Below are 70583 nucleotides of genomic sequence, written 5' to 3' on the forward strand. Positions count from 1 at the left end.
ACATGAAGGTCAGTCAATACGGAACATTTCAAGAACTTTGAAAGTTTCTTCAAGTGCAGTCGCTACAAACCATCAAGCGCTATGATGAAACTGGCTCTCATGAGGACCGCCACAGGAATGGAAGACCCAGAGTTACCTCTGCTGCAGAGGATAAGGTCATTATAGTTACCAGCCTTGGAAACTGCAGCCCAAATAAATGCTTCAAAGAGTTCAAGTAACAGACATGTTCAGAGTAGTAATCAACTGTTCAAAGGAGACTGTGAATCAGGCCCTCATGGTCAAATTGCTGTAAAGAAACCATTACTAAAGGACACCAATAAGAAGAAGAGACTTGCTTGGATCAAGAAACACGAGCAATGGACATTAGACCGGTGGACATTTGTCCTTTGGAGTCCAAATTAGAGATGTTTGGTTCCAACCACTGTGTCTTTGTGAGACACGGTGTGGGTGAACGGATGATCTCCGCCTGTGTATTTCCCACCGTAAAGCATTGAGGATGAGGTGTTATGGTGTGGCGGTGCTTTGCTGGTGACACTGTCGTGATTTATTTAGAATTCAAGGCACACTTAACGAGCATGGCTACCACAGCATTCTGCAGCAATACATCATCCCATCTGGTTTGCGCTTAGTGGGACTATCATTTGTTTTTCTAACAGGACAATGACCCAACACACCTCCAGGCTGTGTAAGGGCTATTTGACCAAGAAGGAGAGTGATGGAGTGCTGCATCAGATGACCTGGCCTCCACAATTCCCCAATCAAATTGCGATAGTTTAGGATGAGTTGGATCGCAGAGTGAAGGAAAAGCAGACAACAGGTGCTCAGCTTATGTGGGAACTCCTTCAAGACTGTTGGAAAAGCATTCCAAGAGCGTGCGGAGCTGTCAAAGGCAAAAGGTGACTATTTGAAGAATCTCAAATATATTTTGATTTGTTTAACACTTTTTTGGTTACTACATGATTCAATATCTGTTATTTCATAGTTTTGATGGCTTCACTACTTTCTACAATGTATAAAATAGTAAAAAAATAAAAACAGTTGAATGAGTGGGTGTTCTAAAACTTTGGACGGGCAGTGTATGCAGATTCTGCTCAAGGATGTTTGTTTGATAAACTCAACTCAATTCTGGAATCACATAGGATTAGTTACCCACAGAAAGGGTGTGTGGGTGTGGGATTGAATGGAATTGGTTTGAATGGGCACAGACTCACGTCATAAATAGAGCTTTAATTATCGATATGGGCATGAAATTGTGAAATACATCCGGGGTTTGATACCTTGTTCACATGAATAATACAACCTTGGTTGAGTAGCAGGATGACGATAGCAGACAGTGGTGTTCAGTTTCTCTGTTCCCTAGGTAAGTGGGGGGGTCAATGAAACTACTGTTTCCTGATTGACTGTCTGTGTGGTCTTTGGGGTTGTTGTTTTCCCTCAATCTACTTCCCTCCCATTGTCATGTTTTGTCATTGATTATCATGCCTTGTCCCTGTTCTTCTCCTTCTATTCGTTTCCCTCTGCTGGTCTTATTAGGTTCTTTCCCTCTTTCTATCCCTCTCTCTCCCCCTCCCTCTCTCACTCTCCCGCTCTCTCTTCTCTCTATCGTTCCGTTCCTGCTCCCAGCTGTTCCTATTCCCCTAATCAATCATTTAGTCTTCCCACACCTGTTCCCGATCCTTTTCCCTGATTAGAGTCCCTATTTCTCTCCTTGTTATTAGTTTCTGCCCTGTTGGTTCCTTGTCTAGAATTCACCGTGCTGTGTTTGTGTATCGCCCTGTCGTGTCGTGTTTTCCTCAGATGCTGCGTGGTGAGCAGGTGTCTGAGTCTGTTTGGTTCAAGTGCCTTCCCGAGGCAACCTGCTGTTCACCTGCTGTTCAAGATCGAGTCTCCAGTTTGTCCTCGTCATTTCGAGTGAAAGTTGTGTTTTTTGATTGTATTTACTTTACTGGATTAAAGACTCTGTTTTCGCCAAGTCGCTTTTGGGTCCTCTTTCACCTGCATGACAGAAGGAACCGACCAAGGAATGGACCCAGCGACTTCAGACGCTGTTACACTGCCGTCGAGATCACCATGCTCGGCAGACACGAGCAGGAATTGTCTGCTGCTCGCCATGCCGTGGAGAACCTGGCCGCTCAGGTTTCCGACCTCTCTGGACAGTTCCAGAGTCTTCGTCTCGTGCCACCTGTTACTTCCTGGCCTGCCGAGCCTCCAGAACCTAGGGTTAATAACCCACCTTGCTACTCCGGGCAGCCCACTGAGTGCCGCTCCTTTCTCACGCAGTGTGAGATTGTGTTCTCTCTCCAACCCAACACATACTCTAGAGAGAGAGCTCGGGTTGCTTACGTCATTTCACTCCTTACTGGCCGGGCTCGAGAATGGGGCACAGCTATCTGGGAGGCAAGGGCTGATTGCTCTAACAAGTACCAGAACTTTAAAGAGGAGATGATTCGGGTTTTTGACCGTTCAGTTTTTGGTAGGGAGGCTTCTAGGGCCCTGGCTTCCCTATGCCAAGGTGAACGGTCCATAACGGATTATTCTATTGAGTTTCGCACTCTTGCTGCCTCTAGTGAGTGGAACGAGCCTCCACGCAGTGGTTAAGGATGAGATTCTCTCCCGGGAGGTTCCTTCAGATGTGGACTCTTTGATTGCTCTCGCCATCCGCATAGAACGACGGGTAGATCTTCGTCACCGGGCTCGTGGAGGAGAGCTCGCATCAACGGTGTTTCCCTGCTCCGTGCAACCATCTCCCTCCTCTGGCTCAGAGACTGAGCCCATGCAGCTGGGAGGGATTCGCATCTCGACTAAGGAGAGGGAACGGAGGATCACCAACCGCCTGTGCCTCTATTGCGGAGTTGCTGGACATTTTGTTAATTCATGTCCAGTAAAAGCCAGAGCTCATCTGTAAGCGGAGGGCTACAGGTGGCGCAACTTCTCAAGTCTCTCCATCAAAATCCTGTACTACTTTGTCGGTCCATCTACGCTGGACCGGTTCGGGTGCTTGTAGTGCCTTGATAGACTCTGGGGCTGAGGGTTGTTTCATGGACGAAGAATGGGTTCGGAAACATGACATTCCTTTCAGAGAGTTAGAGAAGCCTTTGATGGTAGTCATCTTCCCAGTATCAGATTTGAGACACTACCTTTAACCCTCACAGTATCTGGTAACCACAGTGAGACTATTTCTTTTTTGATTTTCCGTTCACCGTTTACACCTGTTGTTTTGGGTCATCCCTGGCTAGTATGTCATAATCCTTCTATTAATTGGTCTAGTAATTCTATCCTATCCTGGAACGTTTCTTGTCATGTGAAGTGTTTAATGTCTGCCATCCCTCCCGTTTCTTCTGTCCCTACTTCTCCAGGAGGAACCTGGCGATTTGACAGGAGTGCCGGAGGAATATCATGATCTGCGCACGGTCTTCAGTCGGTCCCGAGCCAACTCCCTTCCTCCTCACCGGTCGTATGATTGTAGTATTGATCTCCTTCCGGGGACCACTCCTCCTCGGGGTAGACTATACTCTCTGTCGGCTCCCGAAAGGCTCTCGAGGATTATTTGTCTGTGTCTCTTGATAGTGCCTTCTTCCTCTCCGGCCGGGCGGGGTTCTTTTTTGTTAAGAAGAAGGACGGTACTCTGCGCCCCTGCGTGGATTCGAGGCTGAATGACATAACGGTTAAGAATCGTTATCCGCTTCCCCTTATGTCATCAGCCTTCGAGATTCTGCAGGGAGCCAGGTGCTTTACTAAGTTGGACAACGCTTACCATCTCGTGCGCATCAGAGAGGGGGACGAGTGGAAAACGGCGTTTAACACTCCGTTAGGGCATTTTGACCGGGTTCTGCCGTTTGGTCTCGCCAATGCGCCAGCTGTTTTTCAGGCATTAGTTAATGATGTTCTGAAGACATGCTGAACATCTTTGTTTTTGTCTATCTTGAGCATATCCTGATTTTTCTCCGTCACTCGAGATTCATGTTCAGCACGTTCGACGTGTTCTACAGCGCCTTTTAGAGAATTGTCTCTACGTAAAGGCTGAATGTCTCCTCCGTTAAATTTCCGCTGAAGGCATTCAGATGGATTCCGCTAAGGTCAAGCTGTCAGTGATTGGCCCGTTCCAAGGTCACGTGTCGAAGCGCTTTTAGGTTTCGCTAATTTCTATCGGCGTTTCATTCGTAATTTCGGTCAAGTTGCTGCCCCTCTCACAGCTCTTACGTCTGTTAAGACGTGTTTTAAGTGGTCCGGTTCCGCCCAGGGAGCTTTTGATCTTCTAAAAGAACGTTTTACGTCCGCTCCTATCCTCGTTACTCCTGACGTCACTAGACAATTCATTGTCGAGGTTGGCCTTCAGAGGTAGGCGTATTCTATCCCAGCGCTTCCAGTCTGACGATTAGGTTCATCCTTGCGCTTATTTTTCTCATCGCCTGTCGCCATCTGAGCGCAACTATGATGTGGGTAACCGTGAACTTCCGCTTAGCCCTAGGCGAATGGCGACAGTGGTTGGAGGGCGACCGTTCCTTTTGTCGTTTGGACAGACCATAAGAACCTTGAGTACATCCGTTCTGCCAAAACTTAATGCCCGTCAAGCTCGTTGGGCGTTGTTTTTCGCTCGTTTCGAGTTTGTGATTTCTACCGTCCGGGTAGCAAGAACACCAAGCCTGATGCCTTATCCCGTCTGTTTAGTTCTTCTGTGGCTTCTACTGATCCCGAATTCTTCCTTATGGGCGTGTTGTCGGGTTAACAGTCTGGGGAATTGAAAGACAGGTTAAGCAAGCACTCACGCACACTGCGTCGCCGCGCGCTTGTCCTAAACCTCCTTTTCGTTCCTGTTTCCACTCGTCTGGCTGTTCTTCAGTGGGCTCACTCTGCCAAGTTAGCTTCATCCCGGTGTTCGAGGCACTCTTGCGTCTATTCGCCAGCGCTTTTGGTGGCACTCAGGAGCGTGACACGCGCCGTTTCGTGGCTGCTTGTTCGGACTGCGCGCAGACTAAGTCGGGTAACTCTCCTCCTGCCCGGTCGTCTCAGACCGCTCCCCATTCCTTCTCGACCATGGTCTCACATCGCCCTAGACTTCATTAGGTCTGCCTTTGTCTGCGGGGAAGACTGTGATTCTTACGGTTGTCGATAGGTTCTCTAAGGCGGCACATTTCATTCCCCTCGCTAAACTTCCTTCCGCTAAGGAGACGGCACAAATCATTATCGAGAATGTATTCAGAATTCATGGCCTCCCGTTAGACGCCGTTTCAGACAGAGGCCCGCAATTCACGTCACAGTTTTGGAGGGAGTTCTGTCGTTTGATTGGTGCAGTCTCTCTTCCGGGTTTCATCCCCAGTCTAACGGTCAAGCAGAGAGGGCCAATCAGACGATTGGTCGCATACTACGCAGCCTTTTTTTCAGAAACCCTGTCTTGGGCAGAACAGCTCCCCTGGGCAGAATACGCTCACAATTCGCTGTCTGCTACCGGGTTATCTCCGTTTCAGAGTAGTCTGGGTTACCAGCCTCCTCTGTTCTCATCCCAGCTTGCCGAGTCCAGCGTTCCCTCCGCTCATTGTGAGCGCACCTGGAGGAGGGTGAGGTCTGCACTTTGCCGTTACAGGGCACAGACTGTGAGAGCCGCCAATAAACGCAGGATTAAGAGTCCAAGGTATTGTTGCGGCCAGAGAACTAACCTTCCTCTTACACAGCTTCTCGTAAGTTGACTCCGCGGTTCATAGGTCGTCAATCCTGTCGCTGTGCGACTGCTTCTTCCGCGACATCTTCGTCGCGTCCATCCTGTCTTCCATGTCTCCTGTGTCAAGCCCTTTCTTCGCACTCCCGTTCGTCTTCCCTCCCCCCTCCCGTCCTTGTCGAGAGCGCACCTATTTACAAGGTACATAAGATCATGGACATGCGTTCTCGGGACGGGGTCACCAATACTTAGTGGATTGGGAGGGTTACGGTCCTGAGGAAAGGAGTTGGGTTCCGTCTCGGGACGTGCTGGACCGTTCACTCATTGATGATTTCCTCCGTTGCCGCCAGGATTCCTCCTCGAGTGCGCCAGGAGGCGCTCGGTTGAGTGGGGGGTACTGTCATGTTTTGTCATTGATTATCATGCCTTGTCCCTGTTCTTCTCCTTCTATTCGTTTCCCTCTGCTGGTCTTATTAGGTTCTTTCCCTCTTTCTATCCCTCTCTCTCCCCCTCCCTCTCTCACTCTCCCGCTCTCTCTTCTCTCTATCGTTCCGTTCCTGCTCCCAGCTGTTCCTATTCCCCTAATCAATCATTTAGTCTTCCCACACCTGTTCCCGATCCTTTTCCCTGATTAGAGTCCCTATTTCTCTCCTTGTTATTCGTTTCTGCCCTGTCGGTTCCTTGTCTAGAATTCACCGTGCTGTGTTTGTGTATCGCCCTGTCGTGTCGTGTTTTCCTCAGATGCTGCGTGGTGAGCAGGTGTCTGAGTCTGTTTGGTTCAAGTGCCTTCCCGAGGCAACCTGCTGTTCACCTGCTGTTCAAGATCGAGTCTCCAGTTTGTCCTCGTCATTTCGAGTGAAAGTTGTGTTTTTTTGATTGTATTTACTTTACTGGATTAAAGACTCTGTTTTCGCCAAGTCGCTTTTGGGTCCTCTTTCACCTGCATGACACCCATGGGTGGGAGCGCTCCAGGAAGCAAAGTTATCAGTGTTACCGATGAGAAAACTACCTCCATGTAAACTAGGAGAGATGCTAATAAACAAACTGCTAAACACACACCTAGGGATTAGGGTTGGACAGTACTCAGGTGAAATTTTCACGTGATGCATTCACTATTTACCTATTTTCCAGTCACCTTCACCTGATACCACCTAAGCTTCTAGATGTACAAAACAAACCATGCTGCACTGCAAGCTGAAACCATTATAATCAATATTGAAAGCAGTTAAGATGTGAAGCTATGGTCACTTCTTAATCCATTTAATTTCTTAAATTGAAAACAATTTTTTTTTATGATGTCATAACATTCTATTTTATACAGTTGTTAATTTAGATTTATACCAACAGCTACACTATGTAGTAAAAAATAAAGGTTACCACTTTATTTGATGGTGTAACAATGGACAGTTTTTTATAAGAATTACATGGCAACATTGCAATTAAAACACAATAATAACCCATGAACCACCATTAAAATAAACACCATAGGCACCACTGGTACAAGTTAATAACCAATAGTTTAATCTTTTACAAAAAGTACCAGTTGATACAACACATTTCCTAGTAAATACCAGTGGAAACTACCATCAAATAAAGTGTTACCAACAATGTGCTGTTGAGGTTGACTACCTCCAACCATGTATTTATGATGTTTATAACATAGCTTATGATATAAAAAAAACTAGGAAACAACTAATTAAGCACGAGACAGGTACAGGCCTACTGCTCTCCATTGACCAAAACTACAAACACATGGTTAAGCACAAGCATTTCGTTTTAAGTTCCTCGGCATACACATCACAGACAAACTGAATTGGTCCACTCACACTGACAGCGTCGTGAAGAAGGCGCAGCAGCGCCTCTTCAACCTCAGGAGGCTGAAGAAATTTGGCTTGTCACCAAAAGCACTCACAAACTTCTACAGATGCACAATCGAGAGCATCCTGGCGGGCTGTATCACCGCCTGGTACGGCAACTGCTCCGCCCTCAACCGTAAGGCTCTCCAGAGGGTAGTGAGGACTGCACAACGCATCACCGGGGTCAAACTACCTGCCCTCCAGGACACCTACACCACCCGATGTTACAGGAAGGCCATAAAGACATCAAGGACATCAACCACCCGAACCACTGCCTGTTCACCCCGCTATCATCCAGAAGGCGAGGTCAGTACATTTACATTACATTTACATTTAAGTCATTTAGCAGACGCTCTTATCCAGAGCGACTTACAAATTGGTGCATTCACCTTATGACTTCCAGTGGAACAGCCACTTTACAATAGTGCATCTAAATATTTTAAGGGGGAAGGGGGGGTGAGAAGGATTACTTTATCCTATCCTAGGAGGTGGGGTTTCAGGTGTCTCCGGAGGGTGGTGATTGACTCCGCTGTCCTGGCGTCGTGAGGGAGTTTGTTCCACCATTGGGGAGCCAGAGCAGCGAACAGTTTTGACTGGGCTGAGCGGGAACTGTACTTCCTCAGTGGTAGGGAGGCGAGCAGGCCAGAGGTGGATGAACGCAGTGCCCTTATTTGGGTGTAGGGCCTGATCAGAGCCTGGAGGTACTGAGGTGCCGTTCCCCTCACAGCTCCGTAGGCAAGCACCATGGTCTTGTAGCGGATGCGAGCTTCAACTGGAAGCCAGTGGAGAGAGCGGAGGAGCGGGGTGACGTGAGAGAACTTGGGAAGGTTGAACACTAGACGGGCTGCAGCGTTCTGGATGAGTTGTAGGGGTTTAATGGCACAGGCAGGGAGCCCAGCCAACAACGAGTTGCAGTAATCCAGACGGGAGATGACAAGTGCCTGGATTAGGACCTGCGCCGCTTCCTGTGTGAGGCAGGGTCGTACTCTGCGGATGTTGTAGAGCATGAACCTACAGGAACGGGCCACCGCCTTGATGTTAGTTGAGAACGACAGGGTGTTGTCCAGGATCACGCCAAGGTTATTAGCGCTCTGGGAGGAGGACACAATGGAGTTGTCAACCGTGATGGCGAGATCATGGAACGGGCAGTCCTTCCCCGGGAGGAAGAGCAGCTCCGTCTTGCCGAAGTTCAGCTTGAGGTGGTGATCCGTCATCCACACTGATATGTCTGCCAGACATGCAGAGATGCGATTCGCCACCTGGTCATCAGAAGGGGGAAAGGAGAAGATTAATTGTGTGTCGTCTGCATAGCAATGATAGGAGAGACCATGTGAGGTTATGACAGAGCCAAGTGACTTGGTGTATAGCGAGAATAGGAGAGGGCCTAGAACAGAGCCCTGGGGGACACCAGTGGTGAGAGCGCGTGGTGAGGAGACAGATTCTCGCCACGCCACCTGGTAGGAGCGACCTGTCAGGTAGGACGCAATCCAAGCGTGGGCCGCGCCGGAGATGCCCAACTCGGAGAGGGTGGAGAGGAGGATCTGATGGTTCACAGTATCGAAGGCAGCCGATAGGTCTAGAAGGATGAGAGCAGAGGAGAGAGAGTTAGCTTTAGCGGTGCGGAGCGCCTCCGTGATACAGAGAAGAGCAGTCTCAGTTGAATGACTAGTCTTGAAACCTGACTGATTTGGATCAAGAAGGTCATTCTGAGAGAGATAGCGGGAGAGCTGACCAAGGACGGCACGTTCAAGAGTTTTGGAGAGAAAAGAAAGAAGGGATACTGGTCTGTAGTTGTTGACATCGGAGGGATCGAGTGTAGGTTTTTTCAGAAGGGGTGCAACTCTCGCTCTCTTGAAGACGGAAGGGACGTAGCCAGCGGTCAGGGATAAGTTGATGAGCGAGGTGAGGTAAGGGAGAAGGTCTCCGGAAATGGTCTGGAGAAGAGAGGAGGGGATAGGGTCGAGCGGGCAGGTTGTTGGGCGGCCGGCCGTCACAAGACGCGAGATTTCATCTGGAGAGAGAGGGAGAAAGAGCGAGTCAGAGCACAGGGTTGTGAGCAGAAGCGGTGTGTTTGACTTAGCAAACGAGGATCGGATGTCGCTTCTTTTCAAAATGGTTGACGAAGTCATCTGCAGAGAGGGAGGAGGGGGGAGGGGAGGAGGATTCAGGAAGGAGGAGAGGGTGGCAAAGAGCTTCCTAGGGTTAGAGGCAGATGCTTGGAATTTAGAGTGGTAGAAAGTGGCTTTAGCAGCAGAGACAGAGGAGGAAAATGTAGAGAGGAGGGAGTGAAAGGATGCCAGGTCCGCAGGGAGGCGAGTTTTCCTCCATTTCCGCTCGGCTGCCCGGAGCCCTGTTCTGTGAGCTCGCAATGAGTCGTCAAGCCACGGAGCGGGAGGGGAGGACCGAGCCGGCCTGGAAGATAGGGGACATAGAGAGTCAAAGGATGCAGAAAGGGAGGAGAGGAGGGTTGAGGAGGCAGAATCAGGAGATAGGTTGGAGAAGGTTTGAGCAGAGGGAAGAGATGATAGGATGGAAGAGGAGAGAGTAGCGGGGGAGAGAGAGCGAAGGTTGGGACGGCGCGATACCATCCGAGTAGGGGCAGTGTGGGAAGTGTTGGATGAGAGCGAGAGGGAAAAGGATACAAGGTAGTGGTCGGAGACTTGGAGGGAAGTTGCAATGAGGTTAGTGGAAAAACAGCATCTAGTAAAGATGAGGTCGAGCGTATTGCCTGCCTTGTGAGTAGGGGGGGAAGGTGAGAGGGTGAGGTCAAAAGAGGAGAGGAGTGGAAAGAAGGAGGCAGAGAGGAATGAGTCAAAGGTAGACGTGGGGAAGTTAAAGTCGCCCAGAACTGTGAGAGGTGAGCCGTCCTCAGGAAAGGAGCTTATCAAGGCATCAAGCTCATTGATGAACTCTCCGAGGGGACCTGGAGGGCGATAAATGATAAGGATGTTAAGCTTGAAAGGGCTGGTAACTGTGACAGCATGAAATTCAAAGGAGGCGATAGACAGATGGGTAAGGGGAGAAAGAGAGAATGACCACTTGGGAGAGATAAGGATCCCGATGCCACCACCCCGCTGACCAGAAGCTCTCGGGGTGTGCGAGAACACGTGGGCGGACGAAGAGAGAGCAGTAGGAGTAGCAGTGTTATCTGTGGTGATCCATGTTTCTGTCAGTGCCAAGAAGTCGAGGGACTGGACTGGACTGGACAGTACAGGTGCATCAAAGCTGGGAGCGAGAGACTGAAAAACAGCTTCTATCTCAAGGCCATCAGACTGTTAAACCGCCACCACTAACATTGAGTGGCTGCTGCCAACACACTGTCATTGACACTGACCCAACTCCAGCCACTTTAATAATGGGAATTGATGGGAAATTATGTAAATATATCACTAGCCACTTTAAACAATGCTACCTTATATAATGTTACTTACCCTACATTATTCATCTCATATGCATATGTATATACTGTACTCTACATCATCGACTGCATCCTTATGTAATACATGTATCACTAGCCACTTTAACTATGCCACTTTGTTTACTTTGTCTACACACTCATCTCATATGTATATACTGTACTCGATACCATCTACTGTATGCTGCTCTGTACCATCACTCATTCATATATCCTTATGTACATATTCCTTATCCCCTTACACTGTGTATAAGACAGTAGTTTTGGAATTGTTAGTTAGATTACTTGTTGGTTATCACTGCATTGTCGGAACTAGAAGCACAAGCATTTCGCTACACTCGCATTAACATCTGCTAACCATGTGTATGTGACAAATACAATTGGATTTGATTTGATTTGTAACAGGTGTGAAACGGCTAGCTAGTTAGCGGTGGTGCGCACTAAATGGCGTTTCAATCGGTGTCGTCACTTGCTCTGAGACCTTGAAGTAGTAGTTCCCCTTGCTCTGCAAGGGCCGTGGCTTTTGTGGAGCGATGGGTAACCATGCTTCTTGGGTGACTGTTGTTGATGTGTGCAGAGGGTCCCTGGTTCGCGCCCGGGTATGGGCGAGGGGACGGTTTAAAGTTATACTGTTACACTACATGTTAAAGAAATAACCTGTGGTGGTGAATCACCAGCATTCACCTCATCAAAATGTCCTCCGGTAACCTTGACTGTAGTTTATGATCGAGAATCAGCACTCATTGGCTGAAAAAAAAAACACAAGATCTGTCAAAGGTTAACATGGTCATAAAACATGTAGCCCTATGCGCCAAACTGAAACACCTTTTATCAGCATTCAAACCTCATTGTCACGATATGTAACCAACTAGTACTATGGCACACAAATACACGGTGGAGGTTTGGCTTTGAACAATAACCAATGCATTGGTGAATGTATGGTACCATCCTTATTATACGGTCATCTAAAACCATTAGCAAAACTACTTGTCAATAGTGACATGTGTATTCCAAAACATTGGGTGATGACTAGGGCTGTTACATTGACCCTATTACCTCCACACATACCAGTCATGACCAGTCAAATTCCACATGACTGTTTAGTCATGGTTACTAGGCTTCTCCAATCCCTGATGCTGCCGATGGTCATTAGTAGCCTACCAAACTTGCTAACTGTTTGGTATTCAGCTCTCCATTGTGCCTCCAATCACTCTGACATCAATGCAAATGTTTTTGAAAATCAAATAAAACACTTCAAGAGAACCCATGAGCTCATGTTGCACAACATTTCTATAGGCCTTGCAATTGCACGAGAAAAAGTGTTTTGAAGCCCTCTATTAAAAAGAGGATCCCATCAGTGCTCTATATACTATATTTATTTATCCATTTTCCTACTATTAAGCACATTGCTTCGCTGTACAACAGGAGTATAGCCTACCTGGCTGGCATGAAAATGAACAGGGAAAGCCATTCACTATTTAAGTATAGATGACATGTATTTTTTCCCCATGCCCTGTTCTGAGACAGGTGCATGATATTGGTCCATTCTAAATCAAAACTAATTTGACACATTTATTTAGTATATGTAAAGACAGCTTGTGAATGATGCCCAGCGTGTGCAGTAAGACAAGAAACAAGCCGTGCCTTTTTTAGTTGCGCATTTTTTCAAATCATAGTCGCACACCTCATGTAGTCTAGCCCGTAGGCCTGCAGTATGTTTATCACAAGCAAAGTGACCAAATAACTTCTTAAAATTAAGCACATTATCCATTTTGCAACCGGTGTAGAGCCTAACTGGAATAGTTAGGCGGCGCGTGAGTTTCAAGTTTGGGGAAGATAATTTTCGCCATAAAAATGCACCTTTATAATAATATAATAAAGGCATTTGCTGTCACTTTTGAGAACAGTGTTTTCTCACTAATTGATTGGATTTTGTAACATTCATGCTTATAGCGTACGGCTACGCTTATAATGTGAAGAAATAGCCTAATAGTTTTACATGTTAGCTAAACGTTCTGATCGGTTTCATCAACCTCGTAGCTTTTAGAAGCTTTTTTTGATGAGTGGTTGTATTAATTGGGGTCTATTGCATCCGACAACTGTCCCAGAGATTGTTTAAAATATTTATTTATTGCACAGAAGGACAAGTTGACCAATATAATAGGTAAACTTTTGTACTATGGGGATAGTAGATTAACAAACTATTGCTTGTAACGAGTGCGCTGAGTGTCGGGAAGCAAGTACATTTACATTACATTTAAGTCATTTAGCAGACGCTCTTATCCAGAGCGACTTACAAATTGGTGCATTCACCTTATGACATCCAGTGGGACAGTCACTTAACAATAGTGCAATAGTACAGGGAATGAGTGTTTTAATAAATAAACAAAACAACAAACAACTCACCGAAATGAAACATAGTCAATAACACCTGAGGAAAGAATGACAGATATAGGGGAGATAATCAAGGAGGTGAAGGAGTCCAGGTGAGTGTCATGAGGCGCTGGTGTGCTTGATGATGGTGACAGGTGTGCGGGATCATCAGCAGCCTGATGACCTCGAAGTCGTAGAGGGAGTATACGTGACACTACCCCCTCCCCTGACGCGCGGCTCCGGCCGCAGGACGCCGATAAGGGAGACAAACCCGGGGATCAGGAGCAGATTGGTCACCGCTGCTGAAACCTGTCACGCCGGCTGAGGCGCGGGAACCTGTCGAGCCGGCTGGGGCGCGGGAACCTGACAGACCAGCTGAGGCATGATATCCTGACAAGCCCGTGGAAGCAGGGGGTCTTGCGATCTGGCAGAGGCATGGAAGCCCGATGAGCTGGCTGAGGCAAGGGAGCCTGGCGATCCGGCTGAGGCATGAAAGCCCGATGAGCCGGCTGAGGCAGGGGAGCCTGTGGCGGCTCAAGGACCCAACGTAATTTACACTGACACCCCTTAGGTGAGGTGTTATTCTGTAATGAGTGTGCTGAGAGTCGGGAAGCAAGTACAGGGAGTGAGTGTTTCAATAAATAAACAAAACAATAAACACGAAACACAAACAATGTACAGATATGAAACCGAGTCAATAACACCTGAGGAAAGAAGCAAGGGGAGTGACAGATATAGGGGAGATAATCAAGGAGGTGAAGGAGTCCAGGTGAGTGTCATGAGGCGCTGGTGCACTTGATGATGGTGAAAGGTAGGTGTGCGGGATAACCAGCAGCCTGATGACCTAGAGGCCGGAGAGGGAGTATACGTGACAGTGCTTTTGCTGTCCGTTAGGGCATAATAATTTTGTTGGCTGACGTAAAATAGGCTAAATGTGGACAGTTCTTCCAGCATCGTCAATGTGCACCTCGAAATTCGATATTCGAGAAGCGCAGTTGCGTCCCCAATGTGTCAGTCTTCACTTGTAGCCTACTTCTTAGCTGAAAGGCCTGTGAAAAGGACCTGATCATGTGACAGGCATTGGCGAATAAGAATTGAGATATCTGAGAGAGCGATGTGAGTGAGAGGTGCTTCGGAGCATGGCAGGCAGGGGAAGGGAATTATTAATGATTATATTCAGCCCAAGAGCACCACGGCCACTTTGGCAGCAAAAGGCATGGATTTTTTAGGGGGCATTATGGCCACACAATTGGGATGCCGCCAGGAAATTCAAGACCTGGTGAGATTATTATCAAGTACTAAAATAAATCATGGACTTATTGTGACAGTGTGGAGGCTATATTAAATGGACTTAGACTTTTTAAATGCAGATGTTTCAAACGGTCTGCATCAGTGGCTTGTAGGCTGGGTGGAAGCCAAGAGATGCTAAACGTGTTTATGTTAATTAACGGTCAATTACCGTGAGCCCGTTAATTGCTTGGCAATCCCCAGCTGACAAAAATGTCATGATTGCCACAGCCCTAGTGGGAGTGTTTCATGGTTAAACTACTGTTCAGCCAACAAACATAAGTATTAGCCTTTTAGGAGATTAGGATTTTATGTTTTTCATCATGTGAAAAACCTGTAGCTGATGTCAGATGAACAACAACATAAAAAGCAGCAGGCCAAAGTATAGGGATCATTTGTTAAACGGCACTCTTGGAAATCGCTTTTGACAACATCACTGTCTCAGTCAAGGAAACAGGCTTGAGCTGGTCTGGCTTTTTCTGTCACTTAACAGCAAAGCACTTATTTTGACTGTGTTGTAATCCCCCAGTCATCTACAGGGGGAGGATAAAAGGCTTAAGTGCTGACCCAAATTCATATGTAGGCCTATAGAGACAAAACACACGCTAACAATAAGAAAGATACCCTCTAATTATTGTCTTTATAAGGGTAAGACACAGATAAACCACATAACAATTGAATACATGTTAAACTTGCTGAATATAGACTACAGCGTTGAAATAAATCACGAATAAGGCTGGCATTTAGATTCCCAACAGATCATAGATGATTTGAGATTAAACCAAGACCATTGATGTTTGATTTGTAGTCACAATTAGGCTATTGCCATTTCTGTCTTTACTTGTATAAATCCCTCACAATGTTACACATTGAAAACATTTACATTACATTTTTAAGTCATTTAGCAGACGCTCTTATCCAGAGCGACTTACATGCCATAATAGTGTATGCTCAGCAGCTCTAATGATTCCAAATAAAAAATAGTAATAATTATACTAGTTATTGTGAGGTCACTTCTATTTTTGGGGGACATTGCCATGGCTCATCATCAACCTTGATCCCTGTGCTAGATAATAGATGTCCCAACACTTAGTCATTCAGACTGAGTCACATCCTGTGACATCCTGCTGAATGGAACATGTGGTACATGATGTCCCATTAAAAATGGTGGGAAAAGTACAGATCATTTAGAGTAAAGATCATTAATATAAAATGCCTAAAGTAAAAGTCACCCAGTAAAATAACCCGTTGACCCCCACCCACTTAATGGACTCACCATATAAAACAACATCACACCTGAGAGCGTCAAGGGCAACCAAGTCTTGGCCTGTTGCAGCTTGACCTCAAGAGGCTAAAAGCCATGGAACAGGTCTACAGGTCGATTTAAATGTTTGCCACAGAATCTCTACGCAAACATGACACCAAGGCACCATTCCAAAGGCACAAATGGTTACAGTGCAATGGGTTCCTATGAGTTTCTGTAAAGTCAAACAGTGTCTAGTTTAAAAACTGCATTTTCACCTAGTTTCATGGTAATTAACAAGTACACATAGTGACTCTGTCTGTGTACAAACACACATTACACTGTGGCAATTGAAAGAATGCAATTGTGACTCTTAAAATAGTTACACAGTAAATGGAATGACCACATATGCATGAAATGTGAAACTAATTATTAAAAGGTCAAAGTAAACCATAGAGGAGCCTACAACCACTGCAGGGGGTGGAAATGTCCTCAAAGATGGGTGTTGCCTGGTCTCCAAGTTAGAATCCACAAGGAATGCAGTGTTCTGGCTGGATTGGTATTTTTAGTAACATAACATCACCCACTGCTTCCTTCCGGGCTGTTATGAGTTGGGATTCTTGGGAACATGTTACACCCCTACTGTAGGGAATATTTGTCTCTGGACTGCACTGTTGTCTTCTCACAGAGGGTGGGGAAACAGGCCCTATCTGGAATGGCCCAATGTGCCCTCACATCTGAGGTTACTGCCCTCCCTGAGACTACATGTACTGAGAAGGGACAGTTAAAATGTATCTCTTGCACCAATAAGTTTGACAAAGTAAACTTATACTGAACAAAATATAAATGCAACATGTAAAGTGTTGGTCCCATGAGCTGAAAGAAAAGATCCCAGAATTGTTCCATACACACACAAAGCTTATTTCTCTAAAATTATGTGCCCAAATTTGTTTACATCCCTGTTAGTGAGCATTTCTCATTTGCCAAGATAATGCATCCACCTGACAGGTGTGGCATATTAGATGATTAAACAGCATGACCCTTACACAAGTGCACCTTGCGTTGGGGATAATAAAAGGCCACTCTAACATGTGCAGTTTTGTCACATAACCCAATGCCACAAGTGTTTTGGGGGAGCGTACAATAGGCATGCGGACTGCAGGAATGTTCACCAGAGCCATTGCCAGATAATTGAGTGTTCATTTGACTACCATAACCCCCCCCCCCCATGTTGTTTTACAGAATTTGGCAGTACGTCCAACCGGCCTCACAAGCGCAGACCACGTGTAAACACGCCAGCCCAGGACCTCGACATCTCGGTTCTACACCTGCCGGATCATCTGAGAAGCCACCGGGACAGCTGATGAAACTGTGGGTTTGCACAACCAAAGAATTTCTGCACAAACTGTCAGAAACCGTCTCAGGGAAGCTAATATGAGTGCTTGTCGTCCTCACCAAGGTCTTGACCTGACTGCATAACCGACCGTCATGACCGTCATAACCGACTTCAGTGGACATGCTCTTCATGGATTAATCCCCATTTCAACTGTACAGGGCAGATTTTAGACAGCGTGTAAGTAAGTCATTGTGTGCGCGAGTGGTTTGATGATGTCAATGTTGTGAACAGAGGTCCCCATGGTTGTGGTGTTATGGTTTGGACAGGCAAATGCTACGTACAACAAACACAGTTGCATTTTATCAATGGCAACTTATGCACAGGCATACCGTAACAAGATCCTGAGGCTCATTGTCATGCCATTCGTCTGCCGCCATGACCTTATGTTTCAGCATTATAATGCACGGCCCCATGTCACAAGGATCTGTACACAATTCCTGGAAGCTGAAAATGTCCCAGTTCTTCATTGGCCTGCATACTCGCCAGACATGTCACCCATTGAGCATGTTCATGATGCTCTGGATAGACGTGTACAACAGCGTGTTCCAGTTCCCGCCAATATCCAGAAGTTTCACAGAGCCATTGAAGAGGAGTGGATCAACATTCCACTGGCCACAATCAACAGCCTGATCAACTCTATGCAAAGGAGATGTCAGGCTGCATGAAGCTAATGGTGGTCACACGAGATACTGACTGGTTTTCTGAGCCACACCGCTACCTTTTCTTTTAAAGGTATCTGTGACCAACAGATAGTCTGCATTCCCGGTCATGTGAAATCCATTAGTGCTTAATGCATTTATTTCAATTGGCTGATTTCCTTATATGAATAGTAAATCTTTGAAATTGTTGCATTTATATTTTTGTTCAGTGTAAAATTAACTTGGCCTTAATGTTGGTAAATGTGGAAGAACAAGTTATTCTGTTGAAGGCAAGGTAGTCCAAAAGTGGAACAAGTTATTCCTACAAAAGCAAGACAGTCCAATGCAAGATTAACAGCTCAACTGACAGACAATGAATGTGCTTTACATTTGATGACATGACATAGCGTACCATGTGGATGAGATGTGATCTCAGCCCAACGGCCATGCAACTCTGGGTGTGTGGGACTGGGTTCAGAGTTCACACTGAGGTGGCCTGTATTACAGCACTACTGGAACTGGGAAAACTCCCTCTAGAATTTCCTAAGGCTATGCTCTGGCCCTGCACGACATTTCAGGTCATATTAATCCAAAGTATGAGTGCACCATTTGATTCAGAAGTACATGGACTGCGTAGAAGAGTAGTCTCTCCATTCTCTCTGCTGTCACAGATAGACTTCTGTGTCAGCTGACTTCTGGGAAACTGTTGCTTTTTTAAGTATCAGGGGCGGGACTTAGTTGGCTGTTGCTAAGGGGAAGTGGAGAAACTTTCAGCTAATCTTCAACTTTGCTTTATTGAACACTGCAGTTAAAGCCAGCCCTCTTGTAGAAGTTACATAAACTTGCAAACAGCCTAAATCCCAATCTTGTTGAGAAAAAGCTTTTTTGTGTGAGAGAAACTTTAGTGAATTAAAGATAGTGAACTGATTTAAAACAAAACAAATGTAGCTTTTAGCCTGTTGTGGTTATAGTCAGACATTTTCTTTTCTCATAACATCAAAACTCCATGGTTTCATCATACTCAATGACCAAAACATTCCTTTATGTTAAAGGTAGGCCCGAATGGAGAGGGTAAATCTTCCACATTCCAGAAAGAGATAATGAAGGCTACAAACTAATTAAAAGCATGTAAACTACAAAGTCTTTGATGGCATAGAAACAAACCTGTTTACAACATGCTCTAAACCTGTATAACACTACAGGTGACAAACCTCTGCTGTGCAGTGTTGACTTTATGCACAGGCAGGAAATGGCAAGAGAGAATAAAGGTATAATCTGGGACACCTTATCTAGTGCACTACCTATTTTTCTTTCCTCCGGTAAAGTCTGCTTTAACATACTGTAGGTAAACATGCCTTCAAAAGTCACATTTCTAGAATGCTTACCTTGCAACCACTGGGTGAAGAGAACACCACCACAGGTATGCTAGTAATCCACTCCTGAGCTACAGGTATTTGATTCTGTGTTGGTGGTTGGCTAGTTTCACAGGAGTGACTAGGCAGAGATGAGGCATGATTAAGAACATTTATTATTACACAAAGATACCAAATGTACATGTATGTTAACAGGGTTTTCCAGTCTGGTCCTTGTGAGTGCATATGAATAGATGCAAATAAGGTTTTATTTTAAAAAAATGCAACAGTGTTTGGGGGATGGGGGTGGGGGGGGGGGTGGACTGTATTAGTCTGCGAAGTCCTCCTGACTTCAGAATCTGGAAAGTCTCTCACTCACACCCACATGGCAATCACCTAATGGCCCCCCTGAGCGCCACCCCCTTCCAATAGAACTGTTGGACTTTCTCATCCAAAACAACTTCAGGATTTTTGTCTCCCCTAGCTGTCTAACACTTGAGTCGCATCAGGAAGTCTAGGACTGCGTAGGGTGGATCGCCTGGACACTGAAGTATGTGTGACATGAAGCCAATCTGGTACAATTTACACTGAAACTTCCTTGCCCAACCTTAACAATGAGCCTGGTCACAATGAGTAGGACTTTCATGAGAACTCAGGCCTGGCTCCAGGAGCGGAGAAACTTGTACCCCCCTCAATTTTTGTTTTATGTTCCTATATAAAAATAGCTAAAAAGCCTCCCGGGTGGCACAGTGGTCTACGGCACTGCATCACTAGGGCACTGGTTTCCATAAAAAGCGGGAAAAACATCTCATCTTTTGTAGACATCACATTTCCGGTCACAACTTGGACTTGTTTACGTGCTGCTGTGCGTTTTGTTGCCAACCTTACTTTGCTACCTGACAACTTTACGGTTTTTACTTATTACCGTTAATATTTGTAGTTTTTCCCTCACTCAACTTATTTTTCATTCAACTTTCACTCTGGACGTTTTATCTGGACATGGTCCATCAGGACTTCCAACAGCCGAAGCTAAGTAGTAACATTAACATGATGCCTTCTAATTGCAGTCGCTACACTCATAATATACAGGAGAACGATCGACTTGCAGCGAGCATAGCTGTGCTGCAAGCCCAGCTTCAGACGCAATTGTTAGGCAAGGGTCATTTCAGTGTAGGAAAGGATGAAACGGCGTCTGTGCCACCAGTAAGTACAGATAGTAGTTTAAATCCCCTCGCACGGTCCCCGCAGACGGACAACTTTCTCATGGCTTCTGGAGGGAAATGCTGTAGGAATGCTCAACCAGTGTCACTCATTCAGCCGACAAACTTTCAACTGGTTCTCCCCATTAAGCAGCGAGTCGGAGTCAGAGGCCGAGACTTCACTGGTCTCTACTTCTCCCGTTATGGGGTCTGAGACGCCGAAGCTTCCCACCATTAGCTCTGACAAATTGAAAACCCTAGTCATTGGCGACTCCATTATCTGTAGTATTAGACTTCAAATGAATCATCCAGCGACCATACACTGTTTACCAGGGGGCAGGGCTACCGACGTTAAGGCCAATCTGAAGATGGTGCTGGCTAAAGCTAAAACTGGCGAGTATAGAGAGTATAGAAATAGTGTTATCCACGTCAGCACCAACGATGTTAGGATGAAACAGTCAGAGGTCACCAAGCGCAACATAGCTTCAGTGTGTAAATCAGCTAAAAAGATGTGTTGGCATCGAGTAATTGTCTCTGGCCCCCTCCCAGTTAGGGGGAGTGATGAGCTCTACAGCAGAGTCTCAACTCAATCGCTGGTTGAAAATGGTTTTCTGCCCCTCCCAAAAGATAGAATTTGTAGATAATTGGCCCTCTCTCTGGGACTCACTCACAAACAGGACCAAGCCTGGCCTGTTGAGGAGTGACTGACTCCATCCTAGCTGGAGGGGTGCTCTCATCTTATCTACGAACATAGACAGGGCTCTAACTCCCCTAGCTTCACAATAAAATAGGGTGCAGGCCAGGCAGCAGGCTGTTAGCCAGCCTGCCAGCTTAGTGGAGTCTGCCACTAGCACAGTCAGTGTAGTCAGCTCAGCTATCCCCATTGAGACCGTGTCTGTGCATCGACCTAGGTTGGTTAAAACTAAACATGGTGGTGTTCGCCTTAACAATCTCACTAGAATAAAGACCTCCCCCATTCCTGCTATTATTGAAAGATATTGTGATACATCTCAAAATAGGGCTACTTAATGTTAGATCCCTCACTTTAAAGGCAGTTATAGTCAATGAACTGATCATAATCTTGATGTGATTGGCCTGACTGAAACATGGCTTAAGCCTGATGAATTTACTGTGTTAAATGAGGCCTCACCTCCTGGTTACACTAGTGACCATATCCCGCAAAGGCGGAGGTGTTGCTAACATTTAGGATAGCAAATTTCAATTTACAAAAAAAAAAGACATTTTCATCTTTTGAGCTTCTAGTCATGAAATCTATGCAGCCAACTCAATCACTTTTCATAGCTACTGTTTACAGGCCTCCTGGGCCATATACAGCGTACCTCACTGAGTTCCTTGAATTCCTATCGGACCTCGTAGTCATAGCAGATAATATTCTAATTTTTGGTGACTTTAATATTCACATGGAAAAGTCCACAGAGCCACTCGGAGCCATCCTCGACTCAGTGGGTTTTGTCCAACATGTCTCTGGACATAATCACTGCCACAGTCATACTCTGGACCTAGTTTTGTTCCATGGAATAAATGTTGTGGATCTTAATGTTTTTCCTCATAATCCTAGACTATCGGACCACCATTTGATTACGTTTGCAATTGCAATAAATAATCTGCTCAGACCAACCAAGGAGCATCAAAAGTTGTGCTATAAATTCTCAGATAACCCAAAGATTCCTTGATGCCCTTCCAGACTCCCTCTGCCTACCCAAGGACGTCAGAGGACAAAAATCAGTTAACCACCTAACTGAGGAACTCAATTTAACCTTGCACAATAGCCTAGATGCAGTTACACCCCTAAAAACATTTGTCATAAGAAACTAGCTCCCTGGTATACAGAAAATACCAGAGCTCTGAAGCAAGCTTCCAGAAAATTGGAACGGAAATAGCGCCACACCAAACTGGAAGTCTTCTGACTAACTTGGAATGGCAGTACCATGCAGTATCGAAGAGCCCTCACTGCTGCTCGATCATCTTATTTTTCCAACTTAATTGAGGAAAATAAGAACAATCTGAAATTTATTTTTGATATTGTCGCAAAGCTAACTAAAAAGCAGCATTCCCCAAGAGAGGATGGCTTTCACTTCAGCAGTAATAAATTCATGAACTTCTTTGAGGAAAAGATTATGATTATTAGAAAGCAAATTACGGACTCCTCTTTAAATCTGCCTATTCCTCCAAAGCTCAGTTGTCCTGAATCTGCACAACTCTGCCAGGACCTAGGATCAAGAGAGACACTCAAGTGTTTTAGTACAATATCTCTTGACACAATGATGAAAATAATCATGGCCTCTAAAGCTTCAAGCTGCATACTGGACTCTATTCCAACTCAACTACTGAAAGAGCTGCTTCCTGTGCTTGGCCCTCCTATGTTGAACATAATAAACAGCTCTCTTGCAACCGGATGTGTATCAAACTCACTAAAAGTGGCAGTAATAAAGCCTCTCTTGAAAAAGCAAAAACTTGAACCAGAAATTATAAAAAACTATCTGCCTATATCGAATCTTCCATTCCTCAACTTTTTTTGAAAAAGCTGTTGCACAGCAACTCACTGCCTTCCTGAAGACAAACAATGTATACAAAATGCTTCAGTCTGGTTTTAGACCCCATCATAGCACTGAGACTGCACTTGCGAGGGGTGGTAAATGAACTTTTAATGGCGTCAGACCGAGGCTCTGCATCTGTACTCGTGCTCCTAGACCTTAGTGCTGCTTTTGATACCATCGATCACATTCTTTTGGAGAGATTGGAAACCCTATATGGTCTACACGGACAATTTCTGGCCTGGTTTAGATCTTATCTGTCGGAAAGATATCAGTTTGTCTCTGTGGATGGTTTGTCCTCTGACAAATCAACTGTAAATTTCAGTGTTCCTCAAGGTTCCATTTTAGGACCACTATATATTTTACCTCTTGGGGATGTCATTCGGAAACCATGTTAACATTCACTACTATGCTGAAGACACACAGCTGTACATTTCAATGAAACATGGCGAAGCCCCAAAATTGCCCTTGCTAGAAGCCTGTGTTTCAGAATTAAGTAAGTGGATGGCTGCAAACTTTCTACTTTTAAACTCAGACAGAGATGCTTGTTCTAGGTCCCAAGAAACAGAGATCTTCTGTTGAATCTGACAATTAATCTTGATGGTTGTACAGTCGTCTCAAATAAACTGAAGGACCTCGGTGTTACTCTGGACCCTGATGTCCCTTTTGACGAACATATAAAGACTGTTTCAAGGACAGTTTATTTCCATCTACGTAACATTGCAAAAATCAAACTTTCTGTCGAAAAATGATGCAGAAAAATGAATCCATGCTTTTGTTACTTCTAGGTTAGACTACAGCAATGCTCTACTTTCCGGCTACCCGGATAAAGTACTAAATAAACTTCAGTTAGTGCTAAATACAGCTGCTAGAATACTGACTAGAACCAACAAATGTGATCATTTTACTCCAGTGCTAGCCTCCCTACACTGGCTTTCTGTTAAAGCAAGGGCTGATTTATGCACCAATTTGTAAGTCGCTCTGGATAAGAGCGTCTGCTAAATGACTTAAATGAAATGATTTCAAGGTTTTACTGCTAACCTACAAAGCATTACATGGACTTGCTCCTAACGATCTTTCCGATTTGATCCTGCCTACATACCTACACTACGGTCACAAGACGCAGGCCTGCTAATTGTCCCTAGAATTTCTAAGCAAACAACAGGAGGCAGGGCCTTCTCCTATAGAGCTCCATTTTTATGGAATGGTCTGCCTTCACATGTGAGAGATGCAGACTCCGTCTCAACCTTTAAGTCTTTACTGAATACTCATCTCTTCAGCAGGTCCTATAGACTGTCTGGCCCAGGAGTGTGAAGTTGAACGGAAAGGCTCTGGAGCAACAAACCGCCCTTGCTGTCTCCACCTGGCTGGATCCCCTCTCTCCACTGGAATTCTCTGCCTCTAACCCTATTACAGGGGCTGAGTCACTGGCTTACTGGTGCTTTTCCATGCCGTCCCTAGGAGGGGTGCGTCACTTCACTCAATGTTGAGTCACTGACGTGGTCTTCCTGTCTGGGTTGGCACCCCCCTCGAGTTGTGCCGTGGCGGAAATCTTTGTGGGCTATACTCGGCCTCGTCTCAGGATGGTAAGTTGGTGGGTTGAAGATATCCCTCTAGTGGTGTAGACTATCTAGAACATCAAATGGTTCTTCTGCTTTCCCCATAGGAGAACTCTTTGAAAAACCCTTTTGGGTTCCATGTAAAACCCTTTCCACAGAGAGTTCTACATGAACACCAAAAGGGTTCGACCTTAAACCAAAACGGTTTCTCCTAAGGGGACAGCCAAAGAACCGTATTGGAATCATTTTTTCTAAGAGTGTAAAATCCTACCCAAGCCACAGGTATTCTGTCCGAAAACATTAATTGAATAGCAACTGGTTCATAGAAAGAGAGTGGTTGGAATACTTGGTTAATGCAGAATTTAATATAATTCCAATGTAAGAATCCAAATAACACCGCTGGGTATAGCTACATTTCAGGTTGTTGTACTGATGAGCGGCATGATTTTCAGTCCAATGCTTAACCACTAGGCTACCTGCCGTGCCATGCGATTATCGATCTGATTTGTTTACTAGGCCTACTTGGTACGGTTGTTTTGTTCTGATCGCATTCATTCGTTTGCATTCCCAGTTGTGTCGGTATTCTAAGCCAAACTGCTATTAGTATTTTTGTTTGCATGCATGAATAACTAGGCTACTACTTTCAGCATGTGTACTGCTGCATTCACATAGGCTGTTGCAATAGGTGAATTACCATATCAATCTTGTAGCCTATATTCATTACCAAAATGGCCTTGCTTTAGTCTATAGGACGCTGCTTTAGTCTATAGGACGAGGCGGAGATAGGTTGGCGGGAAAACTGTAGCCTGTCATTTCAAAAGCACTCAATGGTCTGAGTCTCGGCATTTGAACTTTATATTTGTGGCATAGTGTGATATAAGTAGAATATAATTCCAAATGCATGAAACCCCCACAATTATGCCCCTCAGCGATTCCAACTGCCCTAAGACTTCCACGCACGTCAGCAGAACTTGGCTAGTTGGACTGAACGAATGTGCTCGCATACACCCTTAAACCTTTGCTAGAAAAACGAGAAACATGGCAACACTGTTTGCCCATCTTGAGATGCCCATAGCATGCATGCATATATATATATCCCCAAAATATGGGGGATTGGAAATTATGCAGACAATTACATTGTTGCTTCCATCAATCTATCCGCAATATTAAAGCTGATCAAAGTCGTCTATAAGACTTTTAAATCTGATACACACACACACACTTTCTCAAAATAGTCAGAATTGATCTAAGATGACTCAATACATTTTATTAACTTAGGTGTTTCTGCAAAGTTAATCTTTTAGTCGTGTTGGTGCAGTATGTCTGAAGTCATTTTGGGGGGATGAAAACAAGTAGTTTATAGTTGAATGACAAACACGTAATTGAAGAATCCCTACTGTTGACCAATGACAAACAAAAAGGCATAGACAACTACTCTTTAACTTTAAAAAAAATCCACTCTGAAATAACAGTTTAGTTACGGTGTCATATGTGATTGGTGCTTACTATCAATCTATTTTTATGGTGTAATATGTGGCTGCCTCAGCAACTCCAGTCCTCGGGGACCTGATTGGTGTCACAATTTCCCCCCATCCCGAGCAAACACACCTGATTTAAACTAATTGCATTTAACTGAAGATCATGATTAGAGTCAGGTGTGTTAGCTGGGACTGGTTCAAAAGTGTGACACCAATAAGGCCCATGAGGACTGGAGTTGCCCAGGCCTGATGTAGCTAGTGCCTGGCAAGGCCCACTTGAACTAGCCCTTTGATGATGGTAACCACCACGGTGGTTGCCAACTTCATTAGCAGGAGGATTAGGGGAGGTCTGAAGTGAGCATTAGTCACCATGGAGAGGGCCTACCATGATTCCTCATAAGACCTCTATGGGTGTGTGTTTGTGCTGTAACCAGAGACGACAAAAGAGATCTGAACAAACAGAACTACCACACAGAGTGATCATTAATGACTAAGCGCAACATAACCCTTTGAAAGGGTTCCCTTAATTGAGGCTTGATATAGCTGCAGGCCTCCTGCACAACCTTGTTCACATGAAATTAAAGTACATTGTATGTTTACTCTAGCATATTGGTTGTTTCCATACCCCTTCTCATTACCAAAGAAAATCCTCTTTGTCTGAAGTACGACATGCTCTGACACAGGTAATGTGAATTTGTTGCAAGATTAGCCTAGGTGAGACTAGTGAGTCTTCTACAGATGTCATTTTCTCATTGACAACCTCATGAGTTACACTTACTACATTTGGAGAACGGTTCTTATGAGGCAGAGCGCAAACAAAAGTGAACTCAAATTTCCTCTCAACTTCCGCCACTACCCTGTGATATCTCCAACTTTGCTCGGCCCAGCAGAAGTCAAACAATACCTGCTCTGTGGCTGATTTCCATAGCCGTCTAAAAGTATGCCTGATTAGATTGTACATTGCTGACCTATGCTTCCTTCCGCCATTAGCCCCCGATCTGCTCCAGTTCTCCTTAAGCTTCAGGGGAAAGCGTTATCTACAATAACCAGTCTGGTTCTGACCTTTCTATACATCAGTGACGGACACATATGCAAAAGGAGAAGTGTGGTATTTCCGGGCTGTCGCTCAAATCAGCCATTTTATGGCCTATGCACAAGAGGGTTACAATGTCATGTCATTTTAAATTTGCACATCATTAAATAAATTGAGACTGGATGCATCTCACCTGTGGCACTCAGGGATAAAATACTGCTTTGGTATGCAGAAGCAATTCTCTAGCTGGTATATTAGTGTGAGCAACAAAAGACATGGTTAATATTTGCTTCAACTGTTGCAATGCTATGATTGTGGTGCAGAATGAACTGTCAGATGCAATTTGTGGAAACATCTCTAAAGTGTAAAAGATCTTTGGACTACTGTCAACTTATTTTATTGGCACCCAATGGGTTCTGGCAGTCTTAATTTAATTATGTTTCTGACAACTGAGGCTGCAGCAATACAGTGGTGGCCTGTCTATGACACACATATAGGCATGGTTATCACAGAAGCTTCATTTCTAGGAAATAACCTCAGTGTATGTCCAGGGGGTATGGTGCGAATAAACATGTTTGACTGCATGAGTGTAGATGACTATGTACAACACAGGAATTCATTTATGTATGTGGTTACTTTTCATCACCAGAAACTAGCACAGTGCAGATGTCACTGCTGTCTTTTCACAACCCCCCCTTCTGAGATGTAGTCTCAAAGTTGACAGCCAAACTTCTGCTTTCAGACAATTGCTGCCACAAAGTGAATAAAGTCACAGTATTTATTCATTGCAGTCGCAAAAGTTGCATGATTTTATCCTTTAATCATGTAACTTCAGGAGATTAAAGGAATTTGCCAGCAAGATGCATCAGGGTTAGTGCTAATTTGTTAGGTGGAACTGCTGTACACATTTACAGTCCAGACAATCTTGCCTCTATTGAACCAATGCCAGATACCATTTGCAATCTTTAAGCTCATATTCAAAACTTACACCTGTGAGCACATTGCATTTACATGGATATAACTTGGAAATGAAACGCTTCAAATACAAAATGAGCATAGTCGAGAGTGGAATTTTGAACTGACTTTAAAATAGGTTCCCCTTCCCCCTCCCAGTGCAACAGCCACAAGATTTCCTTAACCAGGAAGTCACATTACATCCATGCAAATGCAATGCCAGGCATCACTGGCAAATCTACCCCAAGGAACAGCAATATGATCTTACGAATTGGGCGTAGGCGAGATGACATGCATGTAAGGCAATTAATTGCATGTAGAATACAGTCTTCCATGCTGTAAGAACTTTACATTTTCAATGCCCATAAACTGGGTATACCTTAGTTGAATTCTAAGGCCCTTACTGGTCAGTTCAATGCAGATTCTGCCTTTCTTACACCAATCCCCATTTGTACATGTATGACTAATATCACAAGTCATTTTAGCCAACTTTATGGTCAGAGGTGGAACTTTGCCACTGTGAAGTATAGCTATTAGCTAAGGCTTTTCCATCTTGATTACTTAAAAAGAGTGAGTTGAAAATTTGCAGATTAATTAACTGTTTCTATACATTTATTACAAAAATAAAATGTCTGTACTTTTTACATTAAATAAAAGCTACATTTAACAAGTCCGTTAGATTTAAGTAGTCAGATGAATATATTTGGAGATTGTTCCAACAACTACCAAATATCCTCAAATAGCCACTCAAACAACAACAAAAAACAGCACCAAAACATGATGCTGAGAAAAACTAACTTGTGCTTGACACCAAAGCACTGTCCCAATTCAGTCCGCCACTATAATCCAACAGACTGACCCTCTTCTTTGACTAAACAGGACATCATTGGGTAGTCATTCCAATCATGGTGATATTAAGGATGTCAGAGAACTTGCGGGAATAGTCCATTTTCTTTGTTGAAAAAAGTAAGATGTCTTTTGTAGTTCAATTCACCTGATCAACATGGCGAGTGTTGCCCCAAGCCCAGCAAATCCAGCAAAGGCTATGAGGGTGTTCCTTACTGAGGACTCTGGATCTTGCACATGAAAGAACTCTACAAATCCATTCTGAGTAAAAGACAAAAATACAGAGTTAGGTTTATGATTAGCTACTGGACAAGTAGACAACGTCCTCATTTAGATTTGAAGATGTGAGCCAATGACGCATGGGCCACATAGAAGACTCACCCAAGCATTGTTTTTGACCAGCCAGTCCCTTTGGTCAGAGAGGAGGTATGTGGAGATCTTTTGGCCCACCGACTCAATGCAATGTCCCCTGCCCATCTCCTTCAAGTGCTGGCTCACTACTGCTCCAAATGCCACCAGGCTGGCGATGCGACCCCAGTTCGTGGTCCCATCACTGAACAGGGTCTTGGCCACAGAATTGATGAAACTCATGTCATCGCATCGGTCATCTAAGTCAAGTTTGGCGATCATACCTAAAAAATAAAAATAAGTCTTGAGTAAAAACGAACTAACCACATTCCTGATAATGCTCTGTTATTATTAACCAAGTTAACGCATTATGAGCTCAATACAATCTTTAAAACAGACTATACAGTTACTTAGCTAAGTAGTGCCAGTGATTTGGATCTATAGAGATGATTACTGTAAATCTACGTACCATTGTATGCGTATCGGTGCTTTGCTATTATATCCTTCACCACTTGCTTCATCGTCGTAAGAGCCTTGCTTTGCTTACAACGAGACGGAGACAGTCCTGTATAGTCCACCAATACGTTTTCAATTAGTTGTATTGTATCATGTTCCAATACTTCATCGCCCGATTGACAATTCGATAGTTCAGGCCCACATTCTGACGCCATCTGAGGAGTGCAGGGCAAAGAACCGTCAGAGTCGTCATTGTTGCTTCGGTCTGACAAATGATTACCTAGGACGTTGCTTTTCACGACATTCATTCCTAACTTCGTGGGTCGTGGTGGAGTGTCGCCAGTCCCATTACCCAAGTCAGTATCCACTTTTGACTTCGGTGACGCCCCAGCACGTACAGCCCCAGTCTCGCCGAAATAGCACAAAGAGGTACCAGCAGGGTACGAAGAGCCTCCAACGACTCCATTTTGAAAATTCAACATCGTAGTTGTGGCTCGTGTAATCGACTTCGACAGACTCATCTTGACTTTATCTAAAGGTTAAGAAAGAGTTTGAAAAATAAAAGTACGATTCTAGCAGTTATTTTACGAAAAGCTAGCGCTTAGCTACTTTGTTGCTCAAATATGCCACATCATTGACTGCTAAGTACAACAGTGAGCCCGAAGAGGAAATGACCAACCTTTTGTCGTGTAGTTAAGAGGGAGGGGAAGTGGGAGGGACTTCGATGACTTTCGACTGCCTCCTCCATTGGGTCTCCCCTCTTCCTTGAAGTAGTTTCAGAATTCTAACTGGGATGGTTTCCATTAACATTCAGATAAATACCTCCACGAAGAGAGGATATAAAAATGTATTTCTCTGCATTGAGCGGTACAGATAACACATATTTATGTACACTTTGCTGTAGCCCTTCAGAGACCATTGATAGTGAATGCGGAGTTCTGCTGTCCCCTAGTGGCCAATGACGGGTTGTAATATAGACTCATTTATCAACATATAAAAACGGTGATCCTAGACTTTGTCATTTATCAACATAAAGTGGCGGTATCGTCCTCCTGTGTGATTGTAAAGATTACTGTAGCTAGAAACAGTTGGTTATTGGTTTCTAATGTAAACTTCACCAGCACTGGTGATCAAATCAATAATGCTGGGACCGAGAGACTGAAAAACAGCTTCTATCTCAAGGCCATCAGACTGTTAAACAGCCACCACTAACATTGAGTGGCTGCTGCCAACACACTGACTCAACTCCAGCCACTTTAATAATGGGAATTGATGTAAAATATACAGTGCCTTGCGAAAGTATTCGGCCCCCTTGAACTTTGCGACCTTTTGCCACATTTCAGGCTTCAAACATAAAGATATAAAACTGTATTTTTTTGTGAAGAATCAACAACAAGTGGGACACAATCATGAAGTGGAACGACATTTATTGGATATTTCAAACTTTTTTAACAAATCAAAAACTGAAAAATTGGGCGTGCAAAATTATTCAGCCCCTTTACTTTCAGTGCAGCAAACTCTCTCCAGAAGTTCAGTGAGGGTCTCTGAATGATCCAATGTTAACCTAAATGACTAATGATGATAAATACAATCCACCTGTGTGTAATCAACTCTCTGTATAAATGCACCTGCACTGTGATAGTCTCAGAGGTCCGTTAAAAGCGCAGAGAGCATCATGAAGAACAAGGAACACACCAGGCAGGTCCGAGATACTGTTGTGAAGAAGTTTAAAGACGGATTTGGATACAAAAAGATTTCCCAAGCTTTAAACATCCCAAGGAGCACTGTGCAAGCGATAATATTGAAATGGAAGGAGTATCAGACCACTGCAAATCTACCAAGACCTGGCCGTCCCTCTAAACTTTCAGCTCATACAAGGAGAAGACTGATCAGAGATGCAGCGAAGAGGCCCATGATCACTCTGGATGAACTGCAGAGATCTACAGCTGAGGTGGAAGACTCTGTCCATAGGACAACAATCAGTCGTATATTGCACAAATCTGGCCTTTATGGAAGAGTGGCAAGCACAAAGCCATTTCTTAAAGATATCCATAAAAAGTGTTGTTTAAAGTTTGCCACAAGCCACCTGGGAGACACACCAAACATGTGGAAGAAGGTGCTCTGGTCAGATGAAACCAAAATTGAACTTTTTGGCAACAATGCAAAACTTTGTTTGGTGTAAAAGCAACACAAGCTCATCACCCTGAAGACACCATCCCCACTGTCATGTCAAACATGGTGGCAGCATCATGGTTTGGGCCTACTTTTCTTCAGCAGGGACAGGGAAGATGGTTAAAAATTGATGGGAAGATGGATGGAGCCAAATACAGGACAATTCTGGAAGAAAACCTGATGGAGTCTGCAAAAGACCTGAGACTGGGACGGAGATTTAGCTTCCAACAAGACAATGATCCAAAACATAAAGCAATACCTACAATGGAATGGTTCAAAAATAAACATATCCAGGTGTTAGAATGGCCAAGTCAAAGTCCAGACCTGAATCCAATCGAGAATCTGTGGAAAGAACTGAAAACTGCTGTTCACAAATGCTCTCCATCCAACCTCACTGAGTTCGAGCTGTTTTGCAAGGAGGAATGGGAAAAAAAATTCAGTCTCTCGATGTGCAAAACTGATAGACATACCCCAAGCGACTTACAGCTGTAATCACAGCAAAAGGTGGCGCTACAAAGTATTAACTTAAGGGGGCTGAATAATTTTGCACGCCCAATTTCAGTTTTTGATTTGTTAAAAAAGTTTGAAATATCCAATAAATGTCATTCCACTTCATGATTGTGTCCCACTTGTTGATTCTTCACAAAAAAATAGTTTTATATCTTAGTTTGAAGCCTGAAATGTGGCAAAAGGTCGCAAAGTTCAAGGGGGCCAAATACTTTCGCAAGGCACTATATCACTAGCCACTTTAAACAATGCTACTTAATATAATATTTACATACCCTACATTATTTATCATATGTATACATATATGCTGTACTCTATATCATCTACTGCATCTTTATGTAATACATGTATCACTAGCCACTTTAAACTATGCCACTTTGTTTACATACTCATCTCATATGTATATACTGTACTCGATACCATCTACTGCATCTTGCCTATGCCGCTCTGTACCATCACTCATTCATATCTTTATGTACATATTCTTTATCCCTTTACACTTGTGTATAAGATAGTAGTTTTGGAATTGTTAGCTAGATTACTCGTTGGTTATTACTGCATTGGTTATTACTGCATTGTCGGAACTAGAAGCACAAGCATTTCGCTACACTCGCATTAACATCTGCTAACCATGTGTATGTGACAAATACAATTTGATTTGATTTAATGTGAGAAGATAATTGAAAATAGCCAAAAGTAATTCATATTCATGTAAAAGTTTATTTCAAATACTGACAAATTTGCTCCACTACTTCCACACAACAAACATTATTAGTACTCATGTACTTTCTAATTTCTTAAAATCAATCTTTTTTTTTTTGTCTCCAGCGCCACAATACACACATCCTAAGTAAACCCCCAGTTATTGGGAGCAAGGGTGCTCCAGATATCCCTGCAGTTATCTTGGGCCAGGATAAACATTTATTGTAGTTATGTAGTGATGTAAGAGAACACTAAAACATATTCACTGTATGCCAAAAACCAAAAACAGTTTCAGTAAGCAGCACAGTCATTTTCATTTGTTTACATTCTGGCACATACTTATGGTTGAACAGGAGACATGGTATTTTAACATACCCTGCTATATATCCCTCATGGCATTGCTCCATACAAAGCCAGACAGTGCACAAAAACATAGCAATCAAGAATTCCTCTGTTGTTTCAACAACCTTAATTTCAGCAGCATATCCAATTATATTAGGACACTTTTTAAGCCTGCAATGGCAAGCTACAATTATTTAGGACTCTGAACGGTCTTTCTGTTCAAATTCAAGTAACAAGTCAGGGTCAATTAAATTTCAACTCCTGCTGGCCAGTTCCCAAAATGGATTGCATTGGGCATGGGTAGAATTTCAATTCATATCCTAATTGAAATGGAATTATACCCCCAACCCTGGAGGGGTTAGTCAGTCTCCAATTGGCAGACATTATTCATGGTAGGAGTGGGTCCAATTGTTTGAATCCTGGGACAGGCTTTCTTTATAGGGTAATATCTCAGTTTAAGATTTGTCATCGACTGAATCAGCAGCATTTACACATTCATATTATACAGATGAAGGTCTCTGTCGTAAAAAGAAAAAGCAGAAGTAGTGTTTTCACCGACAGGAGAAAGGAAACATTGAATCAGAGAACTACAATTAGTGAAATCAACAGAAATAAAAAATATCCTCAACCCCCAAGTCTATTTACACCTGCTGGGACAGAGAACAGCAGCACATTCATACTAACCCAGACAAACACACCATCTTCTTCCCTGCAATAGGACACAGGTCCGTGTCTAATATTCAAAAGCTGCCAAGATGGGAGTGATCAAGTGTGTATTTTATCATTTGTGTGGAGTGTGTGATACATTGAGATAGATAAATCATACAAAAGTAAAGGCTAGTCGTCCTAACACACCCCTGACCATAATTATTTTGCAAGTTGAGCCATCCCAACAGGTGTGAGCAGGGTCAACTAAATACACACACAATTTTCCCCCTCTCCTCATGTCATAAAATCCCTTCCCTTTGCCATGTGTCAAGTGAGCATATCTCTAAAGCGCGCTGTGTGTTCCAGTTAGATGTGTGTGAGCCAGGGGCCAGTCAGGCTGCCTGTTTATCAGGTGGCCGACTGTTTACCCCATTACTGACATCGCAGATTTTTTTATTTAGAATGTATATACGTGAGGCTATATGCTTTAGCAGTACGCTGTGAGGCTCCTGCTACGTTGAATTTGAAAGAGAGACCGAGGAGAGGTTTAGCAACTAATGTAATTGGGAACTAGGCAGTAATCTTCTGTTACTGGAAGAGTTTCTCAACAGGAACTGCCATTAACAGTGAAGAGCCAGATTGTAGTAAATGGCTAATGCGTGACAATGAACAAACAACCCATTATAAAGACACAAATCATACCAAATGTCAAATTTCTCAACACAATACAGAAATATACACTGAATTGATCCCCTACAAATCATTTAGGCTTTGTGATGTAATTGCCACAGAACTTAGATTTAACTTGAGTATTATACAGTTGCTTATTTTCCCAGACTTAAAATTATAAATGGGTATTTAGTTTGCTTTGCCATTGCTTTAGCCATGGGCAAGCCTACAGACAGTGTGTGGATTGTCAGGACATTGAGTGGGAAGGAAGGAAGGTGTGGAGAGTGACCATGGACATTCCAGGGCTCCATTTGGTTGCTTGCTACTTCCTATGAGTCGTCTAACCGCTCCAGAGTTGCACATTTTTTTACATGTTACAATCATGCAGCATATTTAGAAAAAGAAGAGCAACAGGGAGTCAAGAATTAAAGCAACACGAACAGAAAATGTGCAGTTTCATATCCGTTCGTTCAGGTCAGCGTGGATGACCTTGGATTTTTGTTTGACAAAACATGAGATAAAGGAAACCTCAAATCAGTTTCCACATTTCCCTCTGATTACCACTCCATTCCTTTGGATACTTCACCATGGTTCCCTTCCCTCCCAGATTTGGTGTGCAAGCAAAATATGCAAACATCTACCCCCAGCTTTGACGAGAACACAACATCGAAAAATGTGGAGCGATCATGGTTCCTAACTCCCTCGTCAACAATATATTTTGGTGTCGTTCGGGATGCAAAAACGAACTGTACATAATACAAAGTGCATTAAACTCAGCCTCCCCGATGGCACATCTACTTTATGTACCTCTGAACACCAAACCAAGACATAAGGGAGGCGGTAGAGCAGAGTGCGCAGAGGGCAGAGCTGTGTGGAGAGATGGTAGAAAAGGTCCCAGCTCACCTCCCCACCCTACCCACATACAAGCAATATGTACTGACTTTCACAGCTCTCCCCGAAATGTTAAAGCCAAGTGGAGCCTGGAGATGACTAGGGGTGGGCATTGTTGGGGGACAGGTGAGGAATGTTAGCTGGGGGCCTGGTGGATGGGTGGAGGCTAGGCTAGCCTGCTAGTTTGCTGGTCACCAAGGAGGACCTCCTCTGGGGCAGGTCCTGTGGCGTGGGAATGTGGTCCCCTGTGACGAGGTTCTTGTCAGGGCCCGCCACGGGCAGCTGTTTGTTCTTCATCTTGGCCTTGGCCATGTTGTAGTCACCTGAGTCAAAGTATTTTTGCTAGGTGGGGGCAAGAAAGAAGGAATTCAATTCTGGTTGTCTGGAGTTGATCTGCTAGTTAAAGTTAATTGGCAGGTTTCCATTGACACCGGTTTATTCACCAAAAGCAATCTCGCCCCCAAAAAATCTTTGCGACGTGTCATATACGAGAAACGTTCTAAAGATCAACAACATTTTTATCCATTCAACAGGGGTGGATTTTCTTTTGTCTAACTTTATTGCGACAAATGATAAATGGAAACAATGTTTTTGGAATAAATTGTGATTGTCGAATCACTTTGAAGTGAACCTATGATGAAAATTACAGGCCTCATCTTTTTAAGTGGGAGAACTTGCACAATTGGTGGCTGACTAAATACTTTTTTGCCCCACTGTATGTAGGAGGACATAGAGAATGCTCTTTAATAGATTGACGACAATTTGTCTAAATGGGTAATGGAAACACATCAACCACTATATTGTTAGTTGACACTAGGTTTTCGCAGAAACGTATATTTTTTATAGGTGCGAGATCATTAAGTACAGCTGTTTTTAATGACATAAGATAGTTATATGGAAATGCATTGTAGAAGGTAATTGTCACATCTATTTTCTGTGAACTTTCTAAAATGTGGACAAAAAAATTATAATAGTATCACTCGACAAGTTAATTGGAACATAGCTACTGCCACAGGCACAACAAGGCAATCTGAGATCCTCATGAATGCAGAACGTATCGATAGGTCTTAAAGAAGAATATTCTAAGCCTATGCGATTTCCTAGTCAAGTGGTCAACAAGGGTCTGTCGGCATTTGTTCCAGCCTAACACGTCACTAACATGTTGAATCAAAAGCATGCATTATCTGTGGCTCGCCGGGAGAAGCGTTCCACCTACCCCTTTCTGTAGCCTCTTCATGAGGAAGTCGGAGCCTCCAGGCTTCTGGCCCAGGCCGGGATACTTGGCCTTCAGCTTGACCTCTTCGCCCTTCACAAGGTTGGCATTCTTTTCCTGAGAGTCCTGTCCAGACAAAGAAAACATTTCGATGTGCCGTCATTTGGGTACTACTTGCTACGTGCAAGGAATTTAGCTAAAGAGGAGAAACATCTAAACAATAGGTCTAAGTAGCCTACACCTATATATGAGTCATCATAATGTCAGCCATGATGCGCAGAGAAGAACAAGCATAGGCTTTTAAAATAGACATTCTCCATTTAACTGTCCAAAGCCTTGTGATATGCAGGAACATGTCCTGATGCCTTGTCACCTTACCTCTACAATTATCTACCTCTATCACTCCAGTATCCCTGCACAATGTAAATATGGTACTGGAACTGACTGATCCTGTATATAAAACTGCTTACTTACTTCCTTGTGTTCTTATTTCCATTTCTTGTGTGTTTATGTTCTACCCTATATTATTTTTCGTATTATATTGTTATTGATTACAGCATTGTTGGGGTTTGAGGTTACAAGGACATTTCACTGAACTTGTGAAATTAAAACGAATAAGAAGGTTATACGATGGACTGATGATGACAAAACAACTAGGTTACTGGGCTGGCACTGTGCTCTTCAGAAAGGATTGCATCTGAATCATATAGCCTAACCCTACTCATATTCAGCTGTGAAGTGGGTTCACGCCATGAAAATGAGTTGAGGGAGTTGAAGCGTCTTCATAGTTTGAGTCACTCTCTGCATGCTCTCCTGCAACACTATCTCTCACGCCCTCATGGTTGCCTGCGATGAACAACTCACACAGAAGAGTGTTATGATTGAGTAAGAATTGTGACTAGAAAGCAGTTCAAATCCATTATTTCACCCTCTCGCACACTTTTCTTCAGCTAATGTGGACAAAACAGCCTTGTTACCAGTTTCCCCATCACTGACATGTTATTGGTGCCATAAAAACAAATTGTTTTCCCCTCATAAAGCCATTTGTCTGCAAATATGTACAAGCCCAGTACTTTATGGTTATTGAAAAAAATATTATACAGAAACAGGCCTTGAGTAATTGCTGACCAAAGTCTAGGTACACAGAGCTTGCAGAGTGGTTCTAGTTTTCACATGACACCTTCATGCTAAAGCTTTTTGTAAGGTGTAAGCCTATGATTTACTGGAGGCAACTCCTGCACTAGACAAACTGGTTTACCCTTTACTGCCAGTGTCCATGGACAGATGCCAGTGAAAAGTGGGTTAACAAGACACACCTTGTTATTGCCCACAGTCCAGATAGACTCTGAGCAGAAGTAAGCAAGACTCTGAGCAGAAGTAAGCAAAACATTCTCTATTGGAGCAATTCCACAGTAACGGAATGAATGCTGAGACTGATTTTTCACTTTGCAATCATTGGTTTTTGTTTGACATTTTAAAGTTAAATAAACCATACAACTCTATGCAGAAGGACTACTTTCAACAATTTCCACATTTCTTTTACAAAAAAAAAACATGTACTTACAGAACAGTGCAGATGCAAAGTTTGGTAACAGAATTACAGCACAAACACAACCCGTCATACTGTTTGTATCTGCATTGTTCTTCAAGTAAATGTGTTTTTATCTATTTTTTTGTGGAAACATTAAAAGTAGTCCTTGTGGATGCATGCTTTTTTAACTGTGCAATCATTGCTTTTTTGTTTGGCATACATTTTAATTGGAAACATGAGTCTCAGCATCACTGTTAACATGGAATTGCCCATTGTTAACTTACAACACATTGTGACTTATCTGGCTAAATAAAGCTAAAAAAAACATTGAGAAACCCACAAAACACTGCAATTTAACCAATCTGTAAGTCGCTCTGGATAAGAGCGTCTGCTAAATGACTTAAATGTAAAATGTAAATTTAAGTACATGAGAATATCTGCCATTCAATGTAGAGGACAGTGAACGCAAAGCTAGCAGGGGCAGGGACAATAAGTGGCTCAGGGTAGAGAATCCAATTAACAGATTCTGTTACTGATTCAATTGGATCCTTAACAAAAATGTAAAGGTTACTATATTCAGGCCCAATGAGGGAATATGCAGTGGACCGGATACTTTCCACTCCCTCAAACAGTTCCAAACTGCTAGACTAGACACATAGTAGCTAGCTACCATGAAATGATTTTTTTCTCATATGACCGGTTTCTCTTCTTGTCATTGTATCAAAATACCATTGTATTATTAGCACCCATTATCATTGATAAGACAAAGTATAGCATCAGTAACTTCCCTATGTTGACATGCTAGTCAATGCATATTGATATGACCAGTGGGTTTGTCAATAGACCTCTGACCTTCACCAGCATCCACTCAGGATGCTGCCTGTACAAGTGCCTTTTCAAATGTACTCCATTTGATAGATGTCACAATTGATATAGATAGGCCTATATTATATACAGCTACGCCTCATATCAGTGCCACACTTTAAATAACATTCACAAAGTATATGGGACTGAAAACGAGTATGAATCAATAGATCTAGCTTATACATCCTTATAAGCTAGCACATACGTGACTGTGATGATTAAACCTGGTTTCCATTAAAACACAGATTTCAAATGATAGGCTACAATATTATTGTTTGCATGACAGTATCGAACGCCGGTAGAATCAACCTCAACTACTGCTGTGTCAGGATAGACCAATGAGGCCCAGGCATATCTCATAACCTATGGACCAGCGAGCCAATGGCACAAGGGAAAACTCAATAAATAACTCAATAATACAGTACCTATGTTATTATTGATTATTGGGAGCCACGTACATCTTACTCAAAACCTATCCAAAACATTTATACACACTGTCATTGTTGGTAAAAGAGACGTTTACAGGTTTGATGCCATAACGAAAGCTAACTAGCTAGCAATCAATTCAAACACGTTACTTGTAACGCGTTACAACAAACAGAGCTAGCGTTATAGCTAACTGACAAACTCAAGATATAGTCATGATATTAAACCCACCTGTTTTTCATCCTCATATTCCATTTGAGTATCTGACAGATTTTCGGACGACATTACGCAGCTATAATGGACTGGAAGTCCGATTTGCTTGAAAACGCAGGTTAGAATGTATGCAGGGGTGCTCCTCTAGCTTCCACAAATCTAACCTGCCTCTTGTGAACAAGACTCGTCGACAAAAAAAAGGCTAAATAATTTCTGACGTCGTCGTGTGGGTTTGCCATTTGTGACAGATATATACAGTAACCAATTGTATAAGGAAACACGCTGTATTAGATACCAAGAGAGCCAATTAAATGCTACTACTCGTAGAGAAATGCTGATTGACAGGGCTGTGTCCAATAGAGTGCGGATATTCAATTTGTGCGCAGCGTTGCATCAAACTACACCAACAACAGAGCAAATTCCATACAGTGCCGCAACATAAATTTAAAACTGATGTTTACCTCGGCCAGGACATATCACTACCTTTGATGTCTCTATTCACGCAATGTATGTTGTGGTGGCAAGAAAATGTACGTTATCTAAGGCTGCCCTCTGATTGGCTACTTTTAGCTGTCCTTTTTGGCGGGTAACTGTGCGTCTGGCGCGAGTTTGACCCAACATCCAACAGTTTCTTAGTAAATTCGGTCTGGCTAGCTAGCTAACTTGTTTTTGGTAGTTTTTTTTTAAACCAAAAAAACAGGTTGTGTGACTGCGCTCTATCTAGGTAGTAATAGCTATGTGAGCTATGCAATTTCATACTCATCACAAATAGGTTGTAGAGTAAAGTCAGTGACATCAGTGGCTGTGTGTATTGCTGCAAGCTACGTTAGCTAGCACATTTAATGTAGATAGCTAGTTAGCTAAATTAGCTAGCCAGAATAGTATAAAATATTTCTGTATCTATCTGTGTAAACTAGTACTTAGCTAACGAGCTACATATTTCAACATAGCTTTACCTTGATAGCTAGCTATCTGGCTTATAATTTATCTTTATTTTGTAGATTTGTCAACTTGTTATCAACAAGTTTTACTACCATGGCATGTGAACAACGTTTGCGGGCTGCTCAGGTAAAACATCTGGCTATCCATAGCCAGACCGTGGTCCTATTGAATTGCTGTTTTATAGCTAGCAAATGGCATGTTCTAATAACGTTAGCATGGATATCTACATGCCTCTATTTTTTCAGACATCTTCAAATTGCCTTGGTGTAAGCGCCTGCCTTTGTTATATTTTATAGGGCACCCAGTTGCTACCAAATGTAGTTTCAACAGAGCAGCAGTCCTTGATTGTTGTGAAGAAACTGCTGGCAATTGCAGTCTCCAGCATCACTTATCTCAGGGGTCTTTTCCCAGAAAAAGCTTATGGGAGAAAATTTGTTGAAGGTCAAACACATTTTATGTTCTTTTTAAATGTACACAATTGTTATTGAAATGATTATACTGTAGCTAGCCAACATCTTCAAGAAGTAGACTTACACTTTCTTGTCTCTATGCCACAGAGCAGAAAGTTATGATCCTCAGGGAGGAACGCACCTGCCCTGGTGCCAGTCAGATTGTACAGTGGTTAGTATACACCACCAAGCCTCAGTGGGGAAATTCCAGTACAGTGTTTTCTCTGTGGCCAAATCCTTTCCCTTTATCCTAGTTAGATTATTTATTCAGGGTTGATTAATTAAGACTATTTTATACACCTCCCAGGATGCAGGGATGCTTTGATGCCCTTCAGAGAAAATATGTAAGTGAGATACTAGCATTTAGTTGTTTATTTATTATCTACATGTTATTAATGTTAATTAATTACATATAATGAATGTCTTATATTCCAACAGTTGCGGACGGTCGTTATGTCTGTGAGTATATCTCATCAAATATTTTCTTCAGCATATAAAGCATTTTAAGTTGCTAAAGTTTGTATCCTTCCACTTTCTATAGATATACACAGACCCAGATAATCCTAAGGTAATAGACAATTTTTTAACCCCATAGGTATCGATCATAGTAATGCTTTGATTCTCTGCACTAGAATAAACTACAGTATATTTATTTTCTCATTGTGACACTGGTCTTTCTTTGCGATTTGCAGAAGGTTACTGAATGCTACCAGTTCAAAGTCCAATACACTGAAAAGGGACCCAAAATTGACTTTGAAAGGTATAGCTTTGTGAATGTGTATTAGGGTTGAATGGCAGGAACCCGGTAACTGAGATTTACTGCCCAAAACCACTCCCTTTTCCCGGGATAAATAACTGAGAAACCGGTAAATTATAATAAATTATTTATATGAACAGCATGACGTGAAATGGAACTGTTAAATTATATACAATGTCTAAATCTGGATTCTGTAAGGCCTTCCCTCTGGTCACTGCATAATGAATCATCAACTCTCAGGGTGGGAACCGACAGCCCATCTCAGTATGTAGACCTTCCCTTGGTAACTTCTTTAAAATTGTGATCGGTAGACCTGCATTTGCTGCAGCATAGCCTACACTACAGTAATATAAAGACCGAATGTGCATCTAATTTGCACATCACCATCTGGCGTTCGGGGATCACCTTATTTTTTTTTATTGTAAAGGTTATATATTTTTTTGATTGCAGAGTTTAAAACACTCCTGTATCGTTTCTTTAAATCAGTGCATGAGTGAACACTTTCTCACTGTCTTTCTCTCTCTCCATCAATTCCATTCAAATTGCATCCAAAATAGATAATCGTGTTCAAGATAAGATAAATATAGGCCTATATATACAGTGAATTTGGAAAGTATTTAGAACTGTAATGAACACGACGGGAGACAGCTGGTTTCAAGCGCAGGGCGCAGCAGGTGTTTATTAGTAAAGGACCACAGGAGGAGGCAGGTAGCTGGGTCAAGGGGCAGGCAGAAGGTCATACACAGGGGGTCCAAAAAAGGCAACAGTACAGGCAGTGAAAAGGCTAGTAACGTCGTCCGGGGGATCAGGCAATAGGTTAATAACAGGAAATCCGATAGGCTAAAGTACAGGCAGGAAATATCACATTTACATACAGTTGAAGTCGGACGTTAACATACACCTTTGCCAAATACATTTAAACTCAAGTTTTTCACAATTCCTGACATGTAATCCCAGTAAAGTTTTAGGTCAGTTAGGATCACCACTTTATATTAAGAATGTGAAAGCTTTTATTTCCTTCGTCACATTCCCAGTGGGGCAGAAGTTTACATACGCTCAATTATTATTTGGTAGCATTGCCTTTAAATTGTTTAATTTGGCCCATTCTTCCTGAGAGAGCTGGTGTAACTGAGTCAGGTTTGTAGGCCTCCTTGCTCCCACACGCTTTTTCAGTTATGCCCACAAACGTTCTCTAGGATTGAGGTCAGGGCTTTGTGATGGCCATTCCAATACCTTGACTTTGTTGACCTTAAGCCATTTTGACACAACTTTGGAAGTATGCTTGGGGTCATTGTCCATTTGTAAGACACATTTGTGACCAAGCTTTAACTTGAGATGTTGCTTCAATAAATACCCATAATTTTCCATCCTCGTGATGCCTTCTATTTTGTGAAGTGCACCTGTCACTCCTGCAGCAAAGCACCCCCACAACATGATGCTGCCACCCCCGTGCTTCACGGTTGTGACGGTGCTCTTCGGCTTGCAAGCCTTCCCCTTTTTCCTCCAAACATTACGATGGTCATTATGGCCAAACAGTTCTATTTTTATTTAATCAGACCAGAGGACATTTCTCCAAAAAGTACGATCTTTGTCCCCATGTACAGTTGCATACCGTAGTCTGGCTTTTTTATGGTGGTTTTGGAGCAGTGGCTTCTTCCTTGCTGAGCGCCCTTTCAGGTTATGTCGACATAGGACTCATTTTACTGTGGATATCGGTACTTTTGTACCTGTTTCCTCCAGCATCTTCACAAGGTCCTTTGCTGTTCTTCTGGGATTGATTTGCACTTTTCACACCAAAGTACGTTAATTTGTAGGAGATTGAACGCGTCTCCTTCCTGAGCGGTATGACGGCTGCGTGGTCCCATGGTGTTTATGCTTGCGTACTATTGTTTGTACAGATGAACATGGTACCTGCAGGCGTTTGGAAATTGCTCCCAAGGATGAACCAGACTTGTGGAGGTCAACTATTCTTTTTCTGAGGTCTTGGCTGATTTCTTTTGATTTTCCCATGATGTCAAGCAAAGAGGCACTGAGTTTGAAGGTAGGCCTTGAAATACATTCACAGGTACACCTCCAATTGACTCAATTGATGTCAATTAGCCTATCAGAAGCTTCTAAAGCCATGACATAATTTTGTGGAATTTTCCAAGCTGTTTAAAGGCACAGTCAACTTAGTGTATTTAAATTTCTGACCCACTGAAATTGTGATACAGTGAATTCTAAGTGAAATAATCTGTCTGTAAACAATAGTTGGAAAAATGATTTGTGTCATGCACAAAGTAGGATTCCTATCCGACTTGACAAAACTATAGTTTGTGAACAAGAAATTTGTGGAGTGGTTGCAAAACAAGTTTTTTAATGATTCCAACCTAACTGTATGTCAACCTACGACATCAACTGTAAGTATTCAGACCCTTTGCTCAATACTTTGTTGAAGCACCTTTGACAGCGATTACAGTCTCGAGTCTTCTTGGGTATGACACTACAAGCTTGGCACACCTGTATTTGGAGAGTTTCTCCCATTCTTCTCTGCAGATCTTGTCAAGTTCTGTTAAGTTGGACGGAGAGCGTCGCTGCACAGCCATTTTGAGGTCTCTCCAGAGTTGTTCGATCTGGCTCAAGTCCAGGCTTTGGCTGGGCCACTCAAGGACATTCAGAGACTTGTCCTGAAGCCAATCCTGCGTTGTCTTAGCTGTGTGCTTAGGGACGACAGGGCTGCAGCGGAGCAGGTTGAGAGCTTCACCAACAAACTAACATTCCAAGCACACCAAGATAGTCATGAAGAGGGCACGACAAAACCTACTCCCCCTCAGGAGACTGAAGGGATTTGGCATGGGTCCTCAGATCCTCAAAAGGTTCTACAGCCCCACCATCGAGAGCATCCTGACTGGTTGCATCACTGCCTAGTATGGCAACTGCCCGGCCTCCAACCGCAAGGCACTACAGAGGGTTGTGCGAACGGCCCAGTACATCACTGGGGCCAAGCTCCCTGCCATCCAGGACCCCTATACCAGGCAGTGTCAGAGGAAGACCCTAAAAATTGTCAAAGACTCCAGTCACCCTAGTTATAGACTGTTCTCTCTGCTACTGCACAGCAAGTGGTACCGGAGCGCCATGTCTAGACAGCTTCTAAACAGCTTCTACCCCCAAGCCATAAAACTCCTGAACATCTAATCAAATGGCTAATCAAATGGTGATTTTCTCCAAAGGGATACAACTATTAACTTCCGAAAGCCACATTGCAACTGGCAGGGAGGAATCCAATTTCCATTTCAAGGCAATACATTTCTTGGCAATCGCTAGCAATATTTCTGTTAGCATTATAGTATGGCTTTGCCTAAGATTGGTGTTAGTAAAGTTACCCAGTAGACAGACCTCCGGGTCTAAAGGGAATGCAACCCCGTGAATTGAGGATATGGTATCGCATACCCCCTGCCAGAAACCGTGTAGTTTTGAACACTGCCAAGTGGAATGGAGGAATGTTCCTTCATCTGAGCCACATCTAAAACATAGGGAGGAGATATCTGGGTTGAACCTGTGCAGTCTAGATGGGGTGATATAGAGCTGATGGAGGAAATTAAACTGGATCAGTCTGTATCTGGAGTTCAATGTGGATGTAACCCCATCCCTGCATAGGTCACTCCATAGATCCTCATCAAGATCAATACCCAGATCTCTCTCCCATCTAAGTCGGGGTTTATCTAGCCCAGGCAGTGTTAGTCCTGACATAAGAGCATTGTAAACACGGGAAATGGTCTTGAACAGTGGTTGGTCTGCGTGGCAGAGTTGTTCAATAGGTGACATCTTAGGTAGGTTCCATTGTCTATCCATAGTCACTTTAATAACTCCACCTGCATGTACATATTACCTCAACTAACCGGTGCCCATGCCTCCCGAGTGGCGTAATGGTCTAAGGCGCTGTAGTAGTGGTCTAGTTGTTCCACTAGAGATTCTGGGTTCGAGTCCAGGCTCTGTCGTAGCCGGCCACGACCGGGAGACCCATGGGGCGGCACACAATTGGCCCATCGTCGTCCGGGTTAGGGGAGGGTTTGGCCGGAAGGGATATCCTTGTCTCATCACGCACTAGTGACTCCTGTGGCGGGCCAGGTGCAGTGCACGCTGACATGGTCGCCAGGTGTACGGTGTTTCCTCCGACACATTGGTGCAGCTGGCTTCCGGGGCATTGTGTCAAGAAGCAGTGCGGCTTGGTTGGGTTGTGTTTCGGAGGACGCATGGCTCTCGATCTTCGCCTCTCCCGAGTCCGTACAGGAGTTGCAGCGATGAGACAAGACTGTAACTACCTCCAATTGGGGTGGGGGGGGGGAAACTAACCGGTGCCCTCGCACATTGACTCTGTACCGGTACCCCCCCTGTATATTGTCTCGCTATTGTTATTTTACTGCTGCTCTTTAATTACTTGTTACTTTTATTATTCTTATCCACATTTTTTAAAACTGCATTGTTGGTTAGGGGCTCGTAAGTAAGCATTTCACTGTAATGTCTACACCTGTTTTATTAGGCACATGTTACTAATAGGATTTGATTCGATTTGAACTTTCGCCCCCAGTCTGAGGTCCTGAGCATTCTGGAGCAGGATTTCTTCAAGGATCTCTCCGTACTTTGTTCCGTTCATCTTTCCCTCGATCCTGACTAGTCTCCCAGTCCCTGCCGCAGAAAAACATCCCCACAGCATGATGCTGCCACCACCATGCTTCACCGTAGGGATGGTGCCATGTTTCCTGCAGACGTTACGGTTGGCATTCAGGCCAAAGAGTTCAATCTTGGTTTCATCAGACCAGAGAATCTTTGTCATGGTTTGAGAGACTTTAGGGGCCTTTTGGCAAACTTCAAGCGGGCCGTCATGTGACTTTTACAGAGGAATGGCTTCCATCTGGCCACTCTACCACAAAGGCCTGATAGGTGGAGTGCTGCAGAGATGGTTGTCCTTCTAGAAGGCTCTCCCATCTCCAAAGAGTAACTCTGGAGCTCTGTCAGAGTGACTATCGGGTTCTTGGTCACCTCGCTGACCAAGGCCCTTCTCCCTCGATTGCTTAGTTTGGCCGCGTGGCCAGCTCTAGGAAGAGTCTTGGTGGTTCCAAACTTCTTCCATTTAAGAATGATATTGTCTTCTTGGGGACCTTTAATGCTGTTGAAATTTTTTGGTACCCTTCCCCAGATCTGTGCCACAATCCTGTCTCGGAACAGACACAATCCTGTCTCGGAACTCTACGGACAATTCCTTCGACCTCATGGCTTGGTTTTTGCTCTGACATGCACTGTCAACTGTGGGACCTTATATTGGCAGGTGTTTTCATTTCCAAATCATGTCCAATCACTTGAATTTACCACAGGTGGACTCCAATCAAGTTGTAGAAACATCTCAAGGATGATCAATGGAAACAGGATGCACCTGAGCTCAATTTCAAGTTTCATGGCAAAGGGTCTGAATACTTATGTAAATAAGGTATTTCTGGGGTTTTTTCTAATAAGTTTTCCAAAATTTAAATAAAACTGTTTTCGCTTTGTCATTATGGGGTATTGTGCGTAGATTGATGAGGAAAAAAACAAGTGAACTCAAGGGGTCCGAAAGGTTCTCGAATGCACTCTAGATGTGCTAACCTACCTCTTTCAGGAAATAAATCCAAATGCAGTATTATTCTTATATTTATGTAATGAATGACGGTTAATGCATAATAAGTTTCTAACTTATATCCTCAGTCTCTTGCGCAATACACAAGCACCTGTGCTCTGTTGGACTCTGTAAAAAATGTTCCTTAGCTCTTGGAGTCCCATGCAGTAAAAGCTAAACTAGAATAGCTTGCTGGAAATGTTGTTTTTTGTATTTCTAACACCAATAGACTATTCGAAGAGGGACACAAGCTCTTGTTTGCCGAATGTTAAATACAGCAGCTAATAAAACTCTTGGTTAGTTTGAAAGAAGAGCGAATGCGGGATGGGGGTAGGCTATATAGCAGTTAATTATGCAGACCCATAACCATCCAATCCTCATGAAGAGAAGTGAAAGGCTTTTGCATCTCATTCTAGTCCTATATTATTCAAGCATGTCATTAGAATGATGAAGATAAGGACAACAACACTTATTTCATTTAACTGTTGAAAGCAAGGAAGGACTGAAGCAACACTAGAGAGAGAAAGAGGAGGTAGGCTAATAACATTCGGGGAAATATTATGAAAAATGTCAATCAAATTCACTAGCCTATACTTGTAACTTTGTAGGCTGCATGTGCTGCACCAGAATCACATGTTCTCTCCCTGCTTTATCATGGTTTGACCAAGGTGCATAATTCCAGCCCATATAATACAGTGTAAACAATGCAGTAGAGTAATACAGTTCACACTCAAAAAGATTACTGGAGCTTGTTTAATTTATTTACCAAAGAGAGCATATAGCTAGCTACATCTATGTGCTTTTATGTTTTTCTGTCTTATGTCATGTTCAGTAGCTGTAATGGATAACGGTCCAATCATTTGGCCGTTTTTGGGCTTGGGCTTGGGCTCATTAAATGTCTTTAATGTAGGGCTCATAAAATGTATTTAATCAGGTTTAGGTTGCATCAGGCATGAATATTCGATCAAAGCTATAATAAAATCCAAACATAGGTCTATTTATATGCTTTGTAATGCTTTTGAATGACACATCCGGTTTTGGCAGGAATTACCGGCTTCACAAAAGTGATTTATTCTCGGGATGGAACATTTGTAAAATACCGGGAAAATATTCAACCCTAATGTGTATAACATAATGATAACATGGCAGAATTTCATTGAGAAACATTGAAGAAAGAAACTTTTAATTGTCTAAAAATGTTTACATTTATTCTTGTTTTAGCAAAAACAGCAAGAATCTGGGAAAGATGGCTTTCAGCAACACAAAAAAGTCCAGCATCCTCCTGGTGCGTAAACTCTACACACTGATGCAGAACCTGGGTCCTCTGCCAGACAATGTCTGTCTCAACATGAAACTATCTTACTACGACGACGGTAAAGACCACACAATGATGGGGATGATGTGACGCAGTACGCTGCGCAAGTGACATCATACTTCCGGGGTAATGTCCTGGGTCTTTTAAATGGGCTCCAAGATTATATGATCAAATTCATTTAATTACACTGAGTATACCAAACATTAGGAACACCCCATTGACCTCAGAACAGCCTCAAATCATTGGGGCATGGACTCTACAAGGTGTCAAAAGCATTCCACGGGGATGCTGGCCCATGTTGACTCCAATGCTTCCCACAATTGTGTCAAGTTGGCTGGATGTTCTTTGGGTGGTGGACCATTTTTAAATTATAATTTGAATCATTTTTACCCCTTTTTCTCCCCAATTCCATGGTATCCAATTGTTTTTTTTTAGAGCTACACTCTTGTCTCATCGCTACAACTCCCGTACGGTCTCGGGAGAGACGAAGGTTGGAAGTCATGCGTCCTCCGATACCCAACCAAGCCGCACTGCTTCTTAACACAGCGTCATCCAACCCGGAAGCCAGCCACACCAATGTGTCGGAGGAAACACCGTGCACCTGGCAACCTTGGTTAGCGCGCACTGCGCCCGGCCCGCCACAGGGATCGCTGGTGCGCAATGAGACAAGGATTTCCCTACCGGCCAAACCCTCCCTAACCCGGACGATGCTAGGCCAATTGTGCGTCGCCCCACGGACCTCCGGTTACGACAGAGCCTGGGTAGTACAGGCTCTGTCGTAACAGTACAGCGCCCTTAACCACTGCGTCACCCGGGAGGCCCTAGTGGACCATGCTTAATACACACGGAAACCGCATTACAGTTCTTGACACAAACCGGTGTGCCTGGCACCTACTACCATACTCCATTCAAAGGCACTTCAATCTTTTGTATTTTCTATTCACCCTCTGAATGGCACACATACACAATCCGTGTCTCAATCGTCTCAAGGCTTCAAAATCCTTCGTTTTACCTGTCACCCTCCCTTCATCTACATTGATTGAAGGGAATTTAACAAGTGACAGTAAGGCATCATAGCTTTCACCTGGTCAGTATATGTCATGGAAAGAGCAGGTGTTTTGTATACTGAGTGTATATTTAAGCAATAAGGCCCGAGGGGGTGTGGTATATGGCCAATATACCACAGCTAAGGGCTGTGTCCTAGCACAACCCCCGTTGTACCTTAATGCTATTATAAACTGGTTACCAACCTAATTAGAGCAGTAAATATAAATGTTTTGTCATACCCATGGTATACCATGGCTTTCAGCCAATCAACATTCAGGGCTCGAACCACCCAGTTTTTAATTGTGTATTGATTTGCTCATACCCGATGCCTTTTATCAAAATATTTGAAGCTGAATAAGTAAGACACATCACGAGAGTTAGAAAAGTCTCATTTTAACTACATCTCCTGCAGCGTTGTTAGCATGCTGGAGCATGACTGTTTTAGCTGAAGACCTACAGGAAGGTAACAACCTGTTAATTACAGGCTTTTTGATGTGTTTTATATTAGATTAGCTGGGAGTGTTTTTCACTGAAAGTTGCCAACTACTGCCTTTTGATTTGTAGTTTGTGTGTGTAGTTCAAATTAAACGGTTGTAACTTTTCCGCTTCGTGCTTATTCAGTCTCAAATACGTTGAAAACCGGCATATGGTATACAAATATATACAAAACACTTTAATATATATCTTAAATGACTGCGTTTTTATGAATTTGACAATAAACATTTTAAGCCCATTCTTAGCCTACAAAACCCGGATGGAGTACAGAAGTAAAATTGAAGCGCAACTTTCATAGGGTATAACAAGTATATGTTTTTTTTTTTTACACATAAAGAGTTTGTGTGTGTGTGTTTGCATGTGTGTATATATCTCAGTCACTCCCCAGGACTACCAACCCCCAGGCTTCATGGAGGGGGACAGCGATAGCATGCAGTTTGAGAAGGAGCCTGTCAACCTGACCATGGGTGAGGTGGTCACTCCCTTCCACACCCTGAAGGTGGACGTGACCACAGAGAGAGAAAGGCTGGAGCAGGTATGAAGGAAAGGGGGGAAATAACTAGTCGGAGTAATGTCAACCAGACTGGCAGGTGACACGTTGATTAACAGCTGTCCCCTTTTCTCTGTAGGTCGATGACGAGCAGCCGATCTGCATGAGGGACAAGTGGGAGCTGAAGATGGAGGAAGGGACAGTGACCAAGATCAGCAGTCAGCAGGTGAGACTTGAGGCCTCTAGGCTAATTGACTGGGTGCCGATGGCATGGCGCTATTGTTTTAACCCAGTAGGGGGTGTTGCTGTCTATCCCATAGGATGTACCTATAGTCTATAACATTTTTAATGGGGTTTCTACTTTTAGACTCGCATGATAAATGTAATGGAAAATCCGGACAACAACCTTTACTTGGACAATTCCGGTAGGACCTCCTCTCTCAAATCTTAGTATAAAGCAGTTTCGCTGAACATGATAACAGTAGTGCTATTTTCTCTTTTAATAAGTCAAATGCAGTCAGAAATCCATGTTTGGTTTTATTGTGTTTTCATCATGTTTGATGCTCAAAGAGGTCCAGGTGAACTGCCAGGAGAAGATGGAGGTGTGTGAGGAGAGCACAGAGAACTCTCAGGTAAAATAACAGCAAAATGTACATTCTGCATAGTCACAACTAAGATAGGCCTTTGTATCAAGCAAATGCAAATACAGAACAATATAAATATATAGGTGGGATAGTACTGTAAGTAATATAGGTGCTGCTCCAGTTGTGAAGGTAACGGTCTGTCGTTTGATTGACCTGTCTGTCTCAGATGGACACTTTGGGAAAGAGGACATCTGACCTGGAAGTGGCCATTAAGAGGACCAGGAGCGGACGCGTCACCAGGTCCACCCTGGTCAGTGCCCCCCAAAACATACAACCCTATCTAACTCCTACTGGCCCTGTTCAAATGGAAGACATTTTTGTATAGCGTAATGTACAAATGACCACGAAGGATGTACAGTTGAAGTCGGAAGTTTAAATACACTTAGGTTGGAGTCATTAATACTCGTTTTTCAACCACTCCACAAATTTCTTGTTAACAAACTATAGTTTTGGCAAGGCGGTTAAGACATCTAGTTTGTGCATGACACAAGTAATTTTTCCAACAATTGTTTACAGACAGATTATTTCACTTATAATTCACTGTATCACAATTCCAGTGGGTCAGAAGTTTACATACACTAAGTTGACTGCCTTTAAACAGCTTGTAAAGTTCCAGAAAATTATGTCACGTCTTTAAAAGGTTCTGATAGTCTAATTGACATCATTTGATTCAATTGGAGGTGTACCTGTGGATGTATTTCAAGGCCTACCTTCCAACTCAGTGCCTCTTTGCTTGACATCATGGGAAAATCAAAATAAATCAGCAAAGACCTCAGAAAAAGAATTGCTGACCTCCACAAGTCTGGTTCATCCTTGGGAGCAATTTCCAAACGCCTGAAGGTACCATGTTCATCTGTACAAACAATAGTACACAAGTATAAACACCATGGGACCATTCAGCCGTCATACCGCTCAGGAAGGAGATGCGTTCTGTCTCCTAGAGATGAATGTACTTTGGTGCGAAAAGTGCAAATCAATCCCAGAACAACAGCAAAGGACCTTGTGAAGATGCTGAAGGAAACAGGTATAAAACTATTGATATCCACAGTAAAACGAGTCCTATATCGACATAACCTGAAAGGCCGCTCAACAAGGAAGAAGCCACTGCTCCAAAACCGCCATAAAACAGCCAGACTACGGTTTCCCCATGGGGACAAAGATCGTACATTTTGGAGAAATGTCCTCTGGTCTGATGATACAAAAATAGAACTTCCAATGTTGTGGCAAAATGGCTTAAGGACAACAAAGTCAAGGTATTGGAGTGGCCATCACAAAGCCCTGACCTCAATTCTATAGAACATTTGAGGGCAGAAATGAAAAAGTGTGTGAGAGCAAGGAGGCCTACAAACCTGACTCAGTTACACCAGGTCTGTCAGGAGGAATGGGCCAAAATTCACCCAACTTATTGTGGGGAAGCTGGTGGAAGCCTACCTGAAACATTTGACCCAAGTTTAACAATTTAAAGGCAATGCTACCAAATACTAATTGAGTGTGTGTAAACTTCTGACCTACTGGGTATGTGATGAAATAAATTATTTCTCTACTATTATTCTGACATTTCACATTCTTAAAATAAAGAAAAACTGAGTTTAAATATATTTGGCTACGGTGTACGTAAACTTCCGACTTCAACTGTATATCTATGGGACTAGTTTCACAAGCACTTCCCTGCATTCTGTGATTTACTGTCTTTGGTCTGTGTGTGTGCAGGAGAGAAAGGCTGAGACTGAGGTGCACAGCGTCAGCAAGATGAAGCCCTCTCCCATCGAAGACAAAATGGTGGGAGACACCCCCCCTCGAGCATCATAGATTTCATCACCCAGTCTTACTCACAGGAGTGATAATAATGTGCAAATTTTCTTTTAAAGATAAAAGTTCCCTGACCTACATGTTTTTTAACAAGTCAATATGACTCATTCAACCCATCCCATTTAGATGTTTACAGAATATTGTTTGGCAATCATAATTCTTTTTAGAGTCTTGCATTAGTTAGTAAACTGTCTGACACTCTCTGATTAGCAGATATCGCAGTTCGAGTTCCCCTGCAGTCAGGATGTCCAGGCCTCTGTGTCGAAGAAACGCAAGTTCAGCGAACCCAAGGAACGCTACTGACCTCTGACCTTTCCACTTTACCTATAAGATACCTTTCAAGACAAGAACCGATTTTCTAATTTGCATGGGCAAAAGCTCTCGTCTTTTTTAGTTGTTTTAAAGGAAAGGTGTAGTGCCCACCGCCAACACCACCATAGTACTGCTGCATTCTGTTGTTACAATGGAAAGGATAAAGGAAATGGTTCTTTCTAGTCCACCTTGTTTATGTTTCTACTTTTTTTTTTCATTGTTGAGTTTCATGCTAGTGTGTGGTATGGAGACTGGGGAAAATGTATTTTCTACAATTGTATATTGGGGTCTGTGAAGTGCGAAACTCACAATTTTATTTATTTCAAAGGATGGCATTTTTATTGTGACAATACTGTTTAGTGTGTTTTATGATTACCATGAACTTTACACTGTGCAAAATTGTGTTTATATTTTGTATTGTTATATAATGTATCAATATACAGTACCCTCCAGTTGTAAGTTATTTGATTAAATGTATGTTTCTAATAAATTAAAGTGCCTTTTCTCAGTTTTGAAAAAGGTTTGTAATTTTGGTCTGTATCGTTAAGAGCAGATAGTTCTACACACTAGTGCTGAACCTCAGATATAACTGCTTCCATCAGCAGCAAACCTGGGTGCACCTGTTTTAGTGTCGTGGTTGGAAAAAGGAAACAAGTTCTTGCTACAATTCAAGATCAAAGAGCTTCAGCTTCCTGTCTGCAAGACCTGATGCTGTTAGCATGAGTGCAAAAAAATCTATACAATACCGTATAACCTTATTAAATAATAGCCAACCTTAAATAAAGGGACTGCCAAATGGCAGCATTTGCATGAGGTGTGACTTAAATTAAGCTGTTAAGTGAAAGTGGATTATATCTGTACACACTGACCTTTGGGCTGAGATAACCAGCCATCAGCAGCCTTCTGCCAGGCTGCTGTGTGTTTTTAATCAGCTGTTATTTTTCCCAGAGAGGGACATTTGCTGATAGACTGCCTTAACCCACTGCAGATCAATACTGCAGGAAGCCTTTGTGATGCATATCCAAACAGGCCCTCTCTTCTCTCCACCACGTCGGCTGGTGGGAGAGGGAGAGTCCATCAAATCAGCTCCTACATCCAAACAGGGCTTGTCTTCGACACTGGAGAATAACCTCATTTCATTGTCTCTTGTTTTTTATGGGCACTGGAGATAACATTCAAGTGGAAAGTGGAATGGACTGCAAAATCTAGTGCAATGCCCTCTGCGCCTTTGACAATACACACATAGCAGCAAATTGACAATCTCAATGAGCTGTGAAAAGCATTTTTCAACTGTTTTTATTATATCGACAGCCCACTGACAGTAAGAAAGTCTCTCTCTAGTCATCTTATACTATATTGTAGTTACAGTACCTGTGTATCCAGGTTGATTATTCTAACCAATACGTAATCTAATAGTGCACATTGAACAGGTGGCTTTTATAATTTAAGGTTAACTCCAATCGCTTGGTAACAGTGGAGGCTGGTGAAGGGAGGACGGCTCATAGTAATGGCTGGAATGGAGTGAACACATGGAAACGTGTTTCATTCCAGCCACTCCATTCCAGACATTACAATGAGCCGTCCTCCCTTCACCAGCCTCCACTGCTTAGTAATGATTGGCAACTGGCTACTTGACGGCATTGATGGGACTTAAAATGTAGCTACAGTTTTAACGTGTAGTTTATAGTAAGGTTTATTTGCTGTTGTACACATTAGTGTCTAAAAGCTGAATTGCATTGTATATCAGGTGTGTGATACATCAGAGAAAATACAGTATGACTGAAGCTCTTCAGCCTACTCCAAAGGTAAAGTGCACAAATTAATCAAAAACGACATGCCAACATCAGCAGACAACATCTGAATTACGATGCTACTTACCTCCACTCCCTCAAACAAGAAATGAATTCTGAAATTAAATTCAGGGACACACATCGAATGGCAAGTGTTAACAGATCAATCAGCTGGTCAAACATGAGGCTGGTTTCAGAGGCTGTCTCTCCCCCTATGTGGAGCCAAGTCCCGGGTCTCTGAGTCAATATGAACCGGACGATGCGGTTCGTGTGATGAGGAGGAAAGCCCTGTCAGACAAACAGACAGAGGGACTGATAGACGGATGGACTGGCCCATCCCTGGGCCTTAGATTAGAAAGACACTCAGGCTGCATGTAGGGGGTGCTGGGATTATGCCTGCAGGGTCTGTGGGCCCCAGAGGCGGTTGGGGTTTAGAGGCGAGCGGGGGAGAGGACTGGACATTCAGCCAGGGACCGTGACCCCTTCGACCTTGCCAGAAGGGCAGCAAATGTTTCCTAGCTGATTAGCAGTTCTTCAACAGAGCATCGTGGCTGATGTGATCTCTTTGCTATAAGGTAAAAGGAAACTGGGGGAGTCTCCTCTGAATATAGATGACATTGTATCTGAGCATGACTATGAACAATAACAACAATTTGAGGGTAAGCCTGATATATATTGATTAAAGTATACAAAAATAAACCATAGGGGAGCCTTGAACTAAATTAGAGAAAAACACACTGAATAGCTCTAAACTAGTATAAATATTATGTATTACAAAAGTATTTAAAAAACATACTATACTGTAATTTGCAGTTTGGTAGTTTTGGAAATGACCACAAGGGGGTGATAGGCTGCTACAGAATATTATGAGACTCAGGCCAAAATGATAAAGGATGCAGTATCTGTAGGCCTATGTAGCTATTAAAAAATACTTCCATGTACTTGCACCAATGAACAGATTTATTTATTTCTCCACTGTATTCACTTCCAACTGCATTACATTTGAATCACAAATTAAACTCTATAAAATGATTTGTTTTGTGATGCCATAGAAAGCACTGTCTGCAGAGTGATAGCCTATTCCTATTTGATTTGCATAAAATAAGTTAAATAAGATTCCATGTGAGCAGGTGTTTCCAAGGAGAACAGATTATGAGATTGAATCTGTGTACATGGTTAGTGTTGAGCAGTAGTGTTACCTACTTGAAACAGATGCTCAAAGCAATGGGATGTGCTTCCATTGTGATCCAAGTAGACAGCTGAATTGTTTACCAAAGGCCCTTTCTTCAGTTCAGGACACTTACAATGGCTGAGTTCTGACACTGAGGATTTCTGCGAGAGTGGGAGGGAGGAGAAGGGCAGATTGAAGGGAGAGCTTCTGCCTTGTACCCCTTTTCTCTGTGCTCAGATGGACCTCACCCTCCCCCAAAGCCACCGGAGGGCAGGGGTTTAAATGTCACGCTTGGTCATCAGAGCGCCTGGCCAGGCTCGTGTCTCTGGGGGGAACACGCCAGGAGAGAAAGGGGAGGGAGGGAGAGACACTTGCCCTCACCATTGTCCATTACGATAGGCATGAGCTGCTAACTGACTCCAAATCAAGTGTATCCTCTCGCCACGTGAACTGCCTGTCCAACTTGGTTAAACACAATGCTTTTATCCTTATGAAAAAGCAGTCCTGGTCATGGTACGTTTTGTTGAAAAGCTTTAAGGAATTCGGATATACATTTGGTCAGCAGGTGCATGAAAAATGCTCTATATGTCACCTGGAGCCTTTGAGATCATTCTGCACATTGCACTCTAGCATGTCCTTAAACGTGACAAAAATCTATGCTAACTTTTCCATTGAATTACATTCAACCCAACTTGGAAACGTAAAAGGCCAACTGATGAGACCAACTTCAACTTGAAATACAAAGCAACGAACAAAATCTATGAGTGGCTGGTGACTTCACCCTGGCCAAGGTCTGAGGCCACTCTTTACCCACTCACAAGATTGAGTGTTTCATGTATCTATTTGTTCTAAATAGTGACACACTTGACCTTGGGCGAGATGTGTGTGCTTCTAACATAGCCGAGAATCATCCCTCTGTCAGGATCAAGGGAATGACCTTGAACTGCAAGCACAGGCGTAGCTGAATGCACAAACTCATTTAACTCCTGGGTTTGCTATCGACATGCTGTAATCGTTAACATTACGGATGATGAATAACTACTGACTGCTGTACCTACAGTACCCAAGGCTAGGCAGGAGAACGCATGCTGATGGTCAGATGACTTGGGTGACATCCCTTATACCAGTTTTATAGAGGCATGACAACAGGGCCAGCACAGATCTAACACGCAGTAAAGCCCTTGAAGGTGTAGGCTACGTCTTCTTTAATGCATTACTGTAGAAAACTGAACCTACAGTACATCCCACATGAAAAAAGACAATCGTGTATACTATGGTAGGAATGTTTTTGCAGACTTCTTTTGTATTTATTGTATTATACTATAGTATTTAAGTTTACTATAGTATAAATACTCTAGTGAAAAGAATGGTAGTATATACTATGTTATAAACTGGGTGGTTCGAGCCCTGAATGCTGATTGGCTGACAGCAGTGGTATATCAGACCTTATACCACAGGTATGACAAAACTGCCTTAATTATATTGGTAAACAGTTTATAATAGCAATAAGGCACCTCGGGGGTTTGTGATATATGTCCAATATACTACAGCTAAGGGCTGTGTCCAGGCACTCCGTGTTGCGTCATGCTTAGGAACTGCCCTTAGCCATGGTATATTGACCACATACCACACGCCCCTAGGTCTTATTGCTTAAATAATGACTGTAGTGCTTTTGCGGACTGTAGCATACAGTAGTATTTTCTATAGTGTTTTGGCGGGATGTCGTACAGTATACTGTAGTATTTCCTGTAGTGTTTTGGGGGTCATTACAGTAAAAAAACATATGTTGTTATTATCTGTGATATAGAAGTGGAGGCTATCTCCTTGAGGAAACCTACTGGAGAAATTGTCCATAATCTGTAAGTAGGTAGGACTGGCTTCTGAAAGGATAGTTCAGAGATTCTGCTCTCGGGAACACAATATATGGGTGGCGCAAATTGTCTTATGAGCGAGGGGAATGGGCAGGGTGTACGCAATGAATGAATGAAATACTGTAGTATTTACTATATATATTTTTTTTTTTGCGGACTGTAGTGTTTTTGCAGACATTTCTGTGGTATTTATACAGTGTTTATTTGTGGATAATACTGTAGTATTTACTATAGTATTCTACAGTATACTACAAATTCTATACTAAGTACTATACATGATCGAGGGATACTAGTATGCAGTATAGTATTGTACAGTATACTACAGTTTAATACAGAATTCTCTAGTAAGTACTGTAGTATTCTATAGTATACTGTAGTATGTTCAAGAAGTTCCGTTTGCATGTACAAATGAAGCTGAGCAGCTGAAGTTTAGCACCAGGTTCTCACTTTGACAGCTATCACACACAATCTGCTGCAGGGAGAGAAAAGTTTGACTCCTTGATTCTCCTTCTCTCCCACATGCCGAGGTCCGGGGAGGCTGACTTCTGCCCTGGTAGCGTTTCCTCCTCTCCAGGCTGAAGGGTTTTCATCTCAGCGGGATGCGAGGGCAGACACTTTCCTCCTCTTTCTCCCTCCTCCCATCCAGCATGCACAAACACTACAGTGATTTCCATTTCTGTTGTAGTGTGTGGAGCTAACAGTAACCACCCGGGGCTGAGGTAGCCGCCCAGATAACGGCAAGTCTCCAACACAGGAATGGAGATGGCATAGGAAGAACCCCTGAGACCTGTCTGGACCCACAAGTCCTGTGGATAGTGGATACATCCCAAGTTAAGTATGTTCATATGACACACTCTCAGCCTTTTGCTCCTTTATGGAGCATGGACCTCAGGTTCAGCTACTTGGTGTCAGAACCGTGCCACAAAGCACAGTATGGCCTACAATGAATTTGACAAGCCACTTTAGCGTGAAGCTCATACACTCTTAGAAAAAGGTGTTGAAAAGGGTTATTTGCAGAGGGATAGGGTTCAACCAAGAACCATCTTCATCTGTAGAACCCTTTTTGGAAGATGAGGATTCTTTGTAAGGAAAAGAGTTCAACCTAGAACCTTTCTCATCCTAAAAATCGTTTTTGGAAAAAGGATTCTTTGGAAGGCAAGAACACTTCTGAATCTGAATATGTTTTCATTGTATTTAAAAATATATATATTTTAAATAGTGCCTAAGCATTAGTGTTTATCTCAATGTTTAAACTTTAACGCTTTAGAGTTTATTAAAAGGATAGGTATGATAATGTTTTAAACTGTAGCTACACTGCCTTCGGAAAGTATTCAGACCCCTTGACTTTTTCCACATTTTGTTACGTTACAGCCTTATTCTAAAATGTATTAAATTGTTTTTTCCTCTCATCAATCTACACACAAAACCCCATAATGACAAAGAAAAAACAAGTTTTTAGAAATGTTTGCTAAGTCAAATTTTTAATAAAAAATGAAATATCACATTTATATACGTTTTCAGACCCTTTACTCAGTACTTTGTTGAAGCACCTTTGGCAGCGATTACAGCCTCGAGTCTTCTTGTGTATGACGCACACCTGCATTTGGGGACTTTCTCCCATTCGTCTATGCAGATTCTTGTTACGGAGTCTAGTTGATAGGTAATCGACTAGCTGGACTGTTCCCCGGACTCCAGTTGTAGGGATTTGTACAATGCACAAACAAGGCTATTGAACCTGACAGACTAGCCGGACTGTTCCCAAGACTCCAGTTGGAGGGATTTGTACAATGCACAAACAAGGCTATTGAACCTGACATTGGTGTCTGTCTTTATTCCTTTATCTAACATATCATACTGAAACAATTCTCTCAAGCTCTGTCAGGTTAGATGGGGAGTCTGGCTGGGCACTCAAGAACATTCAGAGACTTGTCCCGAAGCCCTTCCTGCATTGTCTTGGCTGTGTGCTTAAGGTTGTACTACTGATGGAGAACCTTTGTCCCAGTTTGAGGTCCTGAGCACTCCGGAGCAAGTTTTCATCAAAGATCTCTCTGTACTTTGCTCCATTCATCTTTGCCTCAATCCCGACTAGTCTCCCAATCCCTGCCGCTGAAAAACATCCCCACAGCTTCCACCACCATGCAGGGATGGTGTCAGGTTTCCTCCAGACATGACAGTTGGTATTCAGGCCAAAGTGTTCCATCTTGGTTTCATCAGACCAGAGAATCTTATTTCTCATGGTCTGAGAGTCTTTAGGGGACTTTTGGCAAACTCCAAGTGGCCGTCATGTGCCTTTTACTGAGTGGCTTCCGTCTGGCCACTCTACCATAAAGGCCTGATAGGTGGAGTGCTGCAGAGATGGTTGTCCTTCTGGAAGGTTCTCCCATCTCCACAGAGGAACTCTAGATCTCTGTCAGAGTGATGATCGTCTTCTCGGTCAACTCCCTGACCAAGGCCCTTCTCCCCCGATTGCTCAGTTTGGCCGGGCGGCCACCTCTAGGAAGAGTCTTAGTGGTTCCAAACTTCTTTCATTTAAGAATGATAGAGGCCACTGTGTTCTTTGGTACCCCTGCCCAGATCTGTGCCTCGACACAGTCCTGTTTCAGAGCTCTACGGACAATTTATTCGGCCTCATGGCTTGGTTTTTGCTCTGGCATGCACTGTTAACTGTGAACCGTATATAGACAGTTGTGTGCCTTTCCAAATCCAAATCATGTCCAATCAATTGAATTTACCACAGGTGGAATCCAATCAAGTTGTAGAAACATCTCAAGGATGATCAATGGAAACAGGATGCACTTGAGCTCAATTTCGAGTCTCATGGCAAAGGGTCTGAATACTTATGCGAATAAGATATTTCAGTTTTAAATATCCTGAGTGTTGGTGTTAATAAGTGTGTAAGTGTGTGATTGTGTCATTTTTACTCTGTGTAGAGTAAAATACTCAAAACCATTGTCACGCCCTGACCTTAGAGATCCTTCTTATTCTCTATGTTTGGTTAGGTCAGGGTGTGACTCGGGTGGGAAAGTCTATGTTTTCTATTTCTTTGTGTTTGGACTTGTGTGGTTCCCAATCAGAGGCAGCTGTCTATCGTTGTCTCTGATTGTTGACCACATAAAAGTTGTCATTTTGCTTTTGGGTTTTGTGGGATCTTGTTTTCTGTTTAGTGTCTGTACCTGACAGAACTGTGCGCTTTCTTTTTCACGTTTGTTATTTTGTTTGAGTGTTTTTTGAAAATAAAAATCATGAACACTTTCCACGCTGCGCTTTGGTCCACACTTGGTCCGTTACAACCATTCCCATCATTATCATATTTTCTAGCATGCGCTATTGCAGGTTGATTTTTAGAATTGTTTGTTTCAGTATCTGTGTTTTTGCATGTACATTGATTGATTGATTGATTGATTGATTGATTGATTGATTGATTGATTGATCTTATGCTACACAAAGATAAATAAGATACATTTTTCTAAACTAATCAAATCCGATTAGGATTTAATGCACCCATTACTGAGATGGCTGTTCCAGTTGAGATGATTTCATTAGTCTCTTTTATCAATCTCCCCTACCTTGACAGTCATTCTGAATGCAGTTTGCCGGTGATTAAAAGTTCAAATTGTTGGATATTCTCACTCTGGCTGGATTCTAATAGGAATTAGAGATCACTTTGCAAGCCAGCACACTGGTCCTGTGTGGCTCAGTTGGTAGAGCATGGTACTTGTAAAACAGACTTGTGGGTTCAATACCTATGGGGGACCAGCGTGAAATGTTTTTTTTAAAGTATGAAAATCTATGCACTCGCTACTGTGAGTCTCTCTGGATAATAGCGTCTGCAAAATTACTAAAATGTAAAAAATCTAGTGATGTGGCATGAAAACCATTAGTTTCATAATACTACCGTGTTAGGGTATAATGAGTCCCTCAATGAAAAGCCTTGATATATGATATATGTAAGGTATTGTCATAAAAAGTTACATTTGAAAGGCTAATAAGAAAGGTGGAACCGTTCATAGAGGGTTCTACCTAGAACTAACCAAGATGGCGTAGCAGTAAGACGTGTTTGTTTTAGTCCCGTGTAAATATTCATTTAAAAAAAGTATTACATTTCAATATATTTCAATCTATTTTTTCAATTTTCGGGTTAAATATACCTTCCTGCAACCCGCCTCACCCAATGTGGTACAGAACTGCTATTTTTTAGACCTTATAACTCGAACCTCCATCAGAAGCTAGCCATCAGAAGCTAGCCAGCTCTGGACCATTACACCGGATCATCACAGCTAGCTTGCTGCTACCGAGTGGCTATTGTGGCTATTGCCCTTGTCCAGAAGCAAGCACCAGTTAGCCTCGAGCTAGGTCCATCTCCCGGCTAGCAAACGAAGTACACCAACTACAATATCTCCCTTGGCAATTGACCTGGACATTTGTTGACACGTAGCCCTGCCGATCCATCACGACTGGTCTGGGTGGTCTGGGTGGTCTCTCTAATGTCAATATGCCTTGTATGCTGTTGTTTAGGGTAGCTCTCATTGTTTTATTTTACTGCGGAGCCCCTAGTCCCGCTCAACATGCCTCAGATAGCTCCTTTGTCCCACCACCCACACATGCAGAGACCGCACCTAGCTTAACTGGCGCCTCCAGAGATGCAATCTCTCTCATCGTCACTCAATGCCTAGGTTTACCTCCACTGTACTCGCACCCTACCATACTCTTGTCTGTACATTATGCCCTGAATCTATCCTACCACTCCCAGAAATCTGCTCCCTTTATTCTTGCACTAGAGGACCAGTTCTTATAGCCTTTAGCCGTACCCTCATCCTACTCCTCCTCTGTTCCTCTGGTGATGTAGAGGTTAACCCAGGCCCTGTGTGTCCCCAGACGCTCTCATTTGTTGACTTCTGTACCCGTAAAAGCCTTGGGTTCATGCATGTTAACATCAGAAGCCTCCTTCCTAAGTCTGCTTTATTCACTGCTTTAACACTCCGCAAACCCTGATGTCCTAGCCGTGTTTGAATCCTGGCTTGGGAAGGCCACCAAATATTCTGCCATTTCCATCCCCAATTACAACATTTTCCGTCAAGATAGAACTGCTAAAGGGGGCGCAGTTGCAATCTACTGTAGAGGTAGCCTGCAAAGTTCTGTCATACTATCCAGGTCTATGCCCAAACAGTTTGAGCTTCTAATTTTAAAAATCCATCTCTCCAGAAATAAGTCCATCACTGTTGCCGCTTGTTATAGACCCCCCTCAGCTCCCAGCTGTGCGCTAGACACCATATGTGAATTGATTGCCCCCATCTATTGTCAGAGTTTGTACTGTTAGGTGACCTAAACTGGGATATGTTTACCACCCCGTCCGTCCTGCAATCTAAACTAGATTCCCTAAATCTCACACAAATTATCAAGGAACCTACCAGGTACAACCCTAAATCCGTAACCATGGGCACCCTCATAGATATCATCCTGACCAACTTGCCCTCTAAATACACCTCTGCTGTTATCAATGATGTCGCACTTGTTACGGGCAATTCTTTGATCCACCTCTACGCAGACGACACCATTCTGTATACATCTGGCCCTTCTTTGGAGACTGTGTTAACAAACCTCCAAACAAGCTTCAATGCCATACAACACTCCTTCTGTGGCCTCCAACTGCTCTTAAACCCTAGTAAAATGAAATGCACGCTCTTCAACCGATCACTGCACGCACCCGTCCGCCCGACTAGCATCACTACTCTGGAGGGTTCTGGACAACTATAAATACCTAGGCGTCTGGGTAGACTGTAAACTCTCCTTCCAGACTCAGATTAAGCATCTCCAATCCTAAATTAAATCTAGAATTGGCTTCCTATTTTGCAACAAAGCCCCCTTCACTCATGCTGCCAAACATACTCTCGTAAAACTGACTATCATTTACAAAATAGCCTCCAACACTCTACTCAGCAAATTGGATGCAGTCTATCACAGTGCCATCCGTTTTGTCACCAAAGCCCCATATACTACCCACCACTGTGACCTGTATGCTCTCGTTGGCTGGTCCTCGCTACATATTCATCCTCAAACCCACTGGCTCCAGGTCATCTATAAGTCTTTGCTCAGTAAACCTCCGCCTTATCTCAGCTCACTGGTCACCATAGCAACACCCACCCATAGCACGCGCTCCAGCATGTATATTTTACTCGTCATCCCCAAAGCCAACACCTCTTTTGGCCGCCTTTCCTTCAAATCAAATCAAATCAAATTTTATTTGTCACAAACACATGGTTAGCAGATGTTAAATGCGAGTGTAGCGAAATGCTTGTGCTTTTAGTTCCGACAATGCAGTGATAACCAACAAGTAATCTAACTAACAATTCCAAAACTACTGTCTTATACACAGTGTAAGGGGATAAGGAACATGTACATAAGGATATATGAATGAGTGATGGTACAGAGCAGCATACAGTAGATGGTATCGAGTACAGTATATACATATGAGATGAGTGTGTAGACAAAGTAAACAAAGTGGCATAGTTAAAGTGGCTAGTGATACATGTGTTACATAAGGATGCAGTCGATGATGTAGAGTACAGTATATACATATGCATATGAGATGAATAATGTAGGGTAAGTAAGCCAATGAACGAATTGCAAGAATCACTGAAGTTGGAGACTTATATCTCCCTCACTAACTTTAAGCATCAGGTGTCAGAGCAGCTTACCGATCGCTGCAGCTGTACACAGACCATCTGTAAATAGCTCATCCAACAAACTACCTACCTCATCCATATTTGTTTTTGTTTTTCTGTTTTTTTGCACACCAGTATTTCTACTTGCACATCCTCATCTGCACATCTATCACTCCAGTCACTCTAATTGCTCAATTGTAATTATGGCCTATTTATTGCCTTACCTCCTTACTTCATGTGCACACAATGTATACAGATGTTGCTATTGTGTTATTGACTACATTTGTTCATCCCATGTGTAACTCTGTGGTGCTGTTTTTGTCCCACTGCTTTGCTTTATCTTGGCCAGGTTGTAGTTGTAAATGAGAACTTGTTCTCAACTGGCCTACCTGGTTAAATAAAGGTGAAATAAAAAATAAAAAAAACAGAGGGTTCTGTGAAGAACCCTACATAGAGGGTTATAAGTATAACCCTCTGCAAAGGGTTCTACCTAGGACCAAAAAGGGTTCCCCTATGGGGACAAACCCGAAGAACCCTAAATGGTTCTACTTAGCTCCTTTTTTCTAAGATATGGCTTTGCCACAAAGGTTCTGTCTAGACAATATATGGGGCATACAGTCCAATCTAACCATTACAATTGACCCCATAACATGTGGCACAACTACAACTAAATTGTGGCTGAATTATTGATACAATAGTATATACAGCATTAAGAGGGGGCATGAAAGGAACCAACATGGGAATGGTCAGCTAATTTCATATGGGAGCCTGAGGGCGCATTCCACCCAGTGAAGACCAAACATATTGACATCTCTGTGTGGGGAGAGACTGTATATATATCAGGTTGGTACTGGACAAGAAAAAATAAGCAGCACCAGTCCACTTACGAACTTACAAACCACCGACAGCCCGCTTCAATGCTCCCTTTTTTTGTTGTAAACATTGACATCCATAACCTACTTTGACTGACTACATGACATGCTGGAAGTAATATAGGCCATATTATTTTACTATATTTTTCAAAACCTAATACCATATCTGTCTGTTTATTAGCAGCCTCACACTGAATGAAACTGACACTACAATAATAATCCCCCCCCCATATCAATAGGTCATGAAAATGTTTTGGTTTGGAGACCAGATGAATTGTGAAACAGTACAAGCCTATAGTGTATTGGTAAGGACAAGGTGCTTTTATTGAAGGTGGTTGACCATCACCAAGCTCATTGGCTAACATTTCTAGAAGTGTCCAAAAGCCTTTGTCCACTCTGCACTTCCATTTCCACCTATCTAGGAATTGTGATGACCGTGCCTCGGGGCGACAGAGACACCTTGAGGAGCGCCCACCTTTAAATCCGATGCTCCATGACTTCAACCATGACCCCTGGCTGGGGGGATCCCTCAGGCAGGATTTAAACGAGCTCCCCCAGGTCCGCTGCGGCTCCTCTCACACCATTATGTTTACAAGAGATGAATAGACTTTTATTTAGCAGTTGGTTAAATATACTCATTCGACTATAGACAGACAATTTGGGTAAGTGGCTACAAATTTGGGTGAATGCACCCTGACTGTAGGCTATGCGTAAATATTGAGACTAAAGGAAATGGGTGATTATGGAGTGGCTGTGACAGAATGTTGAGGGCTGTGCGAACATTATTCTGCCCCCGAAAACTTACACATTTTTGGATAAAATGCATTTCAATGCTCGTTTGAATGTACATTAAAGCATTTCAGTTGATCATTAGAGTTTTCTAGAAATAGTATCTCTGACATTGTCCAGTTATTTGTTCTATCTTTTGCTATTATGGAGGACGGAAGGCGAGAAAAGCATACAATATTGGGATATTGATCCACGCCCATCACTGCAGAAAAAAAGTCGGTTCAGAGGGCTACACAATTCAGACTGGACACCCAATCGATAAGATACTCTATCAGCCGTTTCCATGGAAACTCGCAGAGCAAGGACAGAGACTGCCATGTATTTATTTACACCTGCCTATTTCATATACCTATGGTGATAATGAAAGTGTCCGGGAAATGAATGCAACGATGTTGGAATTTATATATATTCCACTTTTAAATAAATGATACAATGTGTAATAACTTTAAGCCGAAATTTAAAAAAATGTATTGGGACAGATATTTAACGATAGGGGTTTCATGTGGCAATAGGAAAAACTAAAATACATTTTATTATTTCAGAAAAGCTAATAATGCACATAGTACTGTTGAAATCAGCAGTTGTTTCCTGACATTGGAGAGGGCTTCTTTCGTTGTTGACCTCAATTTGGAGGTCGAGCAAGCATGATCAATGTGCTGGCCATTAGCTCACCATGAGCAAAAATAGGGGCAAGGCCAGAGAGCAGAGAGACATAGGATGAGAGAGAGAGGGAGTGGTTGAGGGATTGCCTACGCTTTCCTCTTGGTCAGCACTGAAGATCAAAACGCTGCACCAGAGCCAGACAGAATGTCAAGAGAACTTGACACCAGACATACTCTTGTCTGTCTGTAGTGTGCATTGAACTTATCACACTTTAAACAAGGGACTCATTGGCTCCTGGTGCTCCACTGGTCCGCCCTAAGTGAGGGGGATGGATATCATGATCTGGCCTGTGTTGATCATGTGTTGTTGTATTGATTGGCAATCGAAGCTACTGCTGAAAATGCAGGAGGAGAAGGGAATTGGTTGTGGGGACTTGCTACAGTGGATCTGGTGTACAATGCTGCGGTCATGGACATTGAGTCGGAGGAAACAGTTGTGGAAAACCATGTACTGTATTTTGAGGGCATTTTTAAAAAGATTTTTCCTTCAATCTATTTTGGTTTAAATTCATGCAGCTTTCTGTTAACAAAAATTGTATCAAATTAAATCACATGCAAATTCCTAAATGATTATGTATTTCCTGACACTATTACATGATCTATTTCAGTGAAAACAACTACAATGTAACATTATATGCTACATTTGTATTGTACAGTGCCAGGTAGTCAAGTAGTGGGTCAGAGTGCATCATTGCATTGTATTGCTGAGATGGAGGGAGGGAGCAGGGTAGGAGAGGCTGTTCCTGTTTTGTAAGCTGTGACATAGTGGTGTTGATGGGCACGTGGCTCTGCAGAGTTGTTCAGGGGCTACTGGCCACTGCCTTGACCTTTGACCCAGGCCTTCATTGTGGGGGTCGGGTTCTCGACTCCTCGTACCTCCCATCCCAACACCTCGGTTCAGCCCCTCAAGCCTTCTCTCCTCCGCTACACCTTATTCCGATCAATGACAGTTTCATGTGGCTTCTCAGGCCTGCAGTGACGTGTGTCCTATTGATTTATCGACATTACTCCAGGCAACCAAACCCAAAAGCTTTCTCTCAGTAGGCAGCCAGGCTCCAGCTCAGTAGAGCTACCACCACCTGTACAGGATGGGCCCATGCCAAGTCATCGAACTAGAAACAGCACTGGTCGTAAGAGCATCACATTAGCAGCAGACACATCCAAATGGAATGTGTCGCTTAGCCAATGCCTTTTCCAGAGCTCCTCCATCCATTCTGTATCATCCACCATTCTATCCTCAACTGGACATTGAACAGGGACAATGGGAGCCGCACTCTCACACAAACACATACTGTCTCACCAGTTTCCAGAGGCGTCTCCTCAGTTTTATGGTTTAAAGGTTATTTTCTCTTCTCTTGTCATGCCCATGCTTCATCCTTGTGGCTGTTGCTCTCATCTGCCTCTCCTGTGGGACCCCACCCCCCCAGGCTCTATGGTGTCCAGTGAAAGGCCGGGGAGTGGGGTGCAGCTGGACACTCCCTGTGGCCTGGCCTCTGAGGGGGAGGGGTTCACCATTAGCATGGCCCGCTGGCAGCTGGCTCAAAAGGAAGGGATTGGAGATCAGTGACCTGTCCACAGTGTCCAGCTGGGGGGTCATTTCACGGCCCACCTCCGGCCACGCGCTGGACAGCCATCTGTGTGTATGCGGCATCCTCTTATCGGGATGACCAACAAAAGTTACGAAATCTGTTTGCCTAATCTGTGGAGAACCTCCAAAAGATGGCTACTGCCACAGCTGCCTCGGTGTGTGCATCTGCAGTCTAATACAATGCTTTGTTGCTTTCAGCATTACAACTATTACAGTGCTCCATCTGCACTTAATGACTGTGAATACTCTGTCCTATGAAGATAGTTTCTGTTTGTCACACATGTATTCCACATGTGAGACATAGATATGATCAGAACCATATTAAAATGTTCAACATCGGCTGCAGTGGTTTTAGGGTGAAATCTCTGAATCGTGAAATCATTTGTACAGGGATGGGAAAAATGGTGTTCCTCTTTTTAGTGTGGAAGACAATGGAGGTAAATCATCACAGATGGACTACCAGATCTACTTTACTCTCCCCATTCAGTTTGATGGCTCTGATCAGGGAACAGATTAGCACTGGTTTGTTACCCCTCCTCCCTCCTCCTCCTCCTACTCCTCTGCCCTCCCCCCAACCTTTCATCATCCTCTCCTTCTCTGCCCTTCTGTCTTAAACTGTTTAAGGTGATCGAATTTTGCCCATCCTCCCAGTATGGTCGGAGGGGATCAAAGGTGACTGACCCTTGCCTGAATATAAAGGTTGGGGACCTTCATAATAAATAGGGATCCTGCAAAACAGATCTGGATTGCTAGATAGCACTAGCTACAGTATATACCTAACCTCAGCTTCACCTCTATTTCCCAATCCAACATCCTATTAGTATTTATTAATTCTGCTTTATTGGTGTGTTCATATCAGAGAGTTGTTTAATACGATTTCATGAATTGAACAGAAAAAAAATGTGAAAGAAATGTGCTTTCTTTGTCCCTTGGATGAAGGGACAGATACGTAGATAAGCATCCTCGTTGAAGGCCGTTGGCAAGCAGAGCCATTTCTTGTCCTGTAACAGGATATCCTCACAAATAGAGGTGTAGAAAAGTGAGAACTGCCTCGTCTCATTTGGCCATAATGAGGGGGGGAAGGGGATGAGCTGAGTTTGGCTGAGGAGTATCGATTAATTTCCCAATAGCCTCTGGTCCATGAGCCGCGAACCCTGGCCTCCGTTGCTAGGTGACCACACCATCCAAGATGGAGCACAAGATGATGAAGGGTGACAGCAGAGCTGAGGGTCACTGGGGCCAGTGGTCATTCTGAGCCCCTGTGGGAGGCTTCGGACATGCAGATAATGCAATGAAACAGGATATAGGCTATATGGGCTATAGAGGTATCTTGCAAAGCATGAACTGTGTATAAGACAGTAGTTTTGGAATTGTTAGTTAGATTACTTGTTGGTTATCACTGCATTGTCGGAACTAGAAGCACAAGCATTTTGCTACACTCGCATTAACATCTGCTAACCATGTGTATGT

General features: G+C 43.1%; 3 protein-coding genes across 5 annotated transcripts; 1 reads left to right on the forward strand and 2 right to left on the reverse strand.

Moving 5' to 3' along the window:
- Positions 1-27801: 27801 nt before the first annotated feature.
- On the reverse strand, positions 27802-30320 carry LOC124005629 (induced myeloid leukemia cell differentiation protein Mcl-1-like). The gene is made up of 3 exons (XM_046315059.1): positions 29655-30320; positions 29219-29469; positions 27802-29098 (listed from the first exon to the last, which is right to left on the reverse strand). The coding sequence occupies exons 1-3, from the start codon at positions 30160-30162 to the stop codon at positions 28982-28984; spliced, it is 876 nt and encodes a 291-aa protein (XP_046171015.1). The 5' UTR covers positions 30163-30320; the 3' UTR covers positions 27802-28981.
- A 2697-nt stretch (positions 30321-33017) lies between these two features.
- On the reverse strand, positions 33018-40007 carry LOC124005773 (alpha-endosulfine). Its single transcript, XM_046315297.1, has 3 exons — positions 39838-40007; positions 36789-36911; positions 33018-35914 (listed from the first exon to the last, which is right to left on the reverse strand). The coding sequence occupies exons 1-3, from the start codon at positions 39889-39891 to the stop codon at positions 35744-35746; spliced, it is 348 nt and encodes a 115-aa protein (XP_046171253.1). The 5' UTR covers positions 39892-40007; the 3' UTR covers positions 33018-35743.
- A 249-nt stretch (positions 40008-40256) lies between these two features.
- Positions 40257-54212, forward strand: LOC124004667 (HORMA domain-containing protein 1-like). Of its 3 annotated transcripts, none has more exons than XM_046313343.1 (16): positions 40257-40326; positions 40821-40887; positions 41058-41202; positions 41319-41382; positions 41518-41554; positions 41649-41669; positions 41752-41778; positions 41903-41970; positions 48818-48969; positions 50831-50988; positions 51083-51169; positions 51311-51368; positions 51514-51575; positions 51754-51837; positions 53298-53366; positions 53607-54212. In XM_046313343.1, exons 2-16 carry the CDS (start codon positions 40855-40857, stop codon positions 53697-53699), a joined length of 1158 nt encoding a protein of 385 aa, XP_046169299.1. In that variant the 5' UTR covers positions 40257-40326; positions 40821-40854; the 3' UTR covers positions 53700-54212. The 3 variants fall into 3 exon arrangements, with proteins under 3 accessions (XP_046169299.1, XP_046169298.1, XP_046169300.1); XM_046313342.1 differs by having other exon boundaries at positions 40263-40543; XM_046313344.1 differs by having other exon boundaries at positions 40263-40887; positions 53610-54212.
- The last annotated feature ends 16371 nt before the right edge of the window (positions 54213-70583 follow it).

Source organism: Oncorhynchus gorbuscha, linkage group LG19 (assembly GCF_021184085.1).
Source record: "Oncorhynchus gorbuscha isolate QuinsamMale2020 ecotype Even-year linkage group LG19, OgorEven_v1.0, whole genome shotgun sequence".
Lineage (NCBI taxonomy): Eukaryota > Metazoa > Chordata > Actinopteri > Salmoniformes > Salmonidae > Oncorhynchus > Oncorhynchus gorbuscha.

What these genes read in the sequence shown, in the direction of transcription:
- LOC124005629 (XM_046315059.1), bottom strand. Translation starts at nt 30,162, where the DNA reads ATGAGTCTGTCGAAGTCGATTACACGAGCCACAACTACGATGTTGAAT. An exon ending in GCACCGATACGCATACAATG is followed by an intron (nt 29,470 to 29,654) that starts GTACGTAGATTT and finishes TTTATTTTTTAG; the next exon opens with GTATGATCGCCAAACTTGAC. An exon ending in TGGTCAAAAACAATGCTTGG is followed by an intron (nt 29,099 to 29,218) that starts GTGAGTCTTCTA and finishes TCTTTTACTCAG; the next exon opens with AATGGATTTGTAGAGTTCTT.
- LOC124005773 (XM_046315297.1), bottom strand. Translation starts at nt 39,891, where the DNA reads ATGTCGTCCGAAAATCTGTCAGATACTCAAATGGAATATGAGGATGAA. An exon ending in AATATGAGGATGAAAAACAG is followed by an intron (nt 36,912 to 39,837) that starts GTGGGTTTAATA and finishes TTGTCTGGACAG; the next exon opens with GACTCTCAGGAAAAGAATGC. An exon ending in TGAAGAGGCTACAGAAAGGG is followed by an intron (nt 35,915 to 36,788) that starts GTAGGTGGAACG and finishes GCCCCCACCTAG; the next exon opens with CAAAAATACTTTGACTCAGG.
- LOC124004667 (XM_046313343.1), top strand. Translation starts at nt 40,855, where the DNA reads ATGGCATGTGAACAACGTTTGCGGGCTGCTCAG. An exon ending in CAGACCCAGATAATCCTAAG is followed by an intron (nt 41,779 to 41,902) that starts GTAATAGACAAT and finishes TGCGATTTGCAG; the next exon opens with AAGGTTACTGAATGCTACCA. An exon ending in AGAGCACAGAGAACTCTCAG is followed by an intron (nt 51,576 to 51,753) that starts GTAAAATAACAG and finishes TGTCTGTCTCAG; the next exon opens with ATGGACACTTTGGGAAAGAG.